At 29.3% G+C, this 72,089-nt stretch overlaps 4 protein-coding genes across 6 annotated transcripts; all 4 read left to right on the forward strand.

Annotated features, from left to right (window-relative positions):
• Positions 1–19,313: 19,313 nt before the first annotated feature.
• Positions 19,314–30,553, forward strand: LOC123297310. 2 transcript variants are annotated; one of them, XM_044878919.1, is made up of 3 exons: positions 19,314–19,421; positions 26,195–26,206; positions 28,732–30,553. In XM_044878919.1, the coding sequence occupies exon 3, from the start codon at positions 28,750–28,752 to the stop codon at positions 30,466–30,468; it is 1,719 nt and encodes a 572-aa protein (XP_044734854.1). In that variant the 5' UTR covers positions 19,314–19,421; positions 26,195–26,206; positions 28,732–28,749; the 3' UTR covers positions 30,469–30,553. The 2 variants fall into 2 exon arrangements, with proteins under 2 accessions (XP_044734854.1, XP_044734855.1); XM_044878920.1 differs by lacking the exons at positions 19,314–19,421; positions 26,195–26,206 and adding an exon at positions 27,663–27,679.
• On the forward strand, positions 19,326–22,064 carry LOC123297309. The gene is made up of 2 exons (XM_044878918.1): positions 19,326–19,428; positions 20,233–22,064. Exon 2 carries the CDS (start codon positions 20,248–20,250, stop codon positions 21,973–21,975), a length of 1,728 nt encoding a protein of 575 aa, XP_044734853.1. The 5' UTR covers positions 19,326–19,428; positions 20,233–20,247; the 3' UTR covers positions 21,976–22,064.
• A 6,132-nt stretch (positions 30,554–36,685) lies between the features above and the next one.
• On the forward strand, positions 36,686–39,306 carry LOC123297520. The gene is made up of 2 exons (XM_044879213.1): positions 36,686–36,756; positions 37,564–39,306. Exon 2 carries the CDS (start codon positions 37,580–37,582, stop codon positions 39,275–39,277), a length of 1,698 nt encoding a protein of 565 aa, XP_044735148.1. The 5' UTR covers positions 36,686–36,756; positions 37,564–37,579; the 3' UTR covers positions 39,278–39,306.
• A 5,401-nt stretch (positions 39,307–44,707) lies between these two features.
• Positions 44,708–47,304, forward strand: LOC123298260. 2 transcript variants are annotated; one of them, XM_044880217.1, is made up of 2 exons: positions 44,708–44,811; positions 45,520–47,304. In XM_044880217.1, the coding sequence occupies exon 2, from the start codon at positions 45,536–45,538 to the stop codon at positions 47,240–47,242; it is 1,707 nt and encodes a 568-aa protein (XP_044736152.1). In that variant the 5' UTR covers positions 44,708–44,811; positions 45,520–45,535; the 3' UTR covers positions 47,243–47,304. The 2 variants fall into 2 exon arrangements, with proteins under 2 accessions (XP_044736152.1, XP_044736153.1); XM_044880218.1 differs by having other exon boundaries at positions 44,719–44,803; positions 45,518–47,304.
• The last annotated feature ends 24,785 nt before the right edge of the window (positions 47,305–72,089 follow it).

Raw genomic sequence — 72,089 nt, forward strand, 5'->3', positions numbered from 1 at the left:
GTAATCATTAAAATTAGACAAACATGTAGAAATTCAAATTGTGATGGCAAATTGAATTACTAGCAAAAAACCAAGCAAAACTATGGAATATCAGAAAAAAATTGGATAAGTTTTTGGTTTTATTAATATAGTTATACAAATGAATAGGTCATTGATCAACATTATATTGTGAATATATCATTTTTAAAATAAATATGTAAGCAATTTTTTTTAATTGATTTTCTCTATCCTTATTTTAATCGTTAATTTAATAATACAGGCAAAATTATTACATGCAGGATATAATAATTGTGTGAAAACTCAAAACCATATAATATTATCTATTTTCCAATTTTGAATTTTTTAAATTGTTTTAAACTATCCACAGTTTAAAAAAATATATTTTTTCAAGCGCATTAAAAAATGTGAGAATTTCTCTGATTTTAATAAAAGTAAAGTCCCATAAAATGAAGATTTAAACTGGCATCAAAACTGTATTTTAAAAATAAACCCTTGTGTCACGATTCGAAGCTTTTTCTGTGCTCTACCATATTAATAAATAAAAAAAATGAATCTCTGGTACAAAAATATCGTTATTATGAACGAAAAAATATTCCACATTGTCTTTCATTTCACAATATAGTATATGCATAATTCGCAAGGGAATGCGTTGGTGAGCTTCAGCATTATATGGCAGTGCTTTCAGCTGCATATATTTTTGCCCATATGTAGAGTATTTTTATTCAAATCATTTCAAGCTCTTTACTTCTCTAAATTAAAATAATGATAATGCCACTTTTACTTATTTTAAAGAACTTTTTGCTCACAAAGTTTCTTTGGGTTTTCAACAGATGGTTTTCCTTTATCCGATTATCAACTGTAGAAATAATTCGACTTCTGTTTTTGGCGAGTAAAATGATACATTTAATGTGTCCTAACTCGATCTGTAATATTTTACATCAATAAATCAATTTCTGCAGATGTTTTCTTGTGATATTTCACTTTTTTCCATTGAAGTTATAATGAACTACTTATAGTTGGCCAATAATTCCCGAAAAAAGGAAAACATTTGTGATTTCGCTCATTTTAGGAGGTGGTAAAAAGTGATTACCAACAATAGTAGATTATCAACTACCTAAAACCAAATTATAATCAGTAGGTTCCTGAATTTTTTAAGACGGAAATCTATGGTCCGATTTTGATGAATTTTATTGTATGTGTTTAAGTGAATTCACGTCGGTCCACTACAATATATTTTTGAGGGTTCCGCACATAAAAATTATAACTAATGAAATAAATGGTGGAAACGCATATAAATTATATATTACATACATTTTACATTGTGCTATGTATTTATTTGCGCTTCCACCATAATTTTCTAGAATTATGAACAGATATTTGAACAGTATTGAGGAGTTATTTATTATTATTCAGTAATTGTGAATAGGTATTTATTTGAGATGATGCAAGCGTAGCAAGCTCCACTGGCGAAAGCTCTAGCTAAGCCAAAGGCCGAAGGTCAGGTCGTGGCCTGTTCAATAGATAGGATTTAAATTTGTGTTTAGGCTAAGCATAGTATAGGTATTAATGAATTAGAGTTACGTTTCCACAGGTCAATGTCTATCGAGTCCGCTAGTATTTATAGATACTAATGCAGGAAGGGTCACACAAAACAAAAATTTGAAAGGTTTTGTTTGTTTGTTTTGTTTACGTTTTAATAACAAACGAGTAACTTGTGCCTTTTCTTCATTTATGTTTCTGATGAAATATATTCTTCATGTTAAATAATGAATGTTGACGTCATCATCTATAAACATTTCATTTTGTGAAGTGGTTGGTTGGTTGTTGCTTTCAATATTGTTGTGTGCGAGATAAAGTGATGGAATAAAAACAATAGAAAATATGAAGATAAATATTATATCTACCAAGCCAGTAAGGTAGGTAGTGTTAGTAATAGTAGGCATAACATATCTCTACGAACAACAATAATAATACTATACCTATATATATATATATATATATATATATATATATATAGGTATATATATATATATATATTTCAGTACCGAGAACATAATTCAAGACATTTGCAAAAGTGACAATACTTTCATATACAGAAAAAATACCATTTCATTGTTTCAAATTTAAAAAAAGTACAGTGAAATGTGTCAAATAAAACAATTTGTAGTCAAATTAAATATTTTTCTTCGATAGGACTAAATTATCTTATCAATCTCTTACATATATTAATCTCTAGTGCATATGCTCACTGGGTGGTATATTAATATGGTCCTGTTACAAAAATGAGACTAAAATTACGAATTTTGAGAAATCTACATGCGAGAAATTTTGTCTTACCAATGTACTAGTAAAATTCATTGCTCGTGCTCGAGGATTATATCAACTCATGTGAATATATTCAAAAAACCTACCCATTGGTGTTGCTTCAATTTTTACCCAGATTATACAATGGCGACGGTTAGGTGTATGAGTATGTATGGTCATCTGTTCGTACCTAGCTTCTAATCTACTTATCTTAACTTATCAAATGAGGTATTGTTAGAAGCGTTTTGATTGCGCGCTTTCTTTTGATCATGCAGTTATTTGTGACGATGTGCATTAAGACTGCTTATGCAAGTGCACTTTTTTTACAGAAATTTCACTATAATATTTCACACATAAATAATATGAATATTCTTTCATAGTCATCATTGTGAAATATTGAATCTCTTGAGAATAAATTGTTTCGTTGTGTTGAATTCTTTTGATGTGTAGAAGAGTCGTCTTCTCTTAGTTACTAACAGCTATAGCTCAACGTCATCAACACTCACTCCCATTTTACTTGATTTTTTCCTCGACAATAGAAAAGAAAATATTTTTGCTCTAGCATTTTTTCACAGTATATGCTGTTGTTGAAAGTATGAAGTTTATCAGTTCAAGAATTTACTAGAAGGAAGTAAGAATATAATACCTGTATATGATTTTATGTAAATTTAAGTTTATATTTCTGATGTCCACTGATCGTTGTTATAAATCGGATTGTCTTCTACGAAAAATTTGTCCCACAGAAACTCCCTTAAACAGCTTCTATTGATGAGGTGTTTCATGTCAAAGTGGAGATAGAAAATCTTTGCTAATTTTAAAAATTATAAACTTTATAATATGATGAAAGGGTTGCCAATAAAACTTTCGATTGTCGTATAAACAAAATGTCTATGTGTTTTACTTTTCAAATCGAGACATTACCAATATCCCTTTCCTTTTGTTTGAACTCCTTAGCTTAACTCCTCCACATGAAAAACTTTTATAGAAGTTTTGGTCAATATCTGGAAAATAAGTCAAATTTTCCAAAAATCTTTGTGGAATTTGATATTACCAACGCAGATGATGGTTCAACCTCGACATTACTTACACAAAAATGTTTGAGATAAACTGAGCAGTTTTCAATTTGGATTTGTTGACTTTCTTAAACTTCGTTGAGCCTATAACGACATTGCAATTGCGTTTCTATCGAATGTAAGTACATTCGATAGATGCAACTTTGGTTTGTAGACAAATATTAACTAAGCAACGCCTGTTGTTTGTACTCTTTATAGGCTTTGTAGCCAAATACCTATAAGCAACGACCGTTGTTTGTACTCTATATAATTGCGGAATAAATTCTCAAACATAGCTCTTTGGTTTTATTTCGTAGTTTAGTTTTCAGCATTTTCAGATGTAAGAGCAAATCCTTACAAGCCTTAGAATTTACCAGAAATCAAAACACACTCATTGCCTTGTTTATTAGAAAACGACATAATTAATGACTAATTGATTTGCTATTCTTGCTTATGAAAGAAAAAAGAAATTTCTTGATTCTTCAAATCAACTGAAGACAGCTATAAGTGCAAAAATGTGAGATAGAATACCAATTATTTATCAACAAGCTTTTCGTCTCATAGTAAAATATTTGTATTCATTCAATGAATGATGATATAAAACGAAGACAAATATAAAGCGGAAAGAGAAGATAAATATTTATTTCACCACCAACGCGCATCAAATCAAATCAGTGTTGATTTCTACATATATAGAAAATACTTTGATTAAACCATGATTTTTAATCAAAAGAAAATACTCGGAAAATATTTTTATAAGAGTGAGAAATTGGATTTGCAAAAAAAATAAAAATAATACATATCTTTGGAGATAATAATTTTTTCTTCATCTTCTTATACAAAATTATATGGAAAATTCTTCTAATATTTTTTATACTCCACATTTTCTTTTATTAAATATAAAATGTCATTATGAAATATACAATCACAAAAAGTAAAAAAAAAAAACGTTAAAAGCTTACGACGAAATGAATTCAAACAAATTTATTTATATCTCTAATGTTTTGATGAGGTAAAATACTCAATCAATTTCGTGCATAATATTTAAATGAATATCTGATTTGGCTTAAACTTTCGCTAGGAGTTTGTACTTAAGATGAATTTACAAGCACATCTGCAGGCAAATGAAAACGAAACTTATCATGTTTGCATAAGTATGTGTAGCCAACTTTAAACATAGATAGATAGGTGTCAGTTGTTAGTGCTTTTGACTAAGGATACAAAGTACCTCAGTTCGTATCAAAAGCGGGATCCCTGGTAAATTAAGAAAAAAAAATTCATAAACACCAACTTTACAAATTTTTTTGTCATAACTTAAAAAAAAACGAACCCAACTGTAGTGCAATTTTACCGTTAATCTAAGTCAGCTAAAGACCAATTGAGCAAAAATCAAATTTACATTTAATTTTTTTGTTGTCATTTCCAACGGCGGTGTGGTAGGCTTGGTAGAGTGTTGGACTTCTATTCCATAGGTTTAAGGTTCAAAGCTCATGCAAGTCGATCACCGTCAATTGTTCAATCAATACACAATATATGATCTGGAAGTGGTTATCTGAGGAACGCATTACTAAGGGCACTGATGGCACAGTTCCGATTCGTCTCGACGGTAGTACAAGTACGCTAAGAATAACCCGCATCAGATCATTCTGTGGCCAGATTGAACAGCTGTATTGAAGAACAATTGAAGAGCCGTTTAAGCGGCTGTCTGATGGTGATAATCTCACCATCACATACAGTTTTTGTTTAATTTTTTGACAAAATTTAACAAACGAACCAGATAGATGTCAGTTGTTCGTGCTTTTGACTAAGGATACAAGGTTCCTCAGTTCGTATCAAAAGCGGGATCCCTGGTAAATTAAAAAAAAAAAATTCTCTACTAAAAGTGCCTCTACTAAAAATGATAAAAATTTTGGTACTTTTTCAGATACATAGGAATTTTGCATTAAAATGAAGCGTGGAAAAGAGAAGTCCCATGTCAACTAAATAACATTAACAAAACAAAACGTTTTCTTGAATAGCCACTTTTTTTAATATAAATATTGAACAGGACAAGTTAAATGGAGCACCCTGGAAATGAGACAATCATATATCCATAACAATACAATATGTGTATACAATTTTTAATTCAACGATTCCACCAGGCGAATACAGAATGTAATTTTGCAATTGTTCATTTATTATTGAACAGAATAAGTTGACCATATCACCGCAAGGTTTAGAAAAGGTAACAACAGCAATAAATGAGATTCACATGTAGTGATATTATTTTTTTTTTTCGTTTGGTATCTACGATTTTTACAGAGTGTATCTTAACAAATTAAAAAAATTATTAAAGGATGAATTCTCTTAGAATAATTATTGATTACGGAAATAGTTTATTTCGCTTAAAGTACTAAAATAACACCCAGCACATACATATCATAGATTTTAAAGATAACAAGTGAAATCTTCAAAATTAAAAAAAAGGCTCGGCAAATTTTTCGGGCACGGAACCCCAAACTCGCATCCGTTTATGAGCTACGATGTCACAGACAGGCAAACACACACACATAGCGGTCAAACTTATAACACCTCTTTTTTGGTTCAGGAGTAAAAATGAACAAGAGGTGTCGTGGGACCCTCGGTAGAAACTATATTCCTATCTTCGTACATTATAATTGTAGCGGTAACTTTTTTATTTACAAGATATTTTTCTGAAAAAGGGTATTAATATTAGAAGTCAAATACTTGTTTTATTCTTTCAAGAATTTAATTTTAAGCACTTTTACTGTATTAATTAATTGTAATATTGGTTTAAAAAAGAGATACGTGCTATATAGTAGTCAACCCAATGTGCGCGTACCTAGATTTTGTTTGATCAGGATATTTATTATGACATAACATAAAATTTCTATATCACCAATTTAACCAATCGACTCAAATTTAGATACCAAGGGTGTCTGAATATAAAGTTTATTACCACCCCACCCCTTCTTTTAATATTGTAACGTTCCACCGTTCCTTATATCGTAGCATGTCATGCATTCATTTATCGAATGCCACAACTTGAAAATAGTAGAAGATAATAAGGCTTCACTGTGAAACTGGCGTTTAAGTTCCTATATCCTAATGGCGGAACTTTATCTCTATTTTCTTGCACAAATCTATATTGTAAGTTACATTCTGTATCACGATATGTATATACATATTCTCAAATCTACCATTTCATACATATACTACATACGACTTGCGTAGATTTCCCATGTGGTGTGTAGATTGACCGCGAGGTGAAAAAAGAATAATATTATATAACACATCCCATATAGGTATTGTATTTTCTGTCGTTGATGATCAAATAAAGGTTTATTATATTGTTATATTCAGTGTATGTGAACTATTGCTATATTATTTATGAAATGAAAAAAAAAATAAAAATAAAACAATTATTTTGAATTTTTTTTTAGGTATTTCGAAAATTATAAATTTAAAAAATCTGTTACGAATGCTTTCGCAGCCTCCGTATATATATATCACATTAAAATGTAGCAGGAATGTGAGATAAAGAATTTTATTTCATTTTGATACAATAAAATAACTGGCCAATGGAAAATAAACAGATTTGAAAACTTAATAGCATGTCAAAACAAAAACAAAAAACATGAGATAATAATTTCCATTAAATATGTTACGATCAAGAAAAAATTTCTCAAATTTAATTTTAAGTGGCAAATCAGGTTATTTACAAATAACTTCTGGCCTTACCACATTTAATTTACCTACTACAAGACCCAATTGACCTATGTTGCCCATTTACGAACTTAGCCTCACTTTTTACGTCCTGAGCACGCTATAAGAATTTCAACTTGATATATCTTTTCGTTTTTGAGTCAGACAGCTGAAAAAGGACTAATTAGGTGGTTTAATGAACATCTATAGCAAAATTTTGTTCGTAGGAATTTTAGATATTACTTAAACTTGGGATTAAAATTAGTATACCTTGATATTAGTGATGGGGCGAATGTTGAATTTTGTACATTCGCATTTGCGAACTTGAATATTAATTTCCAATATCCTCGAATGTGAATTCGAATGTTAACTATCAAATGAAGCGCTCACGAACTCTAATGTATTAACTTAATTAATTCTTATATATATTATTTCTATAGCATGTTTTTTTCTGTCCATACTTTATCTTTCTTATTCCTTTATCAAATTTCATCTCTCATTTTAAGCTTATCATGTTGTCTTCTGACGAAAAATATACTCACGGCCTAAAATTGCACCGCATAGAAAAAACCAGAAGATAAGTAATAAATAATTTTTACAAAAAAATATACCTATATTTTAAATTAGAAAATATCATTAACAAGTGAATCTTTAAAGGTCTTTCAAATGAAACTATTTTTAAAACATGTTCTCCTTATATTAATTTAATAACTTTTAATTTTTTTCACCTCACTTTTCTACGAAATTGTTGTTGGTGTTTTTTAGCCACGAGTACAGGGTTACGGTAGCCACGGGATCGGAATTTCACAAGGGTCTACTTGGGGGGCTTGTAAATATAATTCTGCATTAGCGTAAATGAATCCGTCGTATAAGTCCATTAAAAACAAGTCCATGAAAAGCAAATTTTTTTTTTTTAATTTAAGGTTAGTTTACTATAATTGCATTTATCCAACATTCAAATTTAACAGTGAATAAAAATATGAGTAGTATATATTTGTTATATATTTTTAAGGTTATTTTGGCAATTTATGATACAAAATGATGATGATTTTTTATCAAAAACATTCTCATCATTTTTTGTGCATGCGAATGCGAATGTAAAAAACACGCGAATATTCGCCCCATCACTACTTGATATATATTACATATATGCAAGGTATATAACTTAGTATACTTTGATAAATATGACATATATACTAGGTATAAAAATTGTAAATTCCCAAATCAAGTTCACCAAAGTAGTTAATTTTTGCATAATGTAGTGGCACACCCTACGAGGTTCAATCACAAATATAATATCGAAAGTCACCAAAAAGCGAAAAATAGATCCAATGATAATCCATACTATGTAAATATCATGTATACGTCATATAGAGGAAAAAAAACCACCCTCATTGTGATAAAAATGTTCTGTATTATTTTGATTTATAAACCTGATTAAAACTTTTAAACCTTAAGGATATTTTAATTTGATCATGTATGTCGATAAGGTTAAAAAAATAATATAATTTCATTTTTATTATATTTTGTTAAAAAAAAAAGATCATGCAGTGTAAAACGAATTAAAATAATATATCCGTAAATTATTCAAAGATTTGAAGTGTACCTACTACAAACCCGTACTCATTCTTATGCCAACAAAAGATGTGTTTAGTTTCTGGGCATAGTCTCAAACCTTCAAAAATGTTTAAATAGTTGTTGCTATAACAAAACTAGTTTGAAGCGTTTTTGCAGACGTAGGAAATATTTCATGTAAAGGGAAACATTATTAGTACAGTAAAAGATGTTAAAAAATCGCTTATTAAAGAAAATGAAAGAAACCGCTCGAATTTTGCTAAAACCTCATGGAATGTGTATCTTAAGTATTAAATATCCTTAATAAGGCAAGAGTTAGTGGAGCAAATGTTTCTTGAGTCATTGTTAATAAAAAACAAGTGAAGACAAACAACTGACTGAGTAAATTGTTGAAATACCATGTATAGACAGTGTTGATTACTCTATCACAATGCATATACATACATGCCACACTTATATAACTGATATTTCTATATAATACATACTATACAAGTTGCGTATTATATTTATTGCGTATATTATTCTGTATTCGAAGCAGATAATTTTAATCAAAAAAGAGAGGAAAATGTTCTTCTCGGTTCAGAAATAATTCCAAATTATCCATTGAGTGTATCCGAAGACTTGCCAATCTTGACAAAAAAAATTGGTTCGAAAAATTACCAATTAATTTTCTTTATCAGTGTAGAATATTTATTACAAAAAGTTAAAATCGTGGCAAATCAAGAGATTGTATATAATAGACTAATAGAGTGTTTGTACCAACGTACTACTTCTTACACATTAGGGATTTTGGGTTTTAAAGTTTATGTAATGTGTATGGCCTCTGGGCTCTACTCAATCATGCAATGTCACGGCAACGTCCAGATTCTCCAAGTATTCCATATAATATGTACATAATAAAGCTCTTATATAATTTTATACTTGTATATATCTGTATATTTTGTACTGACTGATCGAAATTTATTTATATTTCAAACATACTACAATTATAGACCGTGATGCGTGAGTCCAAAATGAATGACATCCATTCACATGGTGGGAGTTAGGTCTATTTGAATTATTTCAATTCAGTTTATCATTTTTTTTAATAAAATAAAGTGAAATTTTTGAAATAAAACAACAAGTATTAGTAAAATAATAATTTATTGTAATATTTGAAACAAAATAGCTTTTACTTTAATATTAACAATTATTTACTACTTTGATGTAAGTTAATGTCTAACCATTTTAGTTCGTAAATAGTCAATTATAATCACAAATAAACACGATCTAAAGGTAATCAACGTGATTAACAAGACCTTAACACAAAATTAAACTCAGTACATACCATAAAAAAATCAGAAGATAATATAAACTCACCTAAAACGACTTAAACTAAATTACACTAATTAATAAATGAACAGAGGCACAATGAAAACGGCTTAAACACTTAAATAAACACAAAGAAACTTAACGAACTTTAATGAAATACAAACGAATTTTGAAAGATGTATTATTTATTTAAAAATATATAAAATATTGTTTCCCCAACGACTATTCAAATAAGTAAGCGTGTAGAGCCACCTGGAGTAAGGCACATTCACAGAACTAAAATAGCAAAAAATTTTCAGGGTATAACAAAAATGATGTTGAAGTGTAGTAATAAAAAAAAATAAGACTATTAACAGTCTTTTCGCGTTTCACTTTTCGTATTTCGACGATTTGTTACCTGTATTTTATGGAATCCATAAAAAGTATTTACTTTTAATTATTTTAAAATAACTCATAAAAACCACTCGATTTAAATAAACACTCAAAACTTGTAATATAGATACCCATGCAGAAAAATTTTTGATGCAATTAACATAAGGTTTTATATTTAAAAGATTTTTTCAAGGACGAGATAAGATAATGCATTTTCAACCAAATCGACTAGATCAGGCTATAAATGGCAGAACTAAAAATTAAGAATTGGCTTAACTCTCCCTCAAACCATTCAACAATATTCAATATTGTTTGTTACAACGGCAGTCAAATTGTCTGTTAGTTTGTATTTCTCAAAAATTTCTCAAAAAGGGAAATACCAATTTATTTATTTTAAATGTTTCCTACCTACACGAATAGATAACACCAAAATATTTTTTTCTTAACTTTTTTTTTCCATTCGTACCATTATTCTTGCAGGTTGTTCATACACGACCATAAATATATGCTACAAATACCCAGAAAACTCACATACTCTTTTGTTTTTATTATAACCATGTTTTTGTTACTAAGAGTAACTTATTACTCTTCAGTGGACACTCAAGGGAATGATATACTGCTGTATAATAATATATACATTCATATACACCTATGTTTTTCCTAAAATGGCTTTCAAAACAAACACATACACAAAAAACTATGCAAACGATTCCACAAAGCTTTCAGTATCATATTCTTAAAAGAATTTTGAAGCTTTGAAGAGGGATCTATTTGAAATATGCAACAAGTATGATAAAACCCACTATTTGACTGAACCTAACGAAATTTTTTCACAGACAAAGAATAGGGCTGACTATAACGTCCCAAAGTTTTAGAAATTTTGACCATTTAAAACACGAGAAAAGTAACTAATGCCTTAGTTCTCAATTTTAATAATTTACGATAAAATTAATATCTCCTATATACGAGGTCCTACTTTTTTCTTTTTCTTTAATATCATAAAAAATAACGGGGATGCCAATGAATTTTATTTACATGCTTTGAATCGCGAATTTTTTGGCAGATTATCTCGCGGAATTAACGACCAAAAATTCTGCAACTTCGTGATCTTACAGCTAACATCATTCTGAGTCTGTGGAAAAATAGCTAGATCAAATCTGTCGACAAGTGCTTTTTGCTGGAAACACCTTAATTAAAATTTATTCGAAAAGTTATTTGGTCTTTATTGTGCACGCTATTGTTTTATATATATGATAAACAATCGAAAGACTGATGTTTAGAGTTAAAAAAAACAAGTGAAAACAAACAATTGCCTGAGTTCATTGTTGAAATACCATGTATTGACAGTGTTTATTACTCTGTCACATTACACATACATACATGTCACACACATATAACTGATATACCCATATAATACTACAATTTTCGCATAATATGCGCTCTCATGGGTAAACAGTGATGTATACGAAAAAAGGTTTCTGGCCAAAGTTGTTTATTTGTTTATAAGGAACATTTTTTACATTTAAACTTTGACCCAATTGACCTATGTTGCTCATTTACGAACTCGACCTCATTTTTTATGTCCTCAGCACGCTTTTATAAATTTCAGCTTGATATCTTTTTTCGTTTTTGAGTAATTGTGATGACAGACGGACAAACGACAGACGACAAACGACAGACGATCGATAGACGATAGACGATAGACGATAGACGACAGATAACAGACGACAGACAATCAGATAACCGGAAATGGACTATTTAGGTGATTTTTTGAACACCTATACCAAAATTTTGTTCATAGTATCAATATTTTTAAGCGTTACAAACATGAGACTAAACTTAGTATACCTTGGTATATTTTATATACATGGAATAATAATAAGATTTAACGCATTTCGAGCATTCTTCAATTTAATTAGCCCACTGCTATTTTATTGACGTATGTGTGCTTTGCCAAATTCAATATCTTCCATTCTATCATTATTTTTGATGAAATGAGAATAAAAGCTAAAAAACCTATTTTCCAGAGTAACAAAACCAAAAGGAAGAAGAAAATGTAGCATATAGAGAACAATTATACAATAAAATAAAATGAATATGTATAAGAGATATAATAATATACCTGCTTGCTTGTTGCTTGCTTCAATATAAATACCTTCGTTTACAAATACATGTACTATGTATGTACTAACAACATCAAATAATGCAAAAACGTTCTTTTCCTATTTCTACAACCGTTATTAAACATTTTCCTTTTTATGTAACTTTATGTAGTGAAAAACATACCTTATATTCATTTAGTTTTACCTATTTTATTTATTATAGTCCAACAGGCGTCAACAACAAGAAAGGCATTCAAACTAGGAGCCATGTTGATGTTCATACAAATCTGTCTCGTACTTATTTTCAAAGCTGCCATGCAATTATTTTACGGTATAAGTATTGCAGGAAAATGGTTTTAGCCTAAAAAAGCAATGGGAAAATGCCGTGAAAATTTTATTTATTTTTTCTTGGAAATATACAAGTTGATAGAATAATAATGGTTCAAACAAAAGTTGTTGTAAATACCTTCGTTTACAAATACATGTATGAATGTACTAACAACATCAAATAATGCAAAAACGTTCTTTTCCTATTTCTACAACCGTTATTAAACATTTTCCTTTTTATGTAACTTTATGTAGTGAAAAACATACCTTATATTCATTTAGTTTTACCTATTTTATTTATTATAGTCCAATAGGCGTCAACAACAAGAAAGGCATTCAAACTATGAGCCATGTTGATGTTCATACAAATCTGTCTCGTACTTATTTTCAAAGCTGCCATGCAATTATTTTACGGTATTGCAGGAAAATGGTTATGGCCTAAAAAAGCAATGGGAAAATGCCGTGAAAATTTTATTTATTTTTTCTTGGAAATATACAAATTGATAGAATAATAACGGTTCAAACAAAAGTTGTTGCTTCCAATATTATTAATGTTTTGGTTTTTTATACGATAGTAATAAAAAACTGTTAATGGTTGTTCCCAGTTGCGTAAACAATTCGAAAAAAATTCTTAAAGTGATACATCTCCATAATTAAAAAATTTTGAAAGAAACAAATTTTGGTTCATACATTTTTCTGAAAATGTCATTCTATTCGAGAAAATAAATAAAAGTTGAATTTTTCACTTCGTCTGGACCGGATGTACATTAAGTATTGTGTTACGGCAGAGAGTGTTTTGCAGTCAGTCACATTTAAAATACAGGTAGCGGCAGTTAGTCCTAAATTTATTAGTTGGGTTCTCAGCTCTCCAGTTATAACGAGCGTTATCGAAATCAAAACGAATTTCGCTTAATATATGGGATGATTAAATTGTTAGTTTTTAATTTGAAATAAAAACCAAACGGTATGAGATATTAATAATATGATTATTATTTTATTTTAAATATGGGATCGGGACATTTTTGTTTAAAAATAATTAGGTTCAGATGTATGCCTTTTCTATTAATTTTTGAGAATTGTGTTTTGTTCGCATGATAAATGAACATCACTCTTAACCTCACAGCGGCATCTTTGTTTATTCAGAAACCCATTTATTAAAAAAATCAACTATATCAATTTTTTCATGAAATGATAAATGTTCTTGTATCCCTCTAGACAGGTATTGCCGCAGTTGAAATTCAAAGGAACCACGTGTCTCTCTACAATAAACCCTCATAGTTTATGATATGGAGGTTATAATTGAATAGCATATTTGAAAAGGCAATGCAACTACATAGAAGCGTTCATTTAGATGAAATTATTTTAAAATAAAAATGCCATGATATAATTTTTAAAACATAATTAAAATAAAATTTATATCTTATACCGTTTTGTTTTAATTCAATTATAAAATGTATAATCTTTATTTGAACACTCCATAGATACAAATAATGACTTAAGACAACCCTACAAACTACGTGTAACTATAAATATTTGTTAAGAAATAAAATTTATGAAAAATAGTCAAAATAAAATCAAATTGAAATACATTATTCCTTTGTACTTTTACATTCACATGTATCATAGAATACAAAGAGGAAGAAACACACAAAAAAGGAATGTTTTATTTTATTTGTGTATTCTATTCACACTTTTTATTTTTATACATCGTAATATGCATACATACATACAACATGGATGTTGTTTGTTTTGGGAAGGGGGGCGAAAACTACTTCGAAAAAAAAAATTTAGTGTGCTCACGTCATATGGCCTCCATATACAAATTTATTATTCATTTGTAGGTGTATATTACTTGAAATTGTAGCGCTAATCTACTAAAGCTGTAGACAAAAATCAAATTTTCATTATATTTTTTTTGTCATTTCTAACGGTAGTTGTGGTAGGCTTGGTGGAGTGCTGGACTTCTAATCCATAGGTTTAGGGTTTAAAGTTCATGCAAGCCGGTCAATTTCAATTGAGCAACATAGGTCAATTGGGTCTTGCGCCTGTAGGACCCACCTTGTAAACCGTTAGAGATAGAACAAAAGTTTAAATATAAAAAATTTTCCTTATAAAATAAACAACTTTTGTTGAAAACATTTTTTCGTAAACCTCACTGTTTACCCGTGAGAGCGCAAATTATGCGCATATTGTATAGTATTATATGGGTATATCAGTTACATGAATATGTGTGACATGTATGTATGTGTAATGTGATAGAGTAATCATCACTGTCTATACATGGTATTTCAACAATTAACTCTGTCACTTGTTTGTTTTCACTTGTTTTACCTCTGCATTTAATTTAATAGAACATAATTTTATTTTCGTTTTAAGATTTTCATGAATATTGTTTTCAATTATATCCCACATGTTTTTTGTTTTTTAATTTTTAACTTTGCTTCGTACTAATAGCGATAAAACATTTCATTGCCATTTTTTCTTAAAAACAAACAATTTTTAAATTTTTAATCATAAATAAATTTTTTATTTCCAATACTTTTTTATTAGTTCCATTTTAAAATAAAAATAATAATAATAATAATATTACTGACATTGATAATTTGAAATCATTCAAGTAACTGTTTATGTTTTGAAATTAAATAGAACATTATCATTAATTTAGTTGAAAATTAGTCATAATTTTGTTATTGATTACACATTTGTAGTAGGGATAAAAATAATTACAAAAATAAGTAAAAAGTTGTTATCGTACAATAAATATACGTCTTCTTATTAATCAAACTGGTATATCCCCAGAATTGTGAGTCGACGTCATACCTTGTGAAACGCATTTGAGAATTGTGAACTAATTAATCTGTTTTTGTTTTGTTTTTTTTATTTATTTGTTTATATAAATGTTCTAATTGTTGAACCTACAAGTTTTTTGTATTCAGGGTCGGATTAACCGGGGTCCTTGCACAATATAACTGTCGGGACCAACAGCCGCAATAATATTTTTAGTCTCTGTAAATCAGTTTGACGCTTCCTGCGGTCCATATTCAACAAATTTATCATTTTCTCTGTTAACTTTTCTTTTTTCCCGGGGTCCCTTACCAATGCGAGAACCCTAGAGAGTTGCCCGCTTCACCTAATGCTTAGTCCGCCACTGGTATTAATCAACCAAACGCCTGAAATATAAAATTATATGATTTATTAGGCTACTTTAATAATATGGCTACTTTACTTTATTTTATATCATTAGGTTTGTAAACTATCGCTTAGATTAAAAGAATTCACACAAATGGAAGCATCATTGCATTGGGAGGAAAATCTAAGACTGAAAAACACACATTGGATTATTTTTTTAGGGTGAACGCAAATATCGTCTGTAGTTTTTTAAACACGTCAACTTTCCTTTTTTAAATACTTTTTTAAATGAGCCAATGTATTTTTAGCAAATTGTTCTTTGCTGTAACTTTGTAATGAAATGAAAATTTATTAAAGCAGCGGTGTAAGAAAAAAACTTATTGATCTATCCTGTAAAGAAATTACTAGCTCTTCGATAAATAAAATGAACTTGAGTACCAAAGAAAAATGAGTCTTTAATTGAGGTTTCTTTTCGCCCGGGTATACATTCAAAGAATGTAACAACATAAAACGTGCAATTAAATTGATACAAGGATTAACGAAAGGGTTAAAAAAGGATTTTGTTTGTAACAATTCAACTTCATTATTCAAACATTTCTATAAATTTGAAAACTGCCTGCTTTTTGAAGGTAAATTATTGTAATTAAAATTGGCGAAAAACACGAAATCGAACTAAGCTTACATTATCACTCCTCCAAATAACAGAAAAAAATTTTATGAAATTGCTTTCAAATTTAATCTACTTTGTGTATAGAGGTTAAGAAAAAACGAAGAAAATGGAAAAATGTTAATAGCAAACTCGGATTACATACACATATTCTATTCTAACACGTGTTTTGAGTATCATAACTATCATTGAAGGATGAGAAGCTAGTCACATTTATATGATACCTACTCTACGTATATTTGCATTTCATAACATACGAGAACTAACAACTATATATCTGGGGTTTCTTTTAAAATCCGTGTGTGAATATTTACACTTTAGTATGGGTTTGACATAATATAGTTCTATATGTTAATATTTAAAAGATGGCTGAGAGTTATATAGTCTCACTGCAAAATGACGGCATTTTATTCCTTGGAAAAGATACCAAAAAAATCGTTGGTGATAAATTAAATCCCAAAAATCATTTAATTTTCAGGCATATCTAAGCCGGTAAAAATCGAATAATTTACATTCTAATATGATTATTTCAATGTCAGCTTATAAATATATTCAATTTTTGTCCTATTCGAACGCCAAAGCAGAACGATATTATTGGATAATTAAAATCTGGAAAATATGACAATCCCTGGTATACCCACAATCGAACCAGTTGTTAGCGAAGTTTTATAGCTTCATTTGAAATTTGGTAGTTATAAACTCCCCGAATATAGTCGAGATTGAAAACAAAAGTAACACCAAAAATGAGAACTATAACTTTAAACCTTAAATGGACTAATTAGGTGACACCTATACCAAAATTGTGTTCCTAGCATCAATATTTTTAAGCGTTACAAACTTGGGACTAAACTAAATATGCTTGGTATATTTCATATTCATGGTATAATCATTTCGATATGTCCCATCCCGTTTAGTTTTTATTAAAAATTTACGAGCAGTATATACCATTAATTTTCAACGATATTTCTGTCTAGTTATAAATATTTATCTTATCAATCAATTGCATTTATATTACATTTATTAAATGTAGAGATAATCTGAAGATTAATAGTTATATGCAGTATACATAACTGATCATTAAACTGGTCTTGGATAAAAATTTTATTATTGAAAAGAATGTGACTTAACAAACATACGAATCCATTAAACGCAATTAGACAGCATTTTTCAATAACTTTATTAAAGTAATGGTTTCATTTCAATTACATGTTAACCATTGTTTTATTAAATGAAGCGTAAGTATACAAAAGACGTATATTGCATAGAAACGATATTATTAAAATTATTTTCTTTATTCTTAAGGACGTACATGCGTCAACGATATTAGTAGAGAAATAGAAAACAAAATGATAATGCGATAGTTTTAATGATTTTCTATGATTTAAGACAGGAAAAATAACCTGTTATCGAATGAATTTCATTGAATTTTAAGTTTAAAAAGTGACTAAAAGTAAGGTTTAACATGGGACTAAATGGAAAATATAAATCGATATTTTTCAAAAATTGTATCGATAACTATACTTGAAACTTTTACCAGTTAATATTTAAACTTTTAATATAATTTTAAAAAAATTTTGTATTTTCTATTAATTTAAAATTCTTTAAAATTTTCATACTGTTTCCCTATGAACGCACATAGCAAAACAGGTTCATGCATGAACGTCCTTATTGTGGATTAAGTTCTTTAGACATTTGATACCAATATAGATATAAAATCTGTAATGAATACCACATGACTTTCTTTTACTCTTATAAACCATTCAAAATGAATTCTGGAATAGTCTAAATTCATTCGACATTAAAAATATCGTCTCTCAAATATTGTCGAAATTTCAAACAAGTGTACCTCCGAGTAAAAAAGTTCTCGAATGTAGTTTGTTGTCTTTGAATTTGAAAGCGAAAATTTTGTATCATTTTACATCGCTTTGTGTATTGAAAGTCATAAGATTTCGAATGCATGCATGATAAGCTTGAAAATGAAGCGTGAATCATGGAATTTGATAAAGAAATAATCTATACGTAATAAGGTATAGGCAGAAAAGAACATGTTGGAGGAATGATATACTTATAAGGACTTACATTCTATTGGATACGTCAGAAATGAAAATAATTATCAATCACAGGTTTAAGTATCCGTATAAATAAAAAAACATCAAAATTATTGTACTTTCCTTTTGCTATTTCCCTCCTAAGATTTTCGAAAGCTCCAGACCGGCATCGGAAAATAACGCTAAGAGAAAATTTCGATGTTTTTTTTTTTTTTTTATTTTATATCTGGAAATTTTATTATTATTCAAAACAAAATACAAAATTTCTTGGATATGTTCAGACTTTTATAATCTTTTCATTATTGAGAATATTTAAATTTTTTTGCTTACATAATCAACTTATCAAAATTGGTGACCTAAGTAGGGGTCATTTGCTTTTTATTTCAATATATATAAATTAATATTGTAGATTGTAGTACAAGAGGTATCGTAGTGTATTGTAGTTACACCATGATGTTAACACAGTCTAATTAAAAAAAAAAATAAAATCTTATCACCAGACTGTGTCTCTGACTCAACTGTTAAAACCGAAGTTAAAAAAATTTCAAAAACAAAAATTTTAATCTGAATTATATTGTAAACATTCACTCGTGTTTATTTGTAAACATTCAATTATGATTTCCTAAAAGTTTATTGTGACCCCGGCCCCGTAACGACCTGTAGTACGTCTATTAATTCAGCACTATTATGCATGTATATAAAGTGTTGTGAATTTTCTTTGAGTGCAGTATCAAGTTAACTACTTTTAAAATACTAATAACAATTATTTCTTCAATAAACTACTCATAACAATATTTACTTCACTCATTTGTTTTTTGTCTTTTCTGAATTATAAGGTAAGTACTAATTTTTTATTATCATTTTTTATCTTTCCAAATATTGTCTCAAACTCGAATCGTTCCAAATCTAACAATCTAAATAACTTGAGCAAGTTTTTTTTCATATTTAAACCATTGTGAATGTACTATAGTAGTAAATTAGTTTAAATTTTAGCATCTTTTTACGTTATTTCGAAATAGTCCATTCAAAGTTCACAAGTAAAATTTACGCATCGTATGTTGATTTGTTTAATTGGATAATTAAGGTGCTATTCGTGGGTTCATAGTCATTAATGAGCTTCTCTTCTGCGATGTAGTTTACTATAGTGACTGCGTTTCTTTTAAGAAAAAAGTCTTTAAGATATCATATGTTGTTAGCCCAACTAAGTATCTTTAATAAATTTCTTCTCAGTTATAAGCGGCTTTATTCCAAGAAAACCTCTTCACACAAAAAATTTTCTCTCTTTTACCGTTTATTTTGTGTTTTGTTATACTGAGAAATGGCTCGTTGCTATAAAAACTAACGCAAATGTCCTGAGTGAAATATTCTTATCAAATGTTGTAAAATACTTAAGTACTAATGGCCAAGTGCTCTGAAGTAATTCTAGGTATTCTAGCGGTATTTAAAATACTGCTTTCTATCTATTTTGTTGAAGCATAAACATTCACAAAATATTGATAGAACGTTTTCAAAGTGATTGCCTGAAGCAAAGTTGCAAAAATGCCCACTTACTTAGTTATCCTTTCTAAATTTAAAGCAAAAATTATATGTAGAGCAAAGATAATCAACGCAAATCCACTAAAATAGTATTTTAATTACAGATCCACGGTCAAAAAATGATTCTACACTCAAGAAAATTTCTTGCGAATCACATATTAATGTTCATTATGATGCTACAAATAATATTTAGTCAAATGCCGATGAGTACGGGATTTATTGTACCTCAAACTATCTCTAAAGCGAAATCAGATATTTCAGTGGAAACTTTTCAAAATTATTCACAAGAAGATGTCGATACTACCAACAGGAAGCTTTGTATCTTGGAAATGGTATTTGGAAACTCAAAAAGCCCTAATCAACAGTGTGATGATTTAAAATCAATTTCAGTAAGCGAGATTATCAAAGAAGCTTATCTTTACAGTAATGATGAATTGGAAAATATCGATAAAATTCTAAAATTTATTGAAACTCAACCGTCCAAAGATATTAAGGACATAGCTTACAATGTTTTATACCAAGAAGTGTTGGATCACTATATGTTAGAAAAATTAGAGACAACCCAAACGAATTTATGTCTTTTGGAAATAATAATCGGGAAAAAGCAAGAAGCCATTGGACATTTTGAAGAAATGAATCCAACATCGGTAGCTCGATTAGTAGAATACGCTATTAACTTTAATGGTACAACGCTACCTCAGTTTGGTGATTTCCTTAATTTTATTGTACATAAACCAGAAATATCTAATATTGAACATAATATATTAATTATTTCCATGGAAATTGGCTATGAAATGGCTTATAAAAAATGGGGCCCAAAGAGTTTAGTTTTCGCTGCAATAAACCTTATAGAAGTTGGTGTAAAACTACGTTCCACAAAAATTGAATCATTTTATTTTAATAAGCTGCAAAACTTATGGGCGAAGGTAATTGTTTTCTACTGTGGTGCTCTTAAACAACATCGTCCTGTAAGATTTACCAATCTGAAAGATTACTCTTCACATTTACCTGAAATGAGTGATAAAATAAAAAAATTCGAGAACTATTTCCTGGATATTTTGCTTCCTTCTGTACGTAGAGTTTTAAATAAAGAAGGTGTCGAAAACAATGTTGATATGTTTCTCAAATGTGTGCCAGCAACTATTCCAGTCATTGAACCAGGTGCGATCATATATTCAACTATATTCGATGAAATGGCTAAGCAAAATTTGTTATATACTAATAACTTCATAACGAAATTTGCATATTATATTAAAAACTACATGGAAGCACCCAATTATTCACATATTTTAGAACAATTTAAGGAAGTATTTGAAGATTTAAAAAATAACATACCTGACTGGGCACAAAAATTGATTTGGAGTGGTGATAAATGTAAATTGGAAAACCGTAAATGGGATCAATATTTGTCCGTATGTGGTGAACTTGGCTGTAATACAACTAGCATAGATGGCCACATGGTGTTTTCGTCTCAAATAGATACCTTACAAGAATCAACGGAGGTACAAAGTCAATGGAAATTTGAAACCAACAATCAGGGTACTTCTTTTACTATTAAAAATGTTGCTTCTGGAGAGTATTTATATCCTGGTTCAAATTTGGCTGATGAAAAAAGTCACCCAGTTTTTACTTCGAGTTCTGAAATCCCAAACATTGAATCATTATGGAATATAACAGCATCTAGTAATGGGAGTTATATTACTTTACAAAATACTCATAATAATGAATATTTATATGTTGGCGGTCTTTATGAAAAGGATCCGCTTAAACGGAAAGTATTTACTCAAAGATCAGGGTCACCAACACAGGCAATGCCTCAAGAAAATGAATGGAAATTAATTTGTTGATAAGATTTTTGTGATATACATTTTATTTTTGTGTTACATGTTTACAATTTTTTTATTCAATAAATTATTAATTTTGCTTTTTGTACTTATATGAATTTTTTTTCTTTGATCTTAAGACTTCAATTTCCAAATTTAGACTAGTCATGATGACGAAAAGTCATACGTCTGTAGTAGAAAACAACAACTCTCAATTTGAAACTGTATCGATAACCTCTGGCTTTTCGGGTTAACGATGTAACATCTAAACTGTCGAGCTTTGCGAAGGCTGTTTCTCTTCCTTCCTGCCTTTTTGTTTTGAAGTTTTTACTTTGAATTGTTTATCAACATTTATGAATGTTAGATACAATCATAACCCATAAGCTCTCAGAATTATTTTTGATTGAAAAAAGGTGCAGAATCGATATTGATCGCAGATTTCTATCTAAATTAAACTTGACTAAACAAAAGTTATTATATATTGACTGCAGTATGGCCCGATCCAGTAGGGGAGAGCGGGCCAACCACCGGAAGCGGCAAAAATGTGGGCCGGCAAATCCTTTATATACAGTTATCTCGATTATAGGGACTCTATATCGACCCAGGTTTTTCCGAAGACTGGGATTGTATAGAAAAATTCATTCTAATTTATAAATAAAATAAAACACTGCCTATAAGACATTTACACTTGAATGTCTTTTTTTAGCTGACATATGCTTGAAACTCGAAAAAGCAATATCGATGTTTTATCGATAAAAAAGCTTAAAGCAATAAGTATTGGATGTGTATAGGCGCAAATCTTACGCAGGCATTAAATTTGACCTTAAACTTAACCTTGTATGTACGTGATTACGAGTGATTAAACTATGCTTAATTTGTTTTATACAAATCATGATAATTATTATTAAATGAAGTATGACTTTTAAATACGAACAATGCAGTATTTTTGTCTTTTTTACAAGAAAAATTAAAAAAAAATAAAATTAAAAAAATGTTGACCTAATTTTTTAAGCGATCAGTTGTCATTCCATTTAAAAAACAATTTTAAATTTTCTTGATATTTAACACGGTGAAAAGTTGCTATTTTGGAAATATTATTATCTATTTTACCAAATTTTTTATTTCTTTTTGTTTAGTAACTTCAAATAAGCCACTTGAAAACAAGAAGTTTTAGCATTGAAGCGTTTTATAAGAAACTAGCATGATACCTGCCCGCTTCGCTGGGCTTAAGAGTAGAGACCATTGCGTTATAACACTCGAAATAGGGATAGGGATTGTTTAACACGAGTAAAAGTATATGTAGGTACAGCTTTCAATTTTTTTTAATATTGAAAATAGTTATAATGCATAAAGTATATCAGAAAGCCCAAGTTTTACCAGAAGGCATAAATTGTATCTCGTTATCTATTTTACCGAAATCTTCAATTTATGCTTTGGAATTATGTTTATAGATGCCGCAATGAAATGTCAAGCGAAGAAATGTTTTTTCATATATTTATAAATTATAGCCCATGTATTATTTTGATATATAAGCTATATTATTGTAAAATTTCACTAAAATCCATTTGGTTGCTTTTGTTTTTCAAGCCGTTTAAAAGGAATCCACGATTAAAGGTGAGGGAGAAGGTTGACTACTTATGTGCTTTAAGAATTCGGTAAAACATTTACGAAAAAGTTTACCGTTTACAGTGAAACCCATGTATGCTTTTCCCCTACTATCACAAACCAAATCCCTTCTACCAAAAAATTTAGTAGTTATCCGTAAGCAATAAAATTTATCGCTTCATAATTAAATAATTGCACATTCCAAAATTATTATAAAATTATTGCGCGTATATTCGTTGTCGATAAATAATAAAATCCATCCGGGTGCTTTACTCTTTATAGAACTCGATGACTCGAACGAGAATGGCATGTGGACAAACTTATCTTGTGTCTCTTAGAATTTTGGGATTATCTTGACTGTCGTCATATTGGATCCACATACCATTTCTATACGAGATACAACAGTGTCCAATTTCCTGAAAGTTTCGTGTCTTGATTTTCTACATCGATAAAGTATGCAATATTTGCATATATCAAATAACATTCTTAAACAATACATTTTATTGTTCACGGATACCTTCAATGATGTCTGCGCACCTGCGTTCTTGATTATCGAATTGACCAGTTTTCGAAATTATTGATTATTATTGATTACTTATATTATCTCAAAGATACAGAAATTAACAAAATAAATCGACCTCAAAAATGGGTAAATCTGCCGGATGTTTTTAGTCATATATCGACAACAATATTTGGAATGTGCAATTTTTTTAATTATGAAACAATAAATTTTGTGAAAAATTATTCCTGCTAAACGGCTTGAGCAACTAAATCGGAAATAGAGCAACTTATTATCACATAAATAGCACTAAATTTTTTGGGTAGAACGGAATTGGTTTGTGGTAGTAGGGAAAGGGTATACGTAGGTTTCACGTAGATTTTCTCGTAAATTTTTTGCCGGATTCTTAAGGCACATAAATAGCAACTAATTTCCATGTATTCACTTTTTGGTTTTGTTCTGGCATTGCGATTTGAGGAGGCTAGCGTGATATTAACCCCCCACCTTTAATCGTTGATTTATTCTAAACGGCTTGAGCATAAAAATTGGAAATAGAGCAACTAATTAGCACATAAATAGCACTTAATTTAAATTTTTTGGGTTGAGCCGATTTGGTTTGTGATGGGTGTGAGGGTATTGGGGGTGCTAAAGTGACATATGGGTATGTTTTATTAACTAAAAAGTAACAAAATAAAATTAGAAAAAATCAATTGACGTTGGGTTTCGACCTGACGACCCCCTGCAAAAAAACATACATACAACACCACAACACAGATGATATTTATAAAGTAAATAAAGATAAGCTCCTTTAAATAAGATCGTGATCTGGGTCGAGATACTAAGATAAATTTTTAAATTATTGAATTGTCATTGCATCTTTATATGTTTTCCAATTGGTTAATCGGACACTTAGAAGTGAGTCATAATTAACTTGTAAGACTTTATTACATTATTTGTTAGTTCTAACCTTAATTTCTTGGATTTGTTCAGACTTTTATAATATTCTTTATACTGCGAATATTTTTGTATATACAAACATACATATATGTACTAGATTCGCGTATTTTTATGCTAAATTATTTTATGAGACTCGATTATTGTTATCACAATCCATAATAGTTGAAATATTCGAAATAATAAGATGTTTTTTGTTTATTTTAAATCTGGAAATTTTATTATTATTTAAAACAAAATTTCTTGGATATGTTCAGATTTTTATAATCTTTTCATTATTGAGAATATTTAAATATTTTTACTTACATAATGAAATTATCATTATTAGCGACCTCAGTAGGGGTCATTTGCTTTTTATTCAATTATATATAAATTAATATTGTAGTACAGGAGGCAAAAACTGTACGAGACTTTTTTTTAAGAAAATACGATTTTCTTTTTACTTTATGATCATTTTGTTTTGTGGAATATAATCTTCTAAAAGCACAAAATAGATAGTTGTTTTGATTTTTGATTGATTTTTCGGCCATGTTGATTTAAGAAAATTATATTCCCATTCTTTATTATCTGGACTTCCACCACGAATGCACCGGCTTAATTATTTAAATGTCGCCCTATTAGCTCAGTTGGTTAAGGCGTAACCAACTCCGTCCGCGTTATCCTTAAGGTAGCGGGTTCGATTCCCGCCGTCGCAACAAAATTAATTTAATTAATAGTTGTGATGGGCTGGTGTAATGCATGGTATATGCATGAAGGAAGTGCACTCAGTCTCTGAATTTGAGGAGCTGATAAATGAAATTATCGGCGGATAGGTAGTAAAACACATATATGGTATCACAATGGGCTCTACAGCCTAAGTGTGTCCTTCGTGGACAGCCAATATAACCTAACCTAACCTAACCTGGTTATTAAAATCATTTCAGGCGTTTGGGCTTCGTAATGGAATTGACTTAATTATTTACCATTCCCTTAATTAATTAAATGCATTGTCTTAACATTAAATATTTGAAAGAAATTAAAGAAGAATTTATGTGACTCACAAAGAGTTTGAAACAATTTTGAAAAATGTTTTTAAAAAATGTGGTATTTCATAAAAAATTTCGATGAAAATTTTTTCGTTTTCTATTATTCTATCGATATCTTTCATGGATTTAGATGCGCGATCATATTTACAAAAAATATATTAATATCTTTAAGTTCATTTCATCAAGCTAAAATTCATTAACCATACCTACATCGAAGCTAAAGCTTCGGAAATTTTCTAACTATAATTTTTCCCTCAGTACTGTATTTTACATTTAAACATTACTTAAAAACAACCAATGTTTAAATCCAATAAACGTTTATAACGAAGAAAAAGTGTCGCAGATTCTTGGACTAAGTTTTATTGTAAATATTATTTATTATATTCCCAGTGCAAAACTTACTAATTGTTCGGTTGATCTTTTACTTTTTACAAACAATTTTCAGAAATCAAGTCACAGGCGTAACCAGAATGTTTTATTATATCAAGAAATAATTAATATTCTACAAATCACGAAAAAATTTTGATAGCAGGCTCGAGGGATACAAACCTTAAAATATGAGGTGTTTGATGTTGAGCCCCCTTCCTCGTTTTGATGTGAAAAGTTCCTTAGGTACGTTGAGAACTTTTTTGGGTGAACGAAAAACATGGAACTCGCATCAGCGTCACATTCAAAATAACGGTTTTCACCATATTATCTAATACCGGTTGTGCCACGCAATCATTACAAGCCATATATGTATAATTATGAATAAAGATTTCATAATAATTATGAATAAAGGTTTCATAATGGTTATTGGTTCTCACCCGATCGCTGAAGTTAAGCAACATTAGGCACACTTAATTCTAGGATGGGTGGGCGCTTGAAAACAGTTTTTTTTTCTTATTATTTATAATAGTTTTTTATACACTCGTTAATAATTTCAATTTACAAATTATGAAATCTTAATTAAAAGTATTGATACTATAATAACTTAAAAAAGAAAAAGAAAAACGAAATTATTTTACGAAGTTTTAAGGTTTTTTACTTCCGTCGACAGTCTCCATGACTGACTATCTTTTTTATATCTAAATATTATATTTTTTGCTTTTTTCGTGGCACAGTCACTCTACTTATATGAATCCAGAGAGTTAAAAGCCAACTTATGATGATAGTGTAAAGGACTTTTAAAGGTGCCGAAGATTTTTTTCATATTGCTATTTCAGTGCAATTATGATGTACAACCAAATTGAAAGAAGGCCTTTATTAACTCACTCGTCGAATTCCCACCTATCTGGTTATTTGACACTTATTTTTCAAATGAACACTTTAATTAAAATCTTTTCAACATACTGTGCTTATGACTCAACTGTTAAAAAAAAGTTTAAAAAATTTTATAATAATAATAATCATCACTCGTGTTTATATGTAAACATTCAATTATAATTTCCTAAAATTGTATTGTGACCCCGTAACGACCTGTAGTACGTCTATTTATTTAGCATTATCATGCATGTATATAAAGTGTTGTGAATTTTCTTTGAGTGCAGTATCAAGTTAACTACTTTTAAAATACTAATAACAATTATTTCTTTATTAAACTACTTATAACAATATTTACTATACTAATTTGTTTTTTTTTGTCATTTCCGAAAATATCTATAAGGTGAGTACTATTTTTATTATTATTTGAAATCTTTCAATGAATTGTCTCAAATTCGAATAGGTCCAAATCTAACAATCTTAATAACCTTAACAAATTCGTTAGCATTTTCTAAATAACGTTAGCAACGTTAGAACTTCTCTTCTGCGGTGTAGAAATTCGAAAAGGCTCAAATTTACAAACCTAAATAACGTTTTTCTTTCATATTCAGACCATATTCAATATGTCGGAACAGTTTCTTAGTCTATATTTAAGCAAATTTATTACTCGAAATAGTCTTGTATCTTCGAATTTTCATATAATTCGAACAAAAACTTAGGTTTAAACTACAAAATTCACCACAAAAATGTTTAAATGTTAATATGTTAAAATTGAAAATTTTTTTTATAATCGTTGGTTCATGGTTTTTAATGTCCTTCTATTCTGTGATGTAGGTTATCCAAATACCTGCGTTTCGTTTAAGAAAAAATTTTTTAAAAGTGTTTTAAGAAACCACAAATCTTACTTTAAAGATAACGCTATTAGATTTCTTACGAGTATTATTTACTTATATATTATTTAGGATTATAAGATGAAACAACTTAAACAAGCATAATAGATCTTTCGGATAAGTTCCAATATTCATTAGCACCACTGAGTATCTGCAATATATTTCTCCCAAGTTTCTTTAGTCCAAAAGAAGCTCTTTATAAAAAACTTTGCTATTCACGCTTTTACTGTTTATTTTGTGTTATGCTGATAAGTAACTCGATTTATAAAATGAAGTACCTGTAACCAATCTCACCACTTTGCTAACATTTCATTAACTGTTGAGAATATTCATTTAATCAAGTTCGGAATATGAGGAGTTTTATGAAAACAAACAAAAATATCCTTAGAGACGTATTTTTTTCAAAATATTGTAAAATACTTTAGTTGTGATGGCCAAGTGATCTGAAATACTTTTTCTAACGGTATTTTCTTATTCCATTCATTTATTTATCCTTTCTACTATTTATAAAATAAGCATGACAAATCGTGCTAAATCAAGTTGGATAATAATTGTTTTTCTTTCAGATCCACGGTAAACAAATATGATTCTACCCACAAGAAAATATCTTGAAAACCACATATTAATATTCGTAATGGTGCTACAAATATTATTTAGTCAAATGCCTGTGAGTACGGGATTTATTGTACCTCAAACTATCTCTAAAGCGGAATCAGATATTTCAACGGAAACTTATTCACAACAAGATGTAGATACTACCAACAGAAAAATTTGTATTTTGGAAAAGGTATTTGGAGACTCAAAAAGCCCTAATCTACAATGTGATGACTTATCATTAATTTCATTAAGCGAGATTATAAAAGAAGCTTATCATTACAGTAATGATGAATTGGAAAATATCGACCAAATTCTAAAATTTATTGAAAGGCAACCGACCAAAGATATTAAGGACTTGGCTTACAATGTTTTATACCAAGCAGTGTTGGATCACTATATGTTAGAAAAATTAGAGACAACCCGAACAAATTTATGTCTTTTGGAAATAATAATCGGCAAAAAGCAAGAAGCCATTGGACATTTTGAAGAAATGAATCCAACATCGGTAGCTCAACTAGTAGAATACGCTATTAACTTTAATGATACAATACTACCTCAGTTTGGAGATTTCCTTCATTTTATTGTACATAAACCAGAAATATCTAATATTGAGCATAACATATTAATTATTTCCTTGGAAATTGGCTATGAAAAGGCTATTAAAAAATGGGGCCCGAGTATTTTAACTTTCGCTGCAATAAACCTTATAGAAGTTGGTGTAAAACTACGTTCCACAAAAATAGAATCATTTTATTTCAACAAGCTGCAAAAATTATGGGCGAAGATAATTGTTACCTACTGTGGTTTTCTTAAACAACATGATCATGTTATATTTAAAAATCTGAAAGATTACTCTTCACATTTACCTGAAATGAGTGATAAAATAAAAAAATTCGAGAACTATTTCCTGGATATTTTGCTTCCTTCTGTACGTAGAGTTTTAAATAAAGAAGGTGTAGAAAACAATGTTGATATGTTTCTCAAATGTGTGCCAATAACTATTCCAGTCATTGAACCAGGTGCGATCTTATATTCAACTATATTCGATGAAATGGCAAAGCAAAATTTGTTATATACTAATAACTTCATAACGAGATTTGCATACTATATTAAAAACTACATGGAAGCACCAAATTATTCACATATTTTAGAACAATTTAAGGAAGTATTTGAAGATTTAAAAAATAACATACCTCACTGGGCACAAAAATTGATTTGGAGTGGTGATAAATGTAAATTGGAAAACCGTAAATGGGATCAATATTTGTCTGCATGTGGTGAACTTGGTTGTAATACAACGAGCGTAGATGGTCACGTGGTATTTTCGTCTCAAATAGATGCCTTACAAGATTCAACCGAAGTACAAAGTCAATGGAAATTTGAAACTAACAATCAGGGTACTTCTTTTACTATTAAAAATGTTGCTTCAGGAGAGTATTTATATCCTGGTTCAAATTTGGCTGATGAAAAAAGTCACCCAGTTTTTACTTCGAATTCTGAAATCCCAAACATTGAATCATTATGGAATATAACAGCACCTAGTAATGGGAGTTTTATTACTTTACAAAATACTCATAATAATGAATATTTATATGTTGGCGGTCTTTATGAATCAGATCAGCTTAAACGGAAAGTATTCACTCAAAGATCAGGGTCACCAACACAGGCAATGCCTCGAGAAAATGAATGGAAATTAATTTGTTGATAAGATTTTTGTGATATATATTTTATTTTTTGTTTCATGTTTACAATTTTTTTATTTAATAAATTTTTCCTTTTGTTTTTTGTACATATATTTTTTTTTCTTTAGTCTTAAGACTCCAAACTCCAAATTTAGACTATTCATGATTACAAAAAGTCATAAATCTGTAGTAGAAAAAAACATCTCTCAAGTGGAAACTGCATCGATAACCTCTGGCTTTCCGAGTTAACGATGTAACATCTAAACTGTCAAGATTTGCGAAGCCTGGGTCTCTTCCTTGATGTTTTATATTTTTTGCTTTGAATTTTTTAAACAACATTTATGAATGTTAGATACAATCATAACTCATTAGCTGTCAGAATTATTTTTGATTGAAAAAAAGGACAGAATCGATATTGATCGCAGATTTCAATCTAAATTGAAATGAGTAAGCAAACATTAGTATAACTGTCTATTGACTGCAGTATGACCCGATTCAAGAGGGACGAGCCCGAATTTTGATGACGTCATCCAGTTCATAAATTCGATTTTTTCAATAAAACAGGCAATTTTGATCCGACCTTATTGGAATTTTTTTTGAAACCCACTAATTTTGGGTCATTCTTTTCAGCTGTGATGTCAGTTTTTCGCTAGTTATCACTTATGTGCTTAATTCCGAAACCAGACCTCCACATTCTTGAAACCTATTAGCGCTAGGTTAATTTTGACCACAAATTTGAAAAGAATGGCCCAAATTTAGTAGAATTACTTACTTGGTTTGTCAAAATTGGATAAAATTTCGATGTAATAGAGCAAAATTAAACATTTTGAATTTTGATGACGTCATCAGGTTCAAAAATTCGATTTTTTTAATAACACAGGCAATTTTGATCCGATCTTATTGGAATTTTTTTTGAAACCCACTAATTTTGGGTCAATCTTTTCAGCTGTGATGTCAGTTTATCGCTAGTTATCACTTATGGCTTAATTCCGGGACCAGGCCTCCACATTCTTGAAACCTAATAGAGCTAGGTTAATTTTGATCATAAATTTGAAAAATATGGCCCAAATTTTGTAGAATTACATACTTGGTTTATCAAAATTGGATAAAATTTGGATGTGATAGAGCAAAATTAAATATTTTGAATTTTGATGACGTCATCAAGTTCAAAAATTCGATTTTTTTAATAACACAGACAATTTTGATCCGATCTTATTGGAATTTTTTTTGAAACTCACTAATTTTGGGTCATTCTTTTCAGCTGTGACGTCAGTTTTTCGCTAGTTATCACTTTTGTGCTTAATTCCGGGACCAGGCCTCCATATCTTGAAATCTAATAGAGGTAGGTTAATTTTGACCACAAATTTGAAAAGAATGGCCCAAATTTAGTAGAATTACTTACTTGGTTTGTCAAAATTGGATAAAATTTCGATGTAATAGAGCAAAATTAAATATTTTGAATTTTGATGACGTCATCAAGTTCAAAAATTCGATTTTTTTTAATAACACAGGCAATTTTGATCCGATCTTATTGGAATTTTTTTTGAAACCCACTAATTTTGGGTCAATCTTTTCAGCTGTGATGTCAGTTTTTCGCTAGTTATCACTTATGTGCTTAATTCCGGGACCAGGCCTCCACATTCTTGAAACCTAATAGAGCTAGGTTAATTTTGATCATAAATTTGAAAAATATGGCTCAAATTTAGTAGAATTACATACTTGGTTTATCAAAATTGGATAAAATTTGGATGTGATAGAGCAAAATTAAATATTTTGAATTTTGATGACGTCATCAAGTTCAAAAATTCGATTTTTTTAAAAACACAGGCAATTTTGATCCGATCTTATTGGAATTTTTTTTGAAACCCACTAATTTTGGGTCATTCTTTTCAGCTGTGAGGTCAGTTTTTCGCTAGTTATCACTTTTGTGCTTAATTCCGGGACCAGGCCTCCACATTCTTGAAACCTAATAGAGCTAGGTTAATTTTGATCATAAATTTGAAAAATATGGCCCAAATTTTGTAGAATTACATACTTGGTTTATCAAAATTGGATAAAATTTGGATGTGATAGAGCAAAATTAAATATTTTGAATTTTGATGACGTCATCAAGTTCAAAAATTCGATTTTTTTAATAACACAGACAATTTTGATCCGATCTTATTGGAATTTTTTTTGAAACACACTAATTTTGGGTCATTTTTTTCAGCTGTGATGTCAGTTATTCGCTAGTTATCACTTTTGTGCTTAATTCCGGGACCAGGCCTCCATATCTTGAAATCTAATAGAGGTAGGTTAATTTTGATCATAAATTTGAAAAATATGGCTCAAATTTAGTAGAATTACATACTTGGTTTATCAAAATTGGATAAAATTTGGATATGATAGAGCAAAATTAAATATTTTGAATTTGATGACGTCATCAAGTTCAAAAATTCGATTTTTTTAATAACACAGGCAATTTTGATCCGATCTTATTGGAATTTTTTTTGAAACTCACTAATTTTGGGTCATTCTTTTCAGCTGTGACGTCAGTTTTTCGCTAGTTATCACTTTTGTGCTTAATTCCGAGACCAGGCCTCCACATTCTTGAAACTTAATAGAGCTAGGTTAATTTTGATCATAAATTTGAAAAATATGGCCCAAATTTAGTAGAATTACATATTTGGTTTATCAAAATTGGATAAAATTTCTATTACTATTAACTATATTAACTTTATTGAAGTTTTAGTTATTATAAAATTTATTTGTGAGTTAATTTCACATAAAAAAGGTTCTCAGTTCTCAAGATATTTGACTGAAAAATGATTAAAAAAATAAGAATTTCAAAAAATTATTTTAATTTTTTTTTGTTAAATATTTTAATTTGTGAAATATTTTTGATAATTTGCGTGAAGTAAAGTATATGACTTACTAAAATTTTTCTCAGTTAAATATTTCGAATACTATGGCTTGAACGGAAATTTTGTGTGGAACCTTTTTTATGTAAAATTAACTCACAAACAAATTTTTCCATTGCGCACATGATTTTGGAATGGACTTTTCATAGATCATTTCTTACATCCTAATAAAGATAATCCCGGTGAAAAAACATCACTTGGATTTTTTAGACAGAAAAACTTTTATTAACTGGGCTATAGTGTATCGTCACTGGATATTCCAATTAGTTAATCGGACACTTAAAAGTGAGTCATAATTAACTTGTAAGATTTTATTACATTGTTTGTCAGCTATTACCTTAATTTCTTGGAAATGTTCAGACTTTTATAATATTCTTTATACTGAGAATATTTTAATACTTTTGCTTATATAATAAAATTATCGTAATTGATGACCTTAAGTGGGGCCACTCGCTTCTAATTTAATAATATATAAATTGATGTCATATAGTACAAGAGAAAAAACCTTTGTATGAAACTTTGTATAATAAAATAGTTGTTTACGATTATGTAATGGGGGCGACCACAAACTGGACTTCTCTATAATGCTCGTAATTATGTATGTTTGATAAAATTGGGGGACAATCCTTTAGTTTAGCACACATCCTTATAAAAAATTCAAAAGTAAACGTCCGGAATAAACAATAAAATCTTATATATCAATTCTCTAGCAATTTTTTTTGTCTGTCCTACCTTAATCTTCCTAATTAAAGAGAATTGAAAAAAATACTTTCGAACCAGGACTCGAACCCGGGCTTCTTGGATTCATGTCAAGCGCCCTACCAAATAGGCTATTCGAGTTCTAGACACGAATGTAATTTTTTCAACTCAATGAATTATTTAATTTGTTTATCCACTTATTTATTATTATTACTTATTTTAGTTGTTTACTTTTAATCATGCATACGATATTAATCTTCCTTATTTCTTTATCAAATTCCATGATTCACACCTCATTTGTAAGCTTTTTATGTCTAGGTTCGGCGAAAAATATACTCACGGTTTAAAAATGTATTGGTTAGTATAAAACCCGATAGAGAAATAATATGATCGAAAAAATATCATTTATTTAAATAAATTTCAATAATAAATTTATTAGGCAAACATTTTAGTTTTTATAGAAGTTCTCCTAACACAGAAGACATCATTAACGCGGAACAAGAGATTTTTCACAACTAATGAGCTATTTTTGTATTAAATATTTTTTAAATCTGTTCTGCTAATACTAATTTAAAGAATTAAGTTGTTGTTTTTAGCGTCGGGAACGAGTAGCACGGGATCCAAATTCCGCACGAGTCGAGCTAGGCATGCATATTATATTGTATTTACATTAGTTATGCGAGCTTTAAGACTCAGTCAACAACAATGGGACATTTATTCAATTCCAATTTCTCGTCGAAATGTAGGTTAATCTGAGCGGAAGGCACAATTAAGAAGTTTTATTTTTAATGCGGCAAAGGTTACTTAAATTTATCATTTTTTTGTGATATTCTAATAACCAAATAAGTAGAACTTACGTTCATAATGGATAAAAATTTTAAATATATAAATAATGAGTTTTATTAATAATATTCCTTAGTAGGTGTCCATTACCCCACGCTCCCTTACTATATTGTACAAATACACGAATACTTTGAGATATTCAATGTACAAATCCAGTAAACGTATTGACTGAGGAAAAAGTTTCGTAGAATCTTGGACTAATTTTTATTATGAATATTATTATTTTTGATAAGTAGTGCAAAACTTATAAACAGTTCCATTAATATTTAAACTGTTTAAATTAATTTTAAGAAATCCGGCCACAGGCGTAACCAGAAACTTTTATTGCGTCAAGAATTAATAAATATTCTGAAAAAGACCCTAAGATTTTGGTAACTGGCAGAAATTTCTCAAGATAGTTTTTTTATAGAAAACTATTAGGCATATCCATCTATAATTTGCTATTTTATTATCAGAATCATACAGGAATTTCAACCCGCTTAATAAAGGTGGCAACTTGGCTTTTATCATACTAATGGATACATCGGTTAGCAAAAATTATACGATATTTGTCGAAAAATGATTTTGGATCTAAGGGAATCGTGATTGGAGAGATTGAAGCGTTAAGCAGGAATTGTAATAGACATGATTACACTATTTCTAATGGAACTCAATTTGCTAACAGATTATTTCTATAACTATGTCTCAACTCGAAATCAACAAAAATTCATCCTTATAAATGATATATTGGTGTTCAATATATTTTTTATACCATGTATATGAAATATTCGAAGGTATACTAAGTTAAGTCCCAAGTTTGTAAAGATTAAAAATATTAATACCGTGACCAAAATTTTGGTATAGCTGTTCATAAAATCACCTAATTAGTCCATTTCCGATTGTCTGTCTGTCTGTCGTCTGTCGACTGTCCGTCTGTCATCACGATTACTCAAAAATGAAAGGGATATCAAGCTGAAATTTTTATAGCGTGCTGAGGACGTAAAAAGTGAGGTCAAGTTCGTAAATGAGCATATCAAATCAAATGTCAAGTGGATCTTGGGTCCGTAGGACCCATCTTGTAAACAGGAATAGAACAAAAGTTTTTATGTTCCTTATAAAAAAAATAAACAACTTTTATTTGAAACATTTTATTCGTAAACATCACTGTTTACCCTTGAGAGTGCAAATTATATAGAATATATGTTATGGCTATGTCAGTTATATATGTGTGACATGTATGTATGTGTAATGTGACTAATCAACACTGTGTATACATGGTATTTCAATAATTGACTCAGTCAATTGTTTGTTTTCACTTCAAACAGTCAACTGTTTTATTTTTATTTTTTTATAAATCAACACTAGATAAACGCTTAAAAATTGTGAAAAATTGTATCGCCTGTCGTATAGCAACTAAATATTTTCTGTGGGGATGCGTTTAGTCCGAATCATAAAGATTATCTCAAATTACGCTCATCTGTTAATTCACTGTATAGTAAACAGTGAATTAAAAAAATTTCATTCAACAAACAGATTGGTCAAGGTCGATTCAAATTCTGCTCCTGTACGATTATAATATTCTCATCAGACTCAGTATGACTCAGATGATAAGAGCGGATATATCAAAAAAATTTAAATAAAAATAAATATGTTATTTTGTAAGCATTCTATTGTGTTTATTTGTAAACACTCAATTAGGTTTTCCTAAAAAAGTATTTTGTGACCCGTTACGACTCGTAATATACGTCTATTAATTTAGTATTATTATGAGGAATATATAAGTGTTGTAAATTTTACTTTGAGTACAGTATAGTTTTAAACTTCATGTGACAATATTTATACTTCCCTGATTTGTTTTTTGTTGTCTTTTTTTTTTTAAATAATTTGAAGGTAAGTTTATAATTTGAATTCTATTTTTCATATCATTTCTTATTTTAACAAAATATTATCTCAAAATCGAATAGGCTTGAATCAGGTTCAAATTCATCGGAGCTAAAATTTTTGTTAAAATTAGAAAATTATTATTATTGTTTATTATAATACTTACCTGCGTTTCTCTTAGGAAAAAAGTCTATTAAAGTATGTTAAGAAACCGCAATTCTTACCATTAAGACGCCATCACACCTCATAACGTTTCTTTAATTTATTTGGATATTATTCAGGAATGTAAATGAGACAAATTAAAGAAGCATTAATGCTTGAAGTTCCAAGATAATTTTACTTCCAATATTCATTAACGCCACTAAATATTTTATATATTTATCTATCTTTATAAATTTCTTTCTAGATCTTAGCGGCATTATTTCGAAAAACTTTTTTACACAAGACATATTTATTGATTTACTGCTTATTTTGTGTTTTATTATACTGAAAATAGCTTCTTCTTATCAAAACCAACACAAACACTCTGAGTGAAGTATTCATATCAAATGTTGTATAACACTTTAGTTCTGATGGCCAAGTGATCTGATCTATTTATTTTCACGATATTTTAGAGTTTCGATTTGTAATATCTATTTTGTGGAGCATAACCATTCACAAAATATTGATAGCACGTTCTTCGAAGTGGTTGCCTGAACTAAAGTTGCAAAAAATACCCACTTACTTAGTTATCCTTTCTACTAAATTTATAGCAAAAATTATATTTAGAGCAAAAAAAATCAACGTAAATTCACTTTAATCATATTTTTGTTTCAGATTCACTGTAAAAATAATGATTCTACACACAAGAAAATTTCTTGACAATCACATATTAGTGTTCTTAATGATGCTGCAAATAATATTAAGTCAAATGTCTATGAGTGCGGGATTTACTGTACCTCAAAGTATTGCTAAAGGAAAATCAGATATTTCAGTGGAAACTTTTCAAAATTATTTACAACAAGATGTAGATACTACCAACAGGAAGCTTTGTATAATGGAAATGGTATTTGGAAACTCAAAAAGCCCTAATCTACAATGTGATGACTTATCATCAATTTCAATAAGCGAGATTATCAAAGATGCTTATCATTATAGTAATGGTGAAATGGGAAATTTTGATAAAATTCTAAAATTTATTGAAAAACAACAGACAAAAGATATTAAAGAATTGGCTTACAATGTTTTATACCAAGAAGTGTTGGACCACTATATGTTGGAAAACTTAGAGACAACACAAATGAATGTATGTCTTTTGGAAATAATACTCGGAAAAAAGCAAGAAGCTATTGGTCATTTTAAAGATTTGGAACCAAGCTCAGTATCTCAAGTAATAGAATACGCTGATAATTTTCAAAATGGTACTCACTTAACAAAATTTATGAAATTTATTGTAAAGAAGCCAGAAATATCTAGTATAGAACATAATATAATAATTACTGCCATGAAATTGGTTTTCAACAAAAATATGGGTCATAGTACATTAATTTTCGGTGGAATAAAACTGATAGAAGTAGGATTAAAATTGCATTCTACAAATATTGAATCAAATTATTTCAACAAGCTGGAAGAATTATGGGGGGATATAATTGTTTCCTACTGTGAGTTGGCTAATTATAAACGTGTGAGATTTACTAAGCTGAAAGATTTGCCTTCACATTTACATCAAATGGAAGGTAAATTTGAAAAAATGGAGAACTATTTTCTAGATATTTTAATTCCTTCTGTAAGAAGAGTTTTAAATAAAGAAGGTGTAGAAAGCAAATTAGATATGATTCTTAAATGTGTGCCAAAATTAATTCCGTTTATTGAACCAGGTGCCATAATATATTCGACTGTATTTGACGAAGTCACTAAGCAAAATCTGTCAAATACTAACAATTTCATAACAAAATTTGCATATTATATTAAAAACTACATGGAACTGCCAAATTATTCTAATATTGAAGAAAAATATAAGGAGGTATTTGAAAATTTAAAAAGAAACATACCTGACTGGGCACAAGAATTAATTTGGAATGGTGATAGTTGTAAGTTGAAGAATCGTAAATGGGATCAATATTTATCCACATGTGGTAAATTTGGTTGTAATACAACGAGCGTAGATAGCCACATGGTATTTTCGTCACAAGATACATTACAAGAATCAACCGAAGTAAGTCAATGGAAATTTGAAACCAATAACCAGGGTACATCCTTTACTATAAAAAATGTTGATTCAGATGAATTTTTATATTCAAGTTCAAATAATACTGGTGAAAAAAGTCGTCTAGTTTTAACTTCCAGAATTCCAAACAATGAATCACTATGGAATATAACAGCATCTAGTGATGGAAGTTATATTAAATTACAAAATACACATAACAAGGAATATTTATCTGTTGGCGGTCCTTACGGAAATGATCAAATAAAACGTAAAGTTCTAATACAGAGTTTAGAGTCACCAACACAGAAAGTAGTTCGAGAAAGTGAATGGGAATTAATTTGTTGAATATATTTTAGAATATTAATTTAATTATTGTTTTTGTAAAATATTTATATGCTAATGGTATAATAAATTTTTCTATTTTGCTACTTATATTTTTTATTTTTTATCGATGGTGTTAAAAATTGCCTCTTTTGCAATGGTTCACAAACTATTCCTGATGACGTAAGCTATAATGTATAGACTATTTATCCAAAATTCTAAAATATTTAAACAATTCATTTCGCCACAATACATTGCGAATTTCAATCGCCCAAAGCTCTGATAGTATTGACTTGTGCTTTGATGATATTTTTTGCTTAGAATTAGTCCCTTTTTTGATCATCGTTGTCATTTTCACTCTAACTTTGTCCATCCTATAGAAGTGCAGGGCAACCATACCCTGGGAAAACACTCGACACCATATAACTTTTGTTTCTTGGGTCCTATTTTCTTACCGCCGTAATTTCAACTCTATCGTAGCTCCGATTGTCTTGAAAATTTGACGGTTAGTATAGATAAGACCCCAAAAAACAAAAGTTTTATGGTGCCGAGTGTTGTTTTTTCCCAATTTTTTCCCAAGAACCGATTGATCTATGTGGATCTTTAACGAACCTGACCTCACTTTTGACGTCCTCAGCACGCTTTAAAAATTTCAGCTTGATACCTCTTTTCGTTTTTGAGTAATCGTGATGACAGACGGACAGACGGCAGACGACAGACGACGGACAGACAGACAGACAACCGGAAATGGACTAATTAGGTGATTCTATGAACACCTATACAAAACAAAAATTTTTTCGTAGCATTTATATTTTTAAGCGTTACAAACTTGGGACTAAACTTAATATACTATGTACATTTCATATATACATGGTATAAAAATATTATTATCTGTATCTGTCTATATTATTTATTATTTGTATTTTTTGACATTCATTAGCACTTTACCGTTCAATTATGATTTTCTATAAAATTTTGATTTGACCTAGAGCTACGGGTCGTTTATTATTTAATTAGAATTATTATGAATATAAAGGACAGTGTATTTTATTTTTAGAACAGTATCAGTATAAGTTTACAAGTTTAAAAGTACATATAACATTATTTCTTCATTTGATAGTTTTTGGCTTATTTTCGACGACAGAAGGTAAGTACCATTTTTATTTTTATTCTTAAAAAAATTGATGTTATATTCGAAGAACACCAAATTGCCCTCAAATTGAGCAACGTAGAAATTGAGCACAGTGCAAATTAGGAAAATTAACATAATTTTCGAAAAATAAAAGAGCAGGTAGAATATGTGTACTTATAACATATCTAAATTTCAAATCGATAAATTAAAGTGTATAATCGCAGTGCTTGAAATTCAAATGTTATTTTAACCATTCTTACCTGGAATACCACTTTTCTTTGTTAATATTTTTTTCCACCGATGAATATTTAAGACGAGTCTTAAAAGAATTCGAAAATTTCACGCCAATCAAAGAATGATTTCAGGCTATTGAAAAATGTGTATAGAATCGTCTTAAGAAACAATCTATATAAAACAAAATTTTAATAATTCATTGAATCAAAAATTATTACTGGTAGTAATATGGTCGTTGTACAGTATTTTATGCATCTGTAATAATAAATGTTATGTGTTTGACTAGTCATATAAATACTATAATATTGTGAAAATAATATTCACAGGCCTAGCTTTATATTAGAGGTCAAAACAGTAAAATTTGTATATGTAGGTTTATGGTTATTATAAGGTGCCAAACTATATTTTCTACCTTTATATACCTACCTATAAAGTATATACCTACGTATAGATACTCTTATTAAGTACATACATGAGATATTATTTATTCGTTGTGTGCGTAGTCATAGTAGAGACAATAAAATCGATGCCAGCGCTTCCAGTGAAAAATTTTGGCGATAAAGGAGGCTGTTATGACTAATTTGCAATTCTTTAAATGTTAATCTTAAATGTCAAATAAAAATTATTGAAAAACACTAATTAATTAAACTTAATGCATGAAAAATTGTGAAAATAAGAAATCAAATTGCATAAATATAATTTTTTAAATGTAAATTATCATAATTATTAATTTAAGTTTGTGAGACAATAATACTAAATTTACAATGTAAGTCATAGATGCAATCCGTACAATTACATATGCATCCATACAATTCTATAATATTAAAGTAGTGTATCGTTACCATCTAAACGCTCCTTATAAAACTCACGCACGGTGCGAATACAGTGATTCTATAAAGTAGGGTAACTGTCCAAAAACTGGAATTTTTATTTCAAAAATGAAAAAACACATATGTTCGATATTAAAATATATGCACTTTTTGGAAGCCAAATTTCACTAATTTTAGCACAAAAAAAATTAAAAAAAATTTCACGTACTGTTAAAATATCATGCTAGAAGAAGCTAGAACGAAGAAATTTAGCCCTGAAAAAACACTTTACTATACTCCTTCGACCTAGAGGAAAGTTTTTACGAAAAGAGTTTTTTTTCGAAAAAATGCGATATTTCAAAAAACTTTTGCTTAAGAAAAACTGAAGGTTTGTGAACTTATAGCTTCACCAAATATCAACTTTAAAATCGAAAAAGAAAAAATTATAAACAAATTTAAAAACGACTATTTTCGCTCCATTTTTCAAGTTTTCTCGGCACCTACGCAGCTAAGTCGGACTAATTTTGCATTGATTGGATTTTTGAGTTTTGCATTGTACATCAACTTTTCTAAAATCCATTTTTTGACTTTTGCAAATTTCTTAGACTAACTTAGCGATTGATTAGACGTAAACAAAAAAACACTATGCTTCTTGCCTTGTTTTCTTCTATAACAAAGCATTTTTTGTTTTCTGATAGCAATTTTGTCAAATTTAACATTGAGTCTCCTTAGATTAATTGCATTATAATAATATATTTCTATTCTTAAAAAATTTTCATCTGCGCGACGAAATATTGCTTTTTGTGCATATGTACACTTGGGAAACTTGCAAAACAAGATATTTAAAACCCATTTACTTGCCTGCAATCATTCGGAATATCCTTGTTTATAGAATAAAAATGAATAGTTCACGAGAGATATTATTTTTAGCCTCAAACATTGGATTCTTGTACACTGTAAACGTTGCCAAATTTCGTGCAACTACTATTTGTATTGATGGCAAAATTCTATAAAAGATCTAGCGTAATATTTTTAAAAAAAGCGATTTTTATGGTTTCTTATCAGAAAACTGGATGTTTGAGTTGTTTTTAAAAAACTCTTGTATTTGGTATATACATCAATGGACACGCATTCTTCTCATACCTAGGTTACTACTATATAGAGACTCATACAATTGTAGCGTTACGTTTAAAAGCGAAGAAGGAAGAATGTAAATATATATCTATGTATAGTATTATACTACAAGGCTATGAAATAGCTATGTGATGGATTTCATTACTCCGGTGGGTACTCTTAATTCTAGTCTAGAATTCAGTTAGTTTCATCCCTGAATGTTGTCATTTCAAATTCACCTTCTTCTTACTTTAGTAAAATAAACTGTCATCGCATCTGTCCAATTTATAATATGCATACTTAAAAGTAACTATATTTTGTTTGCAAATATAAATTTAGTATTCGTAACCGAGCTGCTTTAGGGTACATCATCCTCAGCACCATATTCTTTCTTACCTTCCTACAACAGCCTAAGAGGGATATGCAAAGATTCTAAGCACAGTAAATATTCTGTGCGAAGAGACAAACATGCAAAACAATAATTTTTTTTGGAACCAGACACCTGGTTGAGGCTAGTTGAAATTGTTAAAAGTAATGTTAAAAACTGAAGAAGTATCCAGTCCCCAATCTCCAGGTTACAGTCCCTCGAAATCCAGAGACACCTGAAATCCAAGTCACCCCCAATTGGAAGGGTTGATCGTATAAGAACAACGGTCCGATAAATGACTCATGTTTTTACATTACGTTCAGACCGCATTTTGAACATAAAGTTTTACTATCAGCCAACAATCCATGATTAATAGCCCAGAAAAACTTCCTTAAACCTAGTGCTGTTAGTGCAAATGTGTGTGCTCTTTAGCATAGAAAACACATATTCTCTAACATTATAACTACCCAAATTGTTTATGTTCTTAAAAATTGAAAAGCCCACGGTTACTCGTCGTCTGGGGCTTCCCTATCTTTCCCTAAATCAAAGTCCTTCTTATAGTAGAATCATATTACTCTTTTGCTGGATATTATGTAACGTGTGATTGCCTATATTATGTCTGAAAATTGTTTTTAAAATGCACAATTTCTTTGAAATGCTGAAACATTTATAATCAATAATGAGAATATTTAATTATTTTTGTTTACATATCGAAATTATCAAAATTGGTGACCGCAGAAGAGGTCACTTGATTTTGATTATAATTAATGTTATAGTACGAGCGACAAAATCATAATTGAGTCTCAGGGAAATGCCAATTAGTGTAAAATTGTCGTATTTAAATCGTCGATAATGTTGTAACGAATATGAATCATCTGTGGAAATGTGTTTTTTTTAGAAAGTAATAAGTTAAGTTTGCCATATAAGGTAGCTGTAGAAGTAACAAATAGGCGTAATTAAATGTATGCGTCCGTGAAAATAACAGCCTACTGATGTGGAGAATTTACTTACTATGGGGAGACCAACCTTGCAATGTGAAGATTTATTACTGCTGACTGAAGGAGTGGAGCGTCACAAGGTGCTAGTTTTTGGTTGCTGGTAATGGATGGTGAAACGAAGTGAAGTGGTGGAATTTAACATGGTGATGAAAGTGATGCAAAAGTCAGAAGAACAAAAGGTGATATCTTTAACGGAGAAAGCGGATCACAAAAAAATTTTTGTCCCCAACATTGACGTGCTATTACCGTGGGACACATCGTCGATAATCCCGTGGTATACATTGTGGCGGCCAAGTTCATTTAGATTCAAATACCGAGGATTAAAAATTAATGGTCACTTTTAAGACCTCCAGGTCACTTTTAAGACCTAATAATCAGAATAAGCAGGATAGAAGCTCGTGACCCCACGTATTCCTATAGCAAATTAGTCACATTTTTGAAAAGGGGTAGAAACGTGAAAAACAAGAGGCGAGTAACAGTACAGATTTATTTGAGAATTATTTTTTTGTTGCTAATGGGTACCCAAAATCTTCACTGGAAACAGAAAGGAAACCACGCTTAGGTTAGGTTATATTGGTTGTACAGGTTTAGTTTTGCTAGTTATATCATCTTTTCCAACCAACAAGGCAAAATGTGACACTAATCCTAGATTAATTATTTTGCAAATAAGTGTATTCAATAAAATTGTAATATTTTAAAAACTGTATAAAAAATTGTATCCTGACCCGTCACGACCCGTATATACGTCTATGAGTTTAGCATTATAATATATAAAGTGCTGCTAAATTTATTTTGAGCACAGTTATAAAATAAGTTAAGATTTCAAGGTTTTTACTATATATTTCATCAAACATATACTTCACTAATTTAATTGGTTGGTTTTTGTTTTTCTAAAGAATTAGAAGGTAAGTTATGCATTTAAGATAATTTTTATACCATGCATGTATGAAATATAACGAGGTATACTAAGTTTAGTCCCAAATTTGAGTCGCTTAAAAATAAATGTGCTATGAACAAAATTTTGTTATAGGTGTTCACAAAACCACTTAATTTTCGGTTGCATGTCTGTCTGTCTGCCCGTATATAGAGACGATAAGTCAAAAATAAAGAGATATCAAGGTGAAATTTACAGCATGATTAAGACGTAAATAGTCAGGTTAAGTTCGTAAAGGAAAAATATATGTCAATTGGGTTTTGAGTCCGTAGATTCCATCTAGTAAACCGTTAGAGATAAAACAAAAGTTTAAATGTTCTTTATAAGAAAATCAATAATTTTTGCTTGAAACATTTGTTGCTTACCCGCTAGGGCACAAATTAAGCAAGAATGTTATAGTATTACACTGTATGCATTACATGTAAATATCAGTTATGTGTTACATACACAGTCCTATTATAAATACACGATTTTTTTAAACAAAACTTACCGCTAATGTTGTGCTCTACAATTTTCTTAACAAATGTCAATCATTGGAGCTATAGAAACCGAGACAATCGCGAAAAACTGATTTTTGTGACCTTTGACCTAAAATAACGCACGGCGCAGACACGAGATTTAATGAGACTCTCATTCCGAGGGTACAAAACTCGAATTTTAAATTATTCTTTTGTTGCAGACACACGTGTAAGAGAATGAGTACACGCAAGAAACTTCTTGACAATTACAAAGTAAAGTTCTTACTGATCGTGCAGATTGTACTCAGTCAAATGATTTTGACTGCTGGATTTACTAATGTTCCTCAAGTTGGTCCTGAAGCAAAATCATATATACCAGCAAATATTTCGACAGAAAGTTTTCAAAATTATTCAACACAATATTTAGATACAACCAAAAGAAAGTTATGCATTCGGGAAATAGTATTCAGAAACTCAAAAAGCGTTACTCAACAATGTAGCAACTTCAAATACATGCCAATAAGTCAGATTATCAAAGAATCTTATAGTTATAGTAATGATGAATTAAAAAATTTCGAAAAAATTCTAAATTTTATTGAAAAACGAGCAGCACAAAATATTAAAGATTCAGCTTATAATTATTTATACCAAGAAGTGATGAATCACTACATGTTAAAGAAATTAAAAAGAACCCAAATGACTTTATGCCTTTTGGAAATAATACTTGACAAAAAGCAAGAAGCTATTGGACATTTTAAAGATTTGAATCCAACTTCAGTATCTCAAGTAATAGAACACGCTTATAAGTTTCAAAATGGTACTCATTTTAAAGAAATGTTGAACTTTATTAATTCAAAGCCAGAAATATCTAACATAGAACATAATATATTAATTATGACCGCATCGGTTGTGAATGGATCGCAGATCATTTGCAACACGGATATTGAAAACGTTTTATGTGCAGCAATGCTTATACAAATCGGTTTAAAAATACATTCTACACAAATTGAATCATTTTATTTCAATAAGCTTCAAGAATTATGGGAACATATAATTGTTTTTTACTGTGGTTCTATAAAAAATTATCAGGAAATACCTAGTAATTATCTAGATATACCTTCAAATTTACATGAGATGGACGGCAAATTAAATAAAATCGAGAATTATTTTCTGAATATTATAATTCCTTCTGTACGCAGAGTATTAAATAAAAAAGGTAGTAATTTTGATATGATTATCGAATGTGTGCCAAGATCTTTTCCGTTTATTGAAACAGGTGTCATGTTATATTCAACTGTATTCGAGGAAATGGCTAAGCAAAATTCTTTAAATACCAATAATTTAATAACAAAATTTGCATTTTATCTTAAAAATTACATGGAACTACCAAATTATTCTAATATTGAAGAAAAATATAAAGAAGTATTTGAAAATTTAAAAAGAAACATACCTGATTGGATACAAAAGTTGATTTTTCTTGGTGATAAATGTAAATTGAAGAACCACAAATGGGGTCAATATTTATCCGCATGTGGTGAATTTGGTTGTAATAAATCTAGTGTAGATAGTCATACGGTATTTGCGACACAAGAAACAACGGATACACAAAATCAATGGAAATTTGTAAGCAACAAACCTGGTTCTACTTCTTATTTTATAAAAAATCTTGGTTCTAAAGAGTATTTATATCCTGGCTCAAGATTTGTTGATGATATAACTCGCCCAGTCTTTACTCGACACACTAAACGATTTTGGAATTTGTGGAATATAACAGCATCTAGTAATGGAAGTTATATAAACATACAAAGTGCACATAATAAAGACTATTTATATGTTGGCGATCCTTACGAAAAGGATCCACAAAAACGCAGTGTGTTTATCAGATTAGGGTTACCAACACAGGAAATGCTACGAGAAAGTGAATGGGAATTAATTTGTGGATAATAATTCCGTGTCTTATTTATATTTATATAAAAATTTATGATTAAATATCCTTTTTTTCAATTTTACTTTTTATATTATTTTTTTATTGATATACCATAGAATATGGACTGTTAATTAAGCACTACATTTTAAAATTACATCAATACTATCTATTCATAAAGAAAAGTTCGTTACTATCAAAATATTAGAGCGGGAACTGGGTCCACCAACTTTGCCTTTCTGAATAAACTACTTCAACTATCGATTTGTATTGTGTAAAATTCTTCCATACCTTGATTTTTTGCATTTTTATAGCCTGTTCCTCTATATATAGAATACTCTCTATTTGGTAATTCGTTGGCCAATTGCAGGGACTTATACTAGAGGTCATTTGCAACAAATTCGACTAATGAACTATGATACAAAAACTGATATACTTGGGGCATATAACTGAACTGGATCTAGCAATTTATAAGTTTTTTTTTATGTTAAATACAATACAAGCCTAAATTATTACATAGTGAGAAATTTAGGGCAAAAATGGTATGGGTTACCAAAATCAGCAATCTCGGAAACGACTCAAACGATTTTCATGGAAATCAATATGCAGGGGTTTTTGGGGCGAAAAATCAATCTAGCTAGGTTTCATTTTTAGCAAATTTCGCATTATCCGTGTTTTCAAGAAAAACTGATACAAACTACAAAATGCGACTCTTCCAGATATCTATTGGTGTTTATCGTAGTTAACAAAATAAAGTACATTAATAGAGCATTCACATTGGTATTTGTGTGGATACATTTTAAACGGTTCTTATATTAATGATAAAATTTGTGTCTTTTTAACTCAAAAACTACCGGGCAACGCGCAGTAATCCACGTACTATACTTTAATCAGAAACTGCTTCAATGACGTATAAAATTCCTTGCCAGGGTGGGATCCGGTGTTCTGATTCAAATCATATTAAATTCGCAGAAAACGAGCGGAAGTCGAATCAAATTCTTTCTTCAGTTTTCAATTGGGGATGTATCACAGTGTACCAAAAATATCCCACACACAAAAACAAGAAATTGTCTTAGATGATAGTATATGTTGGTAATCTTTTTAAATGTTTTTGTGTTAATAACTAAAAATAAAAAATAAATTATCAACATGGGATTGTGACAATAGATCCTAAACACTGTTTAGTAACCCTCAAACAAACAAACAATTTTATTTCAGTAATATTATTATCAACATTTACTATTGCTGAATACTGTTTATGTTACCTGTTAATCACAAAAAAAAAGAAGATATAGAAAATACACATGAATTCTTCAATATACAAAGATAGTCATTTTCTAGTAGCCTAATCACAGTATACGTGTTTACGAGCATATCCTTTGGGAACGTTTCTAGAAAACATTTACAAGATTCACACACACACTTCTTGCATTTCTTAATTTTTTGTTGTTGAATAGTATATCTATACATATCAACATTTTGTTCTTGTTTGTTGGATTAACATTATTACTATTTTGTTTTCATCAAGTAGAAAATAGAAAATTAATTAGAAAATAAATTGTTTTATTGTATTTTGTACATCTTTTATTTTTTCTCGACTTTCGTTATTTGATCCAATACTAATCATGATAAAATTATTCTTTTTATCCGAATATAGCCAACCAAAAACGAATGTCATGATTTTAGCAATTATTTTATATGTGTATGGATATTTTTCCGTTGTTTCTAGCCCAATAAATCGATTTAAACATAGGCCTCTTTGAATTTAATAATCTTCGCCTTTGTCGCGTTTTATTTTCCAACATTTTTCTAACATAAAAGTTAATTGGCACCGATAAAAGTAGCTAGGTAACAACAAATATGATCTTCCTTTTGGGTAGAGGAGTAATTTAATGGATACTAATTATATTTTGATTGATATTAATGAATAAATTCTCAAAATTACAAACTATAACTTGACGAAGATCTCTTAATTTAGTTGTACATTGCATAAAAATAATAATAACAAACTTATCAAACAAAATAAAATTAATGGGTATCACATTTAACAATAGCATTAAATGGAAAGTCCGCATAGATTCATTATGTTCAAAAATAAAGTTCGTTTTCTTCGTCTACAAAAGACAAGTTGTAGAGACATATTTAAAGAGACGAAAATTTTGACGTTTCGCAGTATTTATACTTGAATTGTTAAAGTTTTTCGTCAAAAATAAAAACTATTTCAATAAGAATATATTTAGTATGAATCGTTATACAAGACAGTAGCGCAGTTGTGTGAGCCTTTTATTCGATTACAAATGTGTAGATTTAGGACCTCGAAACCAGGCAATTCGCCTGTATAATAAATTTTTAAGTTGTAAGACAATTAATTCTCCTTTCTTCAAACTCCCAAAGAGGGAAACATGATACGATTGTAAGGGTAACTTGATTTTCCTGCTAGCATTATGTAACATTTGTGGAATCAGTAGGGAACTTATTTGTCCTGTGAGAGAAAATACTCCACGTCGATGCAGGAGCTCATTTACGTACCATATCTTAGAATATTGGTCCTAAGATTCATTCACGAAACCTCTGAATGCTCGATAGGTTTGCTATTTTTTCGGTAAAAGGGTAACAAAAAGTTTTCGTTTCGTAAAATATTTTGAATTTGCTTATTTATGTAGCTATACAGGCAGCCAACTTCTTTGTCTATAACAATAACGGTACATATTTCACAACTAATACATTAATCTAACTCGGTCATATTGGAGGATCACCCTTCCTTATACTTTTATTTTATTCTCTTTTTTTTTTTAAATTGTGAACCATCATACATTTGGGAATTTCACTCCCTCCTTATCAATATGATTGTATGTTTGTTTATAAATGTAGTTTGAATATAAAAATCAAGAATAAATTTTATGGTTGGTTTAATTATTAAAATAATAAATAATAAATATATACACAAAATAATTAAACAAGTAGATAGATATATATTAGGAATAAAAAAAAACTCATGAACAACAGTGATGTATCATAAAGTCATACAAAATAACCTCGTCCCCCCCCTCGTTGACCTTCGATACAGGGCATAAATCTATATTTTTGGGGAAAATATGATTAAAAATGATTCCATTTTAGAACACAGTATTATTTGCGTGGCTCACTGTTACCAGACTTTTATACCATGTGTATATGAAATATATCAAGGTATACGAAGTTTCCGGTTGTCCATCTGTCTGTCTGTTCGTCTGTGATCACGACAATTTAAAAACAAAAAGAAGTATCAAGCTGAAATTTTTATAGTGTGCATCTAAAAAGTGAGGTCTGGTTCGTAAATGAGCAAAATAGATCAATTGGGTCTTCGGTTCGTAGGACCCATCTTTTTAACCGTTTTAGAAATAATATACATAGAAAAACAACGTTTGCCGGGTCAGCTAGTATATTATATATGTGTTTGTGTATTCAAGCACATATGTATACACGATATCCATTGAAGAACAGGTAGGAAATATACTTTTATTACTTTGTGTGTAAGAGTGGCAATCTTTCTTTACTTACCTAAAAAAAAAACAAATAATTGCATAATCAATACATGACATTTCAACAATTTAGTCAGTCAATTGTTTGTTTTCACTTATTATGTGTTAATTTATGTGGTTTTCATAGATATACATAAAATCGAAAATGCAGTATATCTCTTAGATAGGTATTTATTATTTTTTAAATTAAAATACTCATTTCGGTGAAGAAGTAGTATTACTCAGGATGAATAACTTAATAGTAATTACCAATATGATTGATTAAAATATTTTATTTGTTGCAATAACAATGCAATTAAATCTTATATATAACTCTCGCATATCCACGTTTACAAATTGTTAGATCTGATCCTGTAAATTCGGAAATTAGTTTGATTACTCAAATTAAGTAATAAAAACAATTTTACAATCATAAACTTAATTTTATAACCATTAAAAAATTATTTAATTATTTTTTGTTTTACGTTTCTTAAACACAACGTATACTCAATGTCACAAAAAATGCTCGTTTTAAAACATTCTAAGTGTTACTATTATAACATAACATATGATGCGTACGCTTAGAATGTTTTAACTGTGGCACTTTTTCTGACAGTGAGTGTACCTACCGATATATACAGTAAAAGTATTCATAGAATAAATATGCAAAAAAATAACAATAATAAATTTAAATAAAAATATAATTTTTCCGTTCAAAGATAAAACAAATTTAACCCCCCTTTAATAACTCCTACTTATGAAAATATTTCCACTCTCTATCCACTTCAATATATAAACACAACAATCCAATTGCAACGCAAAAAGAAAACAAAAAAACACATTAAAAATTATTCGACAGATGAAAATCCGTAAATGGCTTTAATGGTTCGTTTATGTCGCTTAAAATAAAAGAATAATAATAAAGGCAGTAATAAATCAGGGTGTACCGTGAAAAGTGTGCGGCGTATTATAAGCGTATACAGTATATTTGGAAAGAATATCCCACGTAAAATTTCTACAAATTACATTCATGCTTGTCTAATTCAGAAACTGTTAACTTGAAAAATTTATAGGTATTTCAGTGGCGTAGCTAGCCCTAAGGGGGTGCCATATCAAAATTTCTAAGGGAAGAGCAATGTTATGTTATGTTATGTTATTAATTTGGTTGCCGTTTGCACTCTTTGTAACCGTAAGTCGAAAGCCTTCATCATTTGTTGTTTATTTGTATGAGTACGAGCGGGAAGGTTTTTTCAGGAAATTCACTGCCAACACCTTAAACTTGAGTGACTTGCTATTTCCCATGTTCAAAAGTTTTTTTATTACCTTCGAGCAATTCTGATGATAAGGTCGTTCCTTCTAAATGAATAACAGGTTAATGGTGTAAGTGTAGTTACTTTAATTTGGTCTCCATTTTTTTAAATCTTATGATTTGTTTATGTGCATATAGAATGCTATAACAGAGTTTCAAAGAAAAAATTTTGATTTTGCTATTCATTTATTTACAGGTTTCCTATTTTGATCAAAAAGAAGTCTGTTTCACTCCCAGCCATTAAAATATCACTTGAAGATGTGATTAGGCGAGGATGCCTGTAAGAGAAACTTAAAAGGTTTTCAATGTGAGAAAGAGGATGCTGATAATATATAAGTAGTAGGATGGGACCCATGGTACATTTTGTTGTTTTACCATGGATCGGATATTTTTATCGAAAGTTATTTAATACATATCGAAAGTTATTTAATACAATGAGGTAAAGTTGGTCTCTGTTTCAACAACATCCTCCACAATGTACCAACTAATTCTTAAAACACATCCCAATAGGGAATATTCATGAAAATTAAATTTGGTTTAAATATTTTTTTTCCGTAACTTTATTGTCTGGACATTTGAACTAAACCATTATTTTAGTAATTAATATCTTTTTAATTACCTAAAATTAATTAATAAAAGTACAAATTCGGTAAGAGAAATTCCAATTTATAAAACGGACGTGACGTCATAGTATGTGGCTTGTCCGACTTTTTGACATACTTTATGGTATTAAGTACTTATATTTTGTATGGTATTACCATGGATATATACTAAAGTTACTTCATTCGTGGGTATTACTCCTGTAGTAAGCATTACACTTAAGTGTCACCAACTGACAGCTCACATATTAATATGTCATCAACAAGGAGCGCCAAACGGACTGCTTTTCAACACCTCAAATATATTCTCTATTGAAAATATTTTTTTGCACTAAATTACAGCATTTTAAAACAGTATTTATATTTTTTACCATTTAAAAAAAAATGAATATTCCCTATTTTTGGATCTACCTTGTATAAATGTATATTGGTCGGATAACGAAGTAAATGTTTTACTTATTACATCGTAGCGGCCTAGGTATACCGCCAATACGAAATACAAGCACAAAAAAGAAAATATAATTCTTATTATTCATATTATTATTATTATTATTATTATTATTATTACTGCTCTATATATAAACTAAAAGATATGGTAAGGAATGGAAAGAGATGTATAGCTGGTAGTAATTTTTGAAGCCTATAAAACAATTCCAATCTGCTTATGTGATTTGGTTTAGTGTGTTATTGAAAAGAAAATGAGTAGTGGTATGAGTAAGGACATTCATTCTTTTTTATAACCCCAGTCGTAGATAAATATAAAAATGATTTTTCATTCCTGGTGTATGTCCCAAAGGAATTTTACACTCCCCAACACAACCTTACTTGTTTCATTTAATAAGGACGGTATGCTTTACTATAAGATACTACACTAGCACTACATCTACTCAAATTTCACAAGTATGATTTACGGATTATTAGCATAAGTAAAAAATAGTGCTCAACAAAATATATTGCGTTTTAGTTTATATAATGTGTTTCTTTAAGCACCATGAATGTGTATGTAGTACGCCAAGCTGACTCCGACAAGTGTGAAGTTTAAGCACTCTCTCATTCACCTGCTAGCGTTAAAATAACTTTTTAAGTTACTCTTACGCGAAAAAAACTACAGCCAAATGATTAATTTTGAATTTCTAAGAAGTTTCAAACTTAAAAGTGTTCAAACTTAAAAAAGGAAGCTTATTTATTCAAAATATTCTCGAATGTGAAAGATGGCAATGGAATTTTTTTCCAAAACAAGTGAAAACAAACAATTGATTGAGATAACTGTTGAAACACCATATATAGACGGTGTTGATTACAGAATCGTTTGCTTTTTAATCATGTAAGAAAGATAGCAACTCTTAGATAGCCACACATATACCTATACATGTCCCAATTGAGATAGCCACACATACATACATGTCACACACACATATCTGATATTCCCATTTTCTGCCCCAAAACTTTTGTTTTATATCTAACGGTTTAGAAGATCCAATTAATCTATGTTGCTCTTTTACGAACTCGACCTCCCTTTTAACGTCCTGAGCACGCTATAAAATTACAGCAGCTTGATATCTTTAATCGTTTTTGAGTTATCGAGACGTAAACGGTAAACGGAAAGAAAACCGAAAATAAACTAATTAGGTGATTTTATGACTACCTATAACAAAATTTTGTTCGTAGTATCAATATTTTTAAGTTTTATAAACTTGGGACTAAACTTAGTACACCTTGATATATTTCACATTTTCATGGGATAAAGAGATTTCCACATAACTTTGTCACCAGTAGGTATTGCAACAGCATAATTTTGAAAACTATGGCTCATAATGGTTGCTTTTACAAAATGAATCTCGTTACCGTGATTAATCACGCCCGTTGCTGGATACATAGCAATCAATAGACCGTGCATACCAGTAGTAGGATACCTTTTTTTATTGGATAAATTTGAATTTCTCTCTTCGGTATAAAAATCTTTTAACGATTCTCAGTAAAAACGCTTACGTTTATAATTTTTTGATCACTGGCATCAGTAGTATTACTTTTATTTTTAATAATTATCGCTAGAGTTTGACTAGACAGGGTTGAAATTAAAAGTATATAGGTAAATGTTTATTCATAATTGTTTAAACTGACTTGCAACATTGTATAATTTAAAATATTCTCTATCATAAATTATTACTAGCAATCAAGACGAAAGTCGTTTAATTTTAAAAAGCGCAATTGAGTTGTTGAACAAAAATTTTTTTTTGCAAGTTTTGGATGTATGTGAATTTAAACAAAACTCTTTAATGAGTTACAAAATTGACCGAAGGAAAAATTTCACTGTCAAGAACATAGCTCTAAAATTGAATTAGTTTAAAAAAATATTATTTTTCGATTTAGTATTTATTAAAATCCATTCGAAATTTTAAAGCTGAATAAATTATCGAATCTTATATAAATCAATTGAAACACCAATTTTTTTGATCAAAATACAATATCAAAACATCACAGCATATCTCTAAGAAACTTAAAGGTAGAAATTCATTTGAGACGTTCTATTTAAAACAATTTTCTTGGGAGCTCATGTTTGCCATTTTTATTAAGCCCTTGATTTACGTAGTTATTGAACAAGGGGTATAATATCCCATATATTTTTGAGTAACTTTAGTTAATTATATCGCAGGAACCACATGAAAAAAATTCTTAATATCAACCGATATGAGGTTGTCTCAACCGCATTGTAAGATCAAATATGGTGAAAGGGGCGACGAATGCGATACAAATACCATACGGGGTTGAGTGGTGAAATTGACACAAACGCATGAGTTGTTTGTATGAAAGTAATATACTATCTAACAAATTTAAAATATTGTTGTTTTGAAATGCATTATAGACAATCTTTTTTTGATTGGTTTTACCACTTATAAATATTACAACAAAATAGTGATGTGATTGTTACAATCACATGAGCAGGTTTATTCGGTTTATTTAAATCTATAAAAATTAGATTTCTTCGAGTTGAATTTGAACAAGCTCCATATGGATTGCTATTGGTTGTTTTAAATGTACACAAATATGCTTTATATTCTAAAAATGATTAATAAGTTTATTTCAAACTCACTGTAAGTTAGTAAAAATAGTCTTAATATAGTTGATACAATCACATATGGACTAGACATGGCATCTATGAAATGCCATGGCAGCAAACACAAAGAAATTTTCTTTTAATTCACCGATTTGGTTTATTTACACGATTATATATTCCAAATGAATACAATTTTATTTTCCATCAATAAAATGTAGGGTTTTAAACTAAAATCAATCTCTTTCATGGAAGTTATGATTTTGTTTATTTAACTTCAGTGATTTTGTATCAATGAATTCATATTTTAAATTCAATCCCATTCTATTGTAAATACAAATATTTAGCTGTACTTGTTTCAATCATTAGGAAATTTTTACTTTATTTCAATATGAAACGGTCAACTTCGAGATGAGGTTGTAATTTTTTTTTCTGTGCATACATAGAAAAATTTTATTTTTTGTTATGAATGAATTTCAGTTCAATCTTTCGAATAAAGAAATGTATGACCAAGATTAAACGAAAAAAAAAACTGTATAAACTGTACTCAAAATTGTATTTAGTAGTAGCAATGGTGAAACTGAAAAGCAAAGAAATTTAGAAAATTCAAAAATTTTACATTTGATATCAAGATTTTTTCAATGTATTTCTAGGCGCAGTGTTGATAGTAATCTAATTAAACAAGCAATGAAAAATCACTACTACTTTTCACTCATCAGTTATCAGTTGCTAGCTATGCATACTCCAAAGGTACAATCGTTCAAAGTTACAGGACTTTCCCTTATCGACTTACAAGGACAATAATAATAATTAAATATCTGGTGTCTCTATTCTTTAATATATTATCATTTCATACACATATAAAATGGCACCATACTAAAACTATTAATAAATTTACATTACTTAAACACATATATGACTATGTTGTAGTCATTAATATATTTTACCAAGTTTTCTTTAAACAAATATTATAACATAAATAACGTGTTTACGAAGAAAACATGACTATTCATTTTACAATATTTAAGTAGTGTTGTCTACGCTTTATAGACTACAGAATGTACGAAGATATATTTTATTCACGTACGCACATCCCACTACGAGTACAGGTCTTAACATGAGCGCAAGAAGGTAAATCAAATGTAAAAAGTTTGAAATTTGTAATAAAAAGAAAAATTTGTATGTTGTTTATGTAGAGTTGGAAAATAGTGATAGTGGCACGTAGATCAAAGCCAGACTAGTTTGACTATAATTTTCGCTCACACTTAGACTATTTGACTTTTTCTCTTTATGTCTTGCATACTTGGTCTTGGACTTCGATCATGCTCCTAGACGTAATATGCAAAACCCAGAACAGGGACTAAAAAAAATTGCAAAGCCCTATAATAAGCGTGTTAAATAAAAACAGTCAAATACAGCCTTGGTTTCGGCCTGGGTTTTGGTATTGTTCATTACAATTGGAGATAAGCAAAACACCAAAGCAAGTACGTGCGATTATCAGCAAGATAGAACTGACCGTGATAGAAGCATTATCTAGAAAGCTTCAACATATTATTAAGCATAATACAAGAACATCGTTTCTTGAGTATTTACATCAAAGTAAACTGACAATCACTGTCGTAAATTATTCCATAAGCTCGTTATCCTAACCTAATAATTTGATTTTTGACACATTAGTCAGATTTTTCGAAATAAAAGATAAGGTATGCTTAATTTTATCAAGACATGATACCATTATAGTTTCTTTGATAAAGAAGGTTAATAAAAGACTGATGACCAAAAATTTGCAATGAGAAAGAGAGAAAATAAGGCAGAGATAGAAACTCTACTGAACTTAAGGGGATATCCACTTTGAAGCTCAGAGTACCGTGTTTATTTACACACAGTTACGATAAAAACTCACATAATCTCTTTTAATCGCGGGTTATGTGTTATTGAACAACATCAATGGATAATTCTTTGGAGTGTTTTTTGGAAGAATTCTAAAATTCTACAGTGCACTTATACCTAATATTTTTGCCTAAAATATTTTTTTGAAAAAAAACTTCTATTAATAATGTAATATATTTAATTGAGACACATGCACCTTATTCTTATTTTGTAATCTAATTTCGTTTATACCTAAAAAATAAAAGCTTAATATGATCACATAGAAAGTTCTACTCTATACGTAGGAAGTAATTTTCATTAAACTAAATGGTTTACTTCTAAATTATTTATAAGATTTACTTTATTTTTTTCATTTTCACAAGTTTTCATAGAATAGTTCAACATCTAAAATCCTCTAGTGATTTCTACATGTTTTGACCTACATTTTTCAATTTCATTAATATAAAATTTCTTTTAAATTGAACACAATATAAATGACACATATTAATAAATAAATTTTTATTAAGAAAATACAATTTTGAGCTGTACCTATATATGCTTGCTATATGCTAGCTCATTACATAACCTTTTTTCTTCTATGTACTTACAATAAAAGCACATTATATACTTATGAAATGCTTATATAACCATGTACATAGCTTTATATGTGATTACTATAAGGTATAACTGTTATGTATATTCGTTTATACTGTAGTATTATATTATATATTACACAACGGCTAGAGAAATTGAAGTCTCTGGCGGATACCACGGAAATATAAACAAGTGAAGCAAACACAAGTGTACTGTTTAACGGAAGGAGGCGTATTGGGACATGCCCCGAATGACACGCCCCTGTATTCTAAGTCTAATAATCTGCGACACACCCATTCTTAATATATACTTGCCACGCCGGCGTTCAAATAACATAGAATTTTCATTATAATAATAATCATCATCTTTATTGTGTCTTTTCTAATTTTTCTAGAAGTGTTTTCGTTTTTCTTAAAATCAACTTGAAAAAATTGCCTATTCGTACTTTTAAAAAATAAGTATTGAACTTTTTTTTGATAACTACCGTTGTTCGAAAATATTCGTCTCTAGTGAATTATTGTTGTTTTTTAGCCCAGATAAAAGAATTCGAGAGATGCAAATATAAAATGTATGAAAGTTGATAAGTTTGTTAGAAAATTAGCAAATTTTCCCATCATTTAAGAATTAAATTCGTTTTTTATTTTATTTTCTCAGAATCCAGGAAAAAGAGACGTAGGTGGGTACTAACGAGACACTTTTATTTTTTCCAAATATTAATTTTCGTGACACATGCTAAACAATATGGTAATAATTTATTTTGTATCACGGGAATTTGTATCATGATAATTTAATACAGCCTTTACCTTTTTCTATACTGGTATGATCTAGTTTCAAATTGTTCCAAATTCAGTTATTATGAAATATCTTCTTCTTCTTCTTCTTAGGAAGATAATATTGATTTTTATTTTTAAATTTGAAACTCTTTTTTCGTTTATTTTATTTTATTTTATTTTTTTGTGTGTTATGTTGTAAATTTTGAGAACTTAGTAGAAAACTCTTCCCCTTGTATTTTTTAGTTTTGTTTTATTATTGCAAAATCACTGGAAAACTTTTATAAATTATATGTATGCTTTTATTTTCTGGTGTTTTATTTAACACTTAAGTGAAAGTTGTCGGGTATATGCTCTTTTTTTGGAAGGTTGCACTAACAGTGCCTTTAAAACTTGTAAATAATTATGATTGAAATGTTGCACGGAACCTATGCAGCTAGCCTTTTCGCATTCTTTTATAAAAGCGAGTATTACACGCAGTAAAATTGAATTTTTGACAAAATGAGGTGGCTCCAAACTATGGTCAAACGCAACAATCTTTTCCTAATTATCTAACTAATAATTTTTTTAAAATAACCAAACAAAAAACTTATCCAACTCATTTCCACGTGTAATTTGAGGATCGATTAAGATGAAATTGAGCTTTCAAAACGACTATTTTAATAATGAAACATTGTTGCCCCTATCACAAAGATTTAACATTATGCGATTTTGAAATTTCTTTGAGGCATAATATAAATTCGTACCTGAAATAGCTTATAGTAACCTAACACCTTGTTATTTTCATTTAACCAATATTTTAAACTTAATTCTATATCCCAAAAGTCGTCCTGTATGTTTGGAAAACAGGGTAAGATTGGAATTTCCATTTTAGTATGAGCACAAGAATCTAACACAATCAATTTAATTTTTGATTTATGCTGGAAATTTTTTGCAAGGCCACACCCAAAATACATACATATTGATTACATCACTTCCGAAACTATGTGAAAATTGAAATATATAATTTTTTTTTTTGGTATTCTAACAGAATGATAATCTCATAGCAAATTTTAATGGTGTTACCCTGTTTTATTGAAGAATTGAAGCCAAAATTAATTTTTATTGATTTTTCGATTATCTTTCTGTAAAAATAACTACAAAAACGGACACATATCTTCAATTTGAAGCTTTGAAGCTCAATCAAAAATTTTCCTAGCCCCTGAAAAAGAACGCTTACTAATAAATACCCCCAATATATACAAATATATACAAACTCACAACACTGATATAATCAGTTATTTTTTTAACACGGGGCTACGGGCTATTATTAAATAAATAGTTTGTCATACGATTTTATCTATGCTTAAAGCACACATACCTTTACATCACTTTTTTTTTCTTTTTAGAACGCTTTATATTCTCTACAAGTATGCTAATTAGAATATAAACGGCAAATTTTACAGCTATCTAGTGTCTACTCAGTTTTATTTGTAACTTCTCAATGCACAAATTACGGTTTACTAGCTACAACCATCGGTGATCGTTACGTTTTTTTTCTTTTTAAATAGATAAAGGAATTTTTCAGATAAAAGTTCAAAGATAAAATCTTCAATTTTGGAGGCCATCGTTTCAAATTGTGTGGAAATTGTGTATTCAGATGCGTATAATCACTGGTGTTTAAAATGTATAAGTATATTCGACGATCTGTTTATTGTTTCGTTGTATACACACAGGACAAAAAATATCTCAATCATACCCAAGTATCAAAAGTGTTACAAAAAACGATTAGCAGAAATTTAAGGAAAAAATATCTGAATATCTATGTCTTGGGGACCCACAATACTTGGGTCCCACCAAGAAGAGACAATTTTTATATTTGGAAATTATGACTGCCTTCTAAATTTGGTCCATAAGAAATTTCTGACCAGTTCACATATGTGAAATGCACGCTTTTAAATATACAATTTCCATCCAGTTTGATCCGGGTGCTTATCAATATTTTTAGTATTTACTTTAGACTTTTCTCCCATGTATATCGTTAAATAAAATAAATATATAAACAATATAACGACAACCGAAGAATTTAGGCAGTAAACAGATGTTTATTTTGGAAGTGTTTCGCACATCTTTGGCTTGATGAAGGTTTAAAACTGACAAAAAAACAAAATTTTCATTTTTACTTTTTCAATAACCAGAGATCAGACAGTAGTAAGCAGCTTTAAAATCAACCCAATGCCGCTGCTCAGAGAAATAGTCGTAAAATGAGAATCGGTTATGTGAAGCTGTAAGAAAGTATTTGCCAAATAAAAAACAATAATTCAACTGTATACAATTTTCACTTTAATTTACAAGAAATATTTTTTTATATAGATGATACATTTATGATGATCAATTTGAATTCGATTTGAAAATTAGAATTCTACTTAATGTAATGTATTGAACAATACTTCCAAAATGTAGGCAGTAGGCATGTCTCCCAAAGGATTTATGTTCCTGGTACTATATATACAACCATACAACACAAAATTGGATAGACTAAAACCCTTCTTATTAAATCTATATATGTAAGTTATATATTATTGACTGATTGACTCTCATTGAACAGTGTTGTTTATGTAATAATCGATCATATTGGTACATGCATTATAATATATAACATTGTTATCAATTATAAATAAAATATCAAAAAGAAAAATGCACTTGCAAAAAATAATTTCTTTCTAACTTCCCAATATTGGTAAATTCTTGTAATCGGCCCCAAATACAAATCAAAATTTTTCATCTTTACGAAGGTGATAGGAATTTCGTTTTGTGCCAATCGTTGTAGAATAGCATAAGGATGTTGTAAAAGACTGCCAAAATCAGCACGTTGAAAATCAGTTGGAGTGTTGGAGGTAGGGTGGACGTGCTACCAAAATAAAATTGGAAAGTTTTCTGTTAATATCTAAATGTAAACGAATTATCTGAATTTATATAACTCGAAGAATATTTTTCCAGGAGCGAATATCTGAAGAAACAATTAATAAGATTTAAATTTGTTTTTTGCATATTTGGATAAAATAATGAATTTTTTTTAAATGATAATGAAAAATAAACTAAACCATTATCATAGTTGTTCACGAGAATTCTTTACATACCTCTAATTAAAATTTTAACCCCCGACTAAAAAAGAAAGGCTATAAGTTTGACCGCAATGTGTGTGTGTATCTGACTGTGTGTGTGTCTGTTTGTCTGAGGCATCGTAGTGCCTAAGCGGATGAATAGATTTTAATTTTCTTGGATTCTATTGAAAGGTAATTTAACGAAGGGTGTTCTTAGCTATGTTTTAAGTGTGAGCTTAGAGTTCCGAACCCTAAAAAAAGTGGCGACGATCTTCAAAATACTTTAAGGAAATAGGTAATTTAATGGAGAGTGTTCTTATATATGTTTCAAGTGCGAGGTTAGAGTTCCGTAACGAAAAATTTCTCGGAGTTTTGTCTTGTCTAACCATTTTCAAAACAATTGATAAATTTTTATAAATTTATGCTTAATGGCTTATGAGCATAAAAATGCAAAGAGTTATTCCCATTTACAAAATTTAAATTGCATTTTGATAATAACTTTAAATACATTTACATTTCCCTTGCATTTTGTTGCCACCCAACTTATTTTACAACTTACTGCCTATGTTATGATTCAATACCAAAACAACAAAAGAAAAACTACCATATGATTGAAATTCAAAAAAAACAAAATGTGATACTGTTAAATAAACTTTTATGAAACATCACCAGTTTTCAATTACGTAATATGTTTTACAATTACGTAACATGTTTTTTTAACTCGCGTTTTGTATATCCGGGTAGAATTTTGTACCTAACTGGTTTTAAACTAACTTCTCCATGAGCTTAAGACTTGAATTTAAACCATACTTCAGAAGAAAGGGGGAAGTTGAGGAAAACGCATTTTAGGGTTCGAATGGAATTTTGTTATTAATTTTAAACTAAATTCCCGATGAGTCAGAGATTTGAAATTTGGAGGTTAGCCCATTTCATTGAAAAACTAAAAATTTTTTTTAAATTAAACTTTTGTATAAATAATAATTTGGCGAATATTGATTTGAGGTTGATTGGACATGAAAGCAATGTATAGATAAAAATATGCATTTTTTATGCATTAATTTTGTGTAATATTCACGAAGATAAACGCATAAAAAAAAAACATTTTTGAACGGCTCATGAAGAAATAAGATTTCTAAAAATTATTTCGATATTTTAGACCACTTTTTTTTTTTGGAAACCGCCCTTTTATCAATTTCATACTATAGAGTATTCTTTCGATGAATATCTGTATTCATCCATCTATCGAATAAAGAAATTTTCTGGATTTTTTCATTTTGATTAATCCAAACCAGAGATAAGGTGCTCAAAGAAATCCAAACATTAATTGTCGACATAACCATTCTAGGCCAATATACATACATTGCCAACCTTCATCGATACAAATAAATTTATATTGACGTTACGAAAATGAATCAAATAGTACAATAATAGAGAATACATGTCAATATATATTTGCAAATTTAAGTGAAGAAACTAAGGGGATGAATGGTAACACACACACACAGACCCACCACGTATATATGACACCAGTAACGACGAGTTACAGATAGATATAATATACATATCTGTAGTATAGCAATTCTAACAGTCCGCGGTGTATATGGCCCTTAGCCTTCAAGGACAATAGGGTAAGGGACTAAATTTTTTTATCACTTCAGATAAAGAATTCTCACTTCCCGAATAGAAAAATGAAGTTGAATTTAAAAATATTTACTAGTAAACAAGACTAGTATGAACGTTTAAAATTCCTAATTAAACAAGGAGGAAGATACCCCCTACTGGGCACCGATACATGCATGTCGTTAAAATATTATTTCAATATTCTACACTGTAAAAAAAAGTTCTTCGTAAGAAATATAAATCGTTAGATTCAAGTACTTCGTGCGTTTGGATACAGACAAACGCTCTACACGATTAGATCGAGCTCCATCTATTTTTGAAAACTATTCCCGATTCAAGAATCAGTTTTTTCGCCAAAAAAACCCAAATGTTTGAGAGAAATTACATTGTTTTAAATGATAGTTTGAAAATATTTAATTAGAACAATGAAATTCTTACTGTAAATGCATAATAACGCTATCGTTCAATACTTATCATGTATTTAAGAAATACAAAAAAAAGCCTAAATTGGGAGCAAGAACCAATTTAATAAAATAACTACTGATCTTAGCTATAGAGACGAGAAGCCATACTTACGACCGGTAAAAAACATGATTATATACCCTAAATTTCATAAAACTAAATCCGCGAATAGTACTCTAGTTGAGATAGGCATTTATTATACTTTCGATATAGGTATATATAATAAAGAATTTGTTTTCACTAATACATATCCAAATCGCTCATGAGGAATACACAAATAGTATGATCTCTTTCTGAGAAAAAACACTGTTTTGGTTCTGTCATCGTAAAATACTCATGATTTCAAAAAATGAACCATGAGAGAATCAAATTTCTTTCAAATGACAGTGACTAATACTTTCAAAGTACTCTTCAATTATTTATACTGCAATTTAAAAGAATATCAAAATAATGATATTAATTATTATTAAAATTTAAAATAATTATTGATAAATACGAAAATAAGTCAACTTTCTTGTTTCATTAAGTATATATTTATTTTTGCTAAATATTTGCACGTAAAAAGCTTCGCCATTTGATGCAGTAATATGAGTTTCTTGGTCCAAGAAACTGTTCGTTTTCTACAATACAGCTCATTGTTATAGGAAATCGCAAAATAGTTTTACTCAATTATATTATTACCTACCTAAGCCTAAGAAAATTGAATTTCTTAACACAAACAACTTAATTTTGAATCAAACGATATAGGTTTTACAATTAAAAAAACAACCTGTCAAACCCCGCAGACGTTTGACTCCAGATTCCCAGTTTTTACAGTGTAGACAAAATATCAAAATTTTTTAAATCTTGCTTGTTGTTTCTTAAATGTTTCAATTTTCGAGATAAAGTAAATAGACTTGCCAATAGAAAGTAAACTAGAAAGCTAGACAATGAATGTGCCTGATAATAATAATAATACTAGCTGCTAGATGTTAGTATAAGTGATCAATGATGTATTTGCCCCCTAATTCTATGCATAAAATACATTTATATAAACACAGCTAGTAGAATGTATAGGTATAGTTATTACAGAGGTAGAGCAAAGCCCCTTATTTTACTCAACTGACAATTTCATTTCAATACTGTGACATATGAAAATGTGATATAGGTTTACATTTAATATATTGGTATTCGATTTAGTTGTATTATGGTAGGCACCTTTCATCAATTTAAAGGATCTTATTTAAATTGAGAAATAATATAAATTTGATTTTAATATACTAATACAAATAGGTCAGTCCAGGTATTGTGTTTTGAATTTGAATATACGAATGAGAAATATGTACGACATAATAAATATCGGAAAAAGAAAAATTTTCAAGAAGCAAGAGGTGGCCACTACTAGTTTTGAGGTAACTGCCGACTCTTAACTCTCAACTAACAGTCACACTCTGGTTATTATACCATGTATATATGAAATATACATAGTATATTAAGTTTAGTCCAAAGTTTGTAACGCCTAAAAATATTCATGCTACGAAAAAAATGTCCGGCTGTCCGTCCGTCCGTCCGTCACTCTGTTGAAACGATAACTCAAAAACGAAAAGAGATATCAAGATGATATTTTTAAAGCGTACTCAGGACCTAAAAACTGAGGTCAAGTTCGTAAATGATCAATATGGGTCAATTGGGTACGTACCCAAGTTTTTCATGTTACCAATTTTGATGAAACTCAGTTTATAAGCTAATTTTAACCCAAAAAGGTCAAAAATCGGGTTTATTTAACCCTTAGGCAGATCGTTTTCGAGATAACTTCAAAAATCAATCCAGAGTATCGTTTTTCTCAAAAACTATTCGCCCAATAGTCAAATAAAGTTATTTTTGAATTTTCTGGGTCAAACTTACCTTATAAACTGAGTTTTATCAAATTCCGCAAAAAAAATTTTTTTCTTGATTTTTCGATTTTTTTCAAAGGGGAACCCCTTAAAAAAATTGCAAAAAATCGAAAAATTTTTCATGTTTCCAATTTTGATGAAACTCAGTTTATAAGCTAATTTTAACCCAAAAAGTTCAAAAATCGGGTTTATTTAACCCTTAGGCAGATAGTTTTCGAGATAACTTCAAAAATCAATCCAGAGTATCGATTTCCTCAAAAACTATTCGCCCAATAGTCAAATAAAGTCGATTTTTGAATTTTCTGGGTCAAACTTACCTTATAAACTGAGTTTTATCAAATTCCGCAAGAAAAATTTTTTTCTCGATTTTTCGATTTTTTTTAAAGGGGTACCCCTTAAAAAAATTGCAAAAAATCGAAAAATTTTTCATGTTTCCAATTTTGATGAAACTCAGTTTATAAGCTAATTTTAACCCAAAAAGGTCAAAAATCGGGTTTATTTAACTCTTAGGCAGATAGTTTTCGAAATAATTTCAAAAATCAATCCAGAGTATCGTTTTTCTCAAAAACTATTCGCCCAATAGTCAAATAAAGTCGATTTTTGAATTTTCTGGGTCAAACTTACCTTATAAACTGAGTTTTATCAAATTCCGCAAGAAAATTTTTTTTCTCGATTTTTCGATTTTTTTTAAAGGGGTACCCCTTAAAAAAATTGCAAAAAATCGAAAAATTTTTCATGTTTCCAATTTTGATGAAACTCAGTTTATAAGCTAATTTTAACCCAAAAAGTTCAAAAATCGGGTTTATTTTACCCTTAGGCAGATAGTTTTCGAGATAACTTCAAAAATCAATCCAGAGTATCGATTTCCTCAAAAACTATTCGCCCAATAGTCAAATGGAAATTTAAATTAAAACAGAATTCTTTTCAATTTAAAAATATTATTTATTTTGGAAAAAAAAAATAAAATAAAATAAAATCTATTTATTTTGGAAAAGGCTTTAGGGAAAAAGTAATTAAATGGAGGATGTTCTTAGATATGTTTCAAGTGCGAGTTTAGGGTTCCATACCCGAAAAATTCGGAAATTTTTAAATTCTGTAAATTTCACTTGTAACTGAACTTTCTCACCTGGTAGCTGTACATTTGTCACAGCTCACAGACTCAACTATCGGAATGCCATACGTTCTAAGTATATGAAACACAACTCAGAACGTAAGATGCCATTTATTTAAAATTAGGTTATATCTAATCGCTCTGGGATCTTAGCCTACTATATGGACGTGAATAGCAAAACCACAAATTAAATGCTTCTTAATAACTATAAGACATTGTCAATATTAAGTAAGACATTTTGTTGGATCTATCACTTTACTTGAAACAAATATCAACAAACACAATAAATATACAATTTGCTGCAGTAGTTTAATTGTTGTTGTCGTTCGTAGTCGTTATTATTGTTATTTGTTGGCTTATGTATAAAATAGACGACGTTGATAATAATCTGCAAATTCACCTGAATCTATGCTGTCAAGAGGGTTGTCTGAAATGACACGTTAGTGACTATTGCAACATTAACAACACACAAGTGCATTAAACTATTGGTTTGCATCAACATCATCAACATGGTCATCTACCCATAATACCAAAACCACAATGATCACTAAAATTATACATACATACGTGCATACATACATACATGCATACATACATATTACATTATAATAGTGATAATTATTATAATATACCTACACTCTTTACATTTCAAACATTCTAACGTGGCTTTAAGTAAAATTAGTTGAAATCACAGCATTCACTATCGGGAGTCTATAAGCTTACCACTTTTACACTGAACAAAAAATTAAAATAATGACAACCTTATCCCGAAGTTGACCGTTTCATATTGAAAAAAAGTAAAAATACTTTAAAACAGTTTCCTAATGATTGAAACAAGTACAGCTAAATATTTGTATTTACAATAGAATGGGATTGAATTTAAAATATGAATTCATTGATACAAAATCACTGAAGTTAAATAAACAAAATCATAACTTCTATGAAAGAGATTGATTTTAGTTTAAATTAAGGCCTTTTATTGAAGGAAAAACAAAAGGGAAATAAAATTATACTTAGTTAATAATACATAATCGCGTAAATAAAACGAATCGATGAATTAAAAAAAATTATTTGCGTTTGCTTTAAATAGAGAATTTGCTTACTATGATCGCATATCTATCATGTCTAGCCCATATGTGATTTAGCCAACTACATGAAAATTGCTGTTACCAACTTACAGAAGGTTTGAAAGAAACTTATAGATCATTTTTATAATATTCCTTTTTTAAATATATAACAAGCTTGGGCGCAGTTGGATAAGACTTCGGACACTAAAATCAATAGCAATCCATATGAATTACTATTGAACAATTATTACTCAGAACAAATGCCAATGTAATTCGATTTTAGAAAAATAAAATTTTGTAAATTAATTATTTAAAAATATTTATTTATTAATTATAATTTGCAATTCCACTCTTTTATTTAAAAATGCGTAAACATGTATCGGGATTTATCCCATTGTCGAAACTAACTTAGTTTCGTTTTGCAACACTAGTGATAACTTTTTTGGTTCTCGCCTTACATTTTGCTTTACATCCAACCGCAATTATCCATTAAATTTTCTAAAAGACCATAATAAAACTCTAGTGAATCAATTTGCCCACAATATTATATTTAGCCTGTACTCACCTTCACCTATTGATTAGGTAGGGGATAGAACTATCTACATGGTAGTTAGAGGCATTACAACTTAGGTCATTAGCAATTACATTCATTAATATTCACATCAAAAATTATAATTTTATTATAAATATTCATGCTCTCTTTATTCATCAGTTCAAATCAATAAAGTTTGAAAATTTTGTTAATACCTTAACAAACTACTATTCAGAAATAGATTTTCTGATATTCTTTATTTCTAATATCAGACTATGTTTACTCCTTGCGTAAGAAGCTTGAGGTAAATTGAGTACGCCTTGAGGTATAATCACGATGTCAGTGAATTATAGAGGTAACCTTTAGAGTTTAAAAGAAAATTCAATTAAATATATTTTTACCAATCGAAATAAGTTCTACAATTTCAAACATTTTAATTACAAATATTAACATTTCGTTGTACTAAACGAGGCGTTCCAAATCTTCCATTCCAAATTATATTTAAGAACATTAAAATCACAAAAATTTATCTAGAAATTTGTCAGAAATAGTTTAAGATCAACTTTGGCTTAGAAGAGATTTTTAAAATGGAAAGAGTATGATTTTTGTTGGTATAAATGAACTTCAGAATATTTTGCAAGAGATAGCGCAGAATATACAAAAAAGGCGTGGTAAAGACTGTGTACAGGAATAATGAATAATAAGAATGAAATGGTAATTCAAAGTTGTAAGATTTTACGAAAAAATCAAAAGCTGAAGCTGAAAGTGATGAGGCATAAATACTGAAATTTTATACAAAAAGAACGAAAAAATTTGATGCTTTGTAATGGCAGACTTTTTTGTGGAAATAAATGCGTGGCAGATTTCTGACAAGTTGATGAAAATTAATAAAAAATTAAAAATTAGGTGGTATAATCATAAAAATTTTATCAAATAGTAGGAGACATGAGAACAGAACCAAAAACGTGAAAACAGAACATAAAAACACACCGTTTGATCAGGTAGAAAGTTCTAACACCTTGATGACCGTGTATTTAGTTTTAGCAGTTTCGAATTCCTGTACAGACTTCCACTACACCTAGTGTTTTTTCAATTTCTACTATTGTCTCTCAGAATTATGGCAACAAAAAAATTTTTAAATTTTTACAAATGTTTGAATCGGAAATAGTGGTGTGGTCACAAATTTATAATCTACTACTTAACATGGGACAATTTTTTCGGTAGCCATACCGAACGACAAAAATATGATACAGACAGACAGACATACAAACATTTTCTAGCCGGATTGAATCAATAATGTTATCAAAATTCAAACAAATAAATTTATTCTTTTTTAATACATATCAGGAAATGCACAAAAAATAATTTTTCAATAATTTTACGGGTATATCGCTTGTATATTATTTTCTATCCACGTAAAAAAAATTCAAAATATGACTTTTAACATTTTAAATGCCATAAAACAAAATATGATGAATCTCAATTTTTACACAGTATTATTTATTTTCTTTTTATTTACAATACATAATTACCACCAATCAGAACATACAAATAAATAAACAATTGATATGTCAATAGAAATGTCAATTGACACAACACCATATACCAAACCATATCACACCATTCAAATAGAAAACTTATACAGGGTTGTCCATCAAATATCGTTTAATTACCTTATTCTTGTTTTGTGCTTTTAAAATGTACATTTTAAAAGATTCGTCTAAGGTTATTTTGTTCCAATCCTGGCCTTAAAATCCTTAATTACTTTTTATTCATCCGGCCCTGATCCGTCCCAAATCCAATTTTCCATGTAGGAACTGCCGTATGGCCACCGGACCCGGCACGGGGCAACTTCCGGCCTGCCTGATTTGCATTTCTACTCGGGTTAGTACATTATTGGGACATTCAAATTCAACCATTTTAAACGGTTCTTATATTAGTGATAAAATTTGGGTCTTTCCAATTCCAAAAAATATCGAGCAAAGCTCGGTCATCCAGATACTTTATTTTATATGTGATCAAACATTTATTATTAGTTTCAAAAAAATTCCATACAGAAGTTCATTTCAAACAAGATTGCATCAAAACATTCATTTCGAATATTTTATCTGAGAGCTCATAACTGGGCAATGTACACATGCTAACGGGAAAAGTCCAACTCTAGTGTTGCTGTAGATTGCCAATCTGTATATATTTATGTATTATACTTTATCAATATAAATTCTCTAATTCAACTCATACTAACCTAAAATATAATAGAACATACCTATATAGTCTAGTAATACTAATACTAATATTGAAGTAGATTGTTTAGTGACATTTTCACTAGTGTTATACGACTTGTATAACAGTATACAATGTATGTACAATGTGCATTGGCAATGCGTTGTCTGTATATCTACAGGAAATGTCTATTGGGGTTTACATTGTAATTGGTCTAATCATGTATATCAAGTGAGTCAGAAAGCTGATACGTATAATAGATCTACAATGTGTAAAATGTTACAGAGTGTACAGGAACTAATTATTAATTAATCATAAATTTGTTAACACCGATTGAAAAAAGGAACACATTTAACATAAATAAAAATGATACTTCAACCTACTAATACGAAATAGCTTCCAGCTAAATTGACTGAAAATTTGGTAAAACATAGTGCTTGCTGATCAAAACTATCAATGAAAACGCAAAACATAAAGAAAAACACAAAGATATTTGTTCAATAGGTTGACACATTTGATTAGTATGCTAATAGCTTTCTGTGGCTGTAAATGATTTAAGAATTATGATTTCAGAACTATTTTCCTTACCGCATGATATTTGTTTGCTAGTTGGGGAGTTCAAGTCAAAAAAAAAACTGTAACAGACACCAAAAACCGACATCTAAGTAACGACAAAAATCTTTTTATAACTGTCAATTAATATTTTTTGCCAGAATTTTCTGTTTTAGCATTAAAAAAAATTGAGTTGTGAAAGTTACCAGAAATTAAAGAAAACAGAGACAATTTAGTTTTTATATTTTGTTATAATGAATATCCTAATCAAACCTAACGTAATATGCTCACATATTGGGTTGGCTACTAAATCAGAAGTATGTCTTTTTTAAACTAATACTACAATTATTTCATACAGTAAAAACTAAATGTAGCTATAAAATTAAATTCTTAAAGAATCAAACAAATATTTGACTTCTAAAATTAATACCTCAAATTTTCAGAAAAATATATTGTAAATAAAAAAAGGAAGCGCTACATTTATAATGTACACAATACCTCTTGATCTTTTTTAAAGGGTACTAAGGGGAAGTTGGCAAAGGTACTGAGGCGAATGTGACAACTGCCATTTTCTTTGATAATTTGTAACTTCATTTCAATTCATTTTTCATCAAAGCCTAGTAAATTGAATCGCTTGGGTAGTCAGTTAA

This window comes from Chrysoperla carnea, chromosome 4, assembly GCF_905475395.1.
Source record: "Chrysoperla carnea chromosome 4, inChrCarn1.1, whole genome shotgun sequence".
Classification (NCBI taxonomy): domain Eukaryota; kingdom Metazoa; phylum Arthropoda; class Insecta; order Neuroptera; family Chrysopidae; genus Chrysoperla; species Chrysoperla carnea.

Excerpts from the sequence above, each read along its gene's own strand:
- LOC123297309 (XM_044878918.1), top strand. The coding sequence starts at position 20,248 with ATGATTCTACACTCAAGAAAATTTCTTGCGAATCACATATTAATGTTC.
- LOC123298260 (XM_044880217.1), top strand. The coding sequence starts at position 45,536 with ATGAGTACACGCAAGAAACTTCTTGACAATTACAAAGTAAAGTTCTTA.
- LOC123297310 (XM_044878919.1), top strand. The coding sequence starts at position 28,750 with ATGATTCTACCCACAAGAAAATATCTTGAAAACCACATATTAATATTC.
- LOC123297520 (XM_044879213.1), top strand. The coding sequence starts at position 37,580 with ATGATTCTACACACAAGAAAATTTCTTGACAATCACATATTAGTGTTC.